The sequence below is a fragment of the Tuber melanosporum genome (assembly GCF_000151645.1).
Source record: "Tuber melanosporum whole genome shotgun sequence assembly, scaffold_51, strain Mel28".
Taxonomy (NCBI): Eukaryota; Fungi; Ascomycota; class Pezizomycetes; order Pezizales; family Tuberaceae; genus Tuber; species Tuber melanosporum.
This window is the reverse complement of record NW_003299097.1, coordinates 63885-135973: the sequence shown is the minus strand read 5'-3', so window position 1 is coordinate 135973 and position 72089 is coordinate 63885. Positions and strand designations below refer to the sequence as shown.

At 45.3% G+C, this 72089-nt stretch overlaps 2 protein-coding genes; both read right to left on the bottom strand.

Moving 5' to 3' along the window:
• Positions 1–42816: 42816 nt before the first annotated feature.
• Positions 42817–45233, bottom strand: GSTUM_00008995001 (uncharacterized protein; the record flags this gene model as incomplete). XM_002840426.2 has 14 exons in its annotated part: positions 42817–43072; positions 43124–43182; positions 43234–43312; positions 43383–43617; positions 43665–43709; positions 43762–43884; positions 43935–44057; positions 44113–44143; positions 44202–44243; positions 44300–44421; positions 44472–44590; positions 44708–44766; positions 44839–44931; positions 45058–45233. 14 exons carry the CDS (start codon positions 45231–45233, stop codon positions 42906–42908), a joined length of 1473 nt encoding a protein of 490 aa, XP_002840472.1. The 3' UTR covers positions 42817–42905.
• Positions 45234–61111: 15878 nt separating this feature from the next.
• Positions 61112–62356, bottom strand: GSTUM_00008994001 (uncharacterized protein). XM_052355815.1 has 1 exon: positions 61112–62356. Exon 1 carries the CDS (start codon positions 62236–62238, stop codon positions 61966–61968), a length of 273 nt encoding a protein of 90 aa, XP_052211780.1. The 5' UTR covers positions 62239–62356; the 3' UTR covers positions 61112–61965.
• Between the last annotated feature and the right edge of the window lie 9733 nt (positions 62357–72089).

Here is a 72089-nt window from a genome sequence, read left to right as displayed (position 1 = left end):
AATTAGGAATATGATCAATGAACGACAAAACAATTGGGAACCAGCCTTTGTTGAGCTCGCTGCATATATCAACGCCGGATTTTCAGATACCTGGGGGATGTCACCATACAAAGCAGTCTTTGGCCGTCAATACCCCCTCCTACCTACAACACTATTTAAGATCTCCTCAGTCCCTGCCTCTGATAACCATCTAAACCGCCACCAAGCAATTCGGAACGATGCCTTCCAAGCTGTTAAGGCTACCCGATTCCGAAGCTCGACTACCGCCCAGAAACGACGACGCAAACATGTCCCCATCTCACCAGGAGACATGCTCATGGTTCACGGTAACATGTTCATTACCAAGGTCGGAAACAGTAGGAAACTGCAACCCCGATAGCGAGGACCCTTCAAAGTCATATCCTTGGACGAGCATAAAGAGAACTATACTGTCCAGATGGATGGACGCATGTACCGGCGCAATACTGCAGTCTTTCACGCCTCTGCTGTCAAACGATTACACGCAAATGACGACTCCAAGTTCCCTGGAAGAGCCCACGCTCGACCCGCACCTATCATCATTGAAAAGAAAGATGAATGGGAAGTTGAAGAAATCAGAGACCACCGCCTTTGGCATGGAAATGAACAGTTCCTAGTCAAATGGAAAAGATATCCGACGAGCGAAAACAGTTGGGAACCACTGGAGGGACTAGAGCACACTATGGATATGGTGAACGAATGGTGGAAAGACAATATGCCAAACGAATCCCTCCCCTAACGATCAACTATATCACCATGTGCTGGACACCTACAATGCCAGAAACTGAGCGATGGCACGCAGAACTCGAAGCTAGAGATTGATTTTGCGCACCATACTTTGAGTCAGAGTTCGAAAGCAGCGATGAGGAGAACCAAGCTATGGAGCAACCTCTCGACAACTTTATCTAGTCACCAATCAACATCCGAATACCATAACGATGTCAAACTATGTGGAGCTCAATATGAGGCAGCGACAACGGGTTGTTAGACTGTTGTTGAACCGCGATGTTATCCAACTTGAAGACTACTTCGAAATCCTCTGGATTGACTACTGTCCTGATTGCGATCATGCTTGGGCTGATGTATAGCACGAATCTGGTATTCATGACTAGTGTGATTTAGATTTCTTTGAGACTAAGTGTTTCCTTAGAGTTGCCTCTTGTCCCTGGTGTGATACCTATGATGAAGAGTTTTTAGGGGAAACTGAAGCCATGAGTTTCTCGGAATCCGCTTTTGATGATTATTAGGTTTTGTGTGTTTAAACAGTTGTTTTGTTTTGGGGAATGTAACCGGTACGGGTACTCGCTTATTGATTTTGTTTTAACTGTTTTGTTTTAAGTATCGCTTTGATACTTGGTTTGTTTTAAGTATCGTTTGATACTTGGTTTTGTTTTATGTTTTGTTTTAAGTATCGCTTTGATACTTGGTTTGTTTTATGTATCATTTGATACTTGGTTTTGTTTTATGTTTTGTTTTAAGTATCATTTTGATACTTAAGAAGTTTTACCAAAGTGTATCGTGTGATACCTTTGATTAGTCTCGTTGATGCTAGACATGAACAGATTTGTGTATTTAAAGACCGCCTGTTTCTACAATAGAAAAGGCAGACTTCGACAGACAGTATTTCAATATACTTGGTTGAACAGTTACTTCTTTGTTCCTCAGTACACCCTCGAAGCCTCCTTCAGTTCTCCGCTCTCGCCCCTCTCTGGAAGAGCAGGCCACCTGCCAACTATCATATCCATTATCGATAACGTGATTAGCACCTTGCGAACACGTTACAGCAATACCTAAAACAAAACATAAAACAAAACCAAGTATCAAACGATACTTGAAACAAACTAAGTATCCAGGCGATACTTAAAACAAATCATAAAACAAAACCAATAACCGACTACCCGTGCTGGTTATATTCCCCAAAACAAAATAACTGTTTAAACAAACAAAACCTAATAATCATCGAAAGCGGAGTCGGAGAAACGAAAGGCTTCAGTTTCCTCTAGACGCTCTTGATCGTAAGTGTCACACCAAGGACAAGATGAAACTCTAAGGAAACCCTTAGACTCGAGGAAATGCAAGTCTCAGTAGTCACGAATACCAGATTCGGGCTGTACATCAACCCAAGCATGATCACAATCAGGACAGTAATCTATACAGTGGACTTCGAAATAGTCTTCAAGTTGGATAGCATCACGGTTCAACAACAGTCTAACAATCTGTTGTCGCCACCTAACATTATGTTCCACATAGTTTGACATCGTTATGGTATTCGGATGGTGATTGGTGACTAGATAAGGATGTCGAGAGCCTGCTCCATAGCTTGATTTTCCTCGTCGCTGCTTTCGAATTCCGACTCAAAGTATGGCGCCCAGAATCCATCTCTAGCTTCGAGTTCTGCATGCTGTCACTCGGTTTCTGGCATTGTAGGTGTCCAGCATATGATTATGTAATTGATCGTTGGGGGGAGGGATTTGTTTGGCATATTGTCTTTCCACCATTCATTCACCATATCCATAGCGTACTCCAGTCCTTCTAGCGATTCCCAGCTGTTCTCGCTTTTAGGGTATCCTTTCCATTTGACTAGGAACTGATCATTTCCATGCCAAAGGCGGTGGTCTTTGAGTTCTTCAACTTCCCATTCATCTTTCTTGTACATGAAGATAGGTGCAGGTCGAGAGTGGGTTCTTCCAGAGAACTTGGAGTCGTCATTTGGGTGGAAGCGCTTGACAGCAGAGGCATGGAAGACTGCGGTATTGCGGCGGTAAATGTGTCCATCCATCTGCACAGTGTAGTTTTCTGTATGCTCGTCAAAAGATAAGACTTTGAAGGGTCCTCACCATCGGGGTTGTAATTTCTTGCTGCGTCTAACATTCGTAATGAACATGTTTCCATGTACCATGAGCATATCACCTGGTGGGATAGGGACATGTTTGCGTCGTCGCTTCTGAGCAGTGGAGGTACTTCGGAATTGGGCAGCTTTAACAGTTTGGAAGACATCATTCCGAATTGCTTGATGGCTGTTGAGGTGGTCATTGGAGGCAGGGACTGAGGAGTTCTTGAATAGGGTTGTAGGTAGGAGAGGGTATTGATGGCCAAAGACTGCCTTGTATGGGGACATTCCTAAGGTGTCTGAGAATCCGGCATCGATATAGGCGGCAAGCTCAACAAGGACGGGTTCACAGTTGGTTTGTCGGTCCTTGATCATGTTCCTAATTCCAGTCTTGACTTCACTAATCTTTCGTTCAGCCTCGCTGTTAGTCTCATGATGTCCAGGGGCAGCCATAATATGGTTGATTCCGAGAGAGGTTAAGATTTGGTTACAGAATCTGGTGGTGAAACGGGGATCAGTATCACTGACAATGGACAAGGGGTATCCATGGGGGGTAAACAGGTATCGTTGGAGGTTATTCCAGGTGTCTTTAGAGGAAGCGGTAACTTTCATTGGAATGAGCCATCTATATCCAGAGAATAGATCCACAGCAACAAAGATGGTGTCATATCTGGCAGACTTGTGGAATGGTCCAGCGAAATCGATGGCATATGAATCGAATATTTCACATGGTAGTTGGAGAGTCTGCACTTTCCCTTCAGGTAGTTGTGTTCTCGCCTTATTTGCCTGGCAGAGTTCGCATTGTTTGACGAAATCGCAGAAGTCCTTTCGCATCTCTGGCCAGTAAACATATTCTGAGGCATTTTGGAGGTTACAATCCGCACTATGGTGTGCTTTGTTGTGGATTTTCGAAATAACATATTTCCTAATAGTCATTCCATTGAACATATGACCTTTCAGGATGTATAAGTAATGTTCACCATAACGGATGCTGGTATAGACCATTCCGTTATATATGTTATAGGTTGCAAGATCTCCATACCTGGAGCTGTCCCTGGCTTTGAAGTAAATCGGGTCATGGCGGTATCCTGCTATCATTTGGCTTCGAAAAGAGGAGGTTAATTCTTCTGTGGTTGATCTAACATCCCGTTCATCCTCAATCAGGGATACTCTGGTTGGTTCGACAGGGGCATCCTCCTCCTCAAAGGTTTCATAGAGTTGTCAGCGATGCTCCGGAATAGTAGGCAGTATGACCGAGACAATGGTTTCATTATTGTATACTTGTAAGTGTCCACCATATAGTGGTCGTGAATCGATTATAGAAGGAGAGAATGGCGGGGCTGAGTGTAGGGGATGTAAATCGGATATTACATCCACGTAGGCTGCTGCTTGTTCGAGTTCTTCAAGACCTTAGTATCATGTTGGAACAGGATTAAGTGTATGAGGAGAATGGGTTGATTCATCTTGATCGATCATTTCTTCTGTTCCTCCTGCGGTGTCTAAGCTGGTGTTTTTGGAAACGTCAGCAGGTATATAGTAGCGTCGCTGGTATCTCTTACCGAACTTAATCTCAGTTTGCTGAGAAGGGCAGTTGTCGTGATAGCAGTGGGACTACTAGAGTCTGCTTTGTTCAAGTTCCTGAGGAGGTGTGCTGAGGAGCATGCAGTTGTCTTTCCATTCTTGATCAATGTCCTTTCCTCGTTCCGTTCCAGCAGCGCTATACATGGTGTAAGAGAAAGGATTGGAGGGAGCGGCAGTGCTGGCGATAGCTATTGATGGTTCTTATTCATAGGAGGTGTCGTCAGGGCTGTTTTCGCTTTGTCTTGTGTGGTCATGAACAAGAGGAGGATCTGAGAGATCTTGATTCTCATATAGGCGGGAGAGAGCATCAGCTAAATAGTTTGTTCTTCCAGGGGTATAGATGATTTTTGCATTGTAATTCCTTATTTCGCCTATCCATCTTGTTCTTCTCCTTCAAGGTATTCTTTCTGTTTTAAGATTGGTGAGAGGTTGGTGATCGGTAATAATAGTGAAGGTATTGCCAATCAGGTTGTGATTGAAAGAAGCGAGAGCATCAATCACAGCAAGGGCTTCCTTGTCTGTTGTTCCATAGTTCATCTGTGAGTTAGTGAACTTCCTGATGTGTAATGCCGCCAGTCTCGCCGTTTCATGAGAGGCCCTTTGTCCAACCCATGCTCCAACTCCAACATCTGATGCATCAGTAATTAGCCATGTCAGTTCTGGTATACTATAGTCGATAGGTCGAATAACTTTGCCATTTTTAATCAACTCCTGGATGTTGGTAAAGGCTTGGTCATGAGTGTGGGTCCCAACAAATTCTGCATTGCCTGTAAGGTCTGTGAGCAGCTCTGTCACAGTGGCGTGATGTGGTAGGAACCGGGAAATGTAGTTGACTAGTCCTAGAAATCGCATGAGTTCCTTTTGATTCAGGGGTGTCGTCCATTCCTTTAAACAGGATATTTTTCCAGGGGCTGCATGTATTCCTTCATCATCTATAACATGTTCTAGGATATCGAGTTTATTGGCAAACAGGATTGATTTGTTTCTACCAGGATAGAATTTAGCTTCCCTTAGTTTGGTACAAACCAAGCCTATATTGTAGGCATGTTCTATTTCGGTATTCAAGTAGATGAGAATATCATCAATGTAGACCCAAACAAAATGGTGGAGGTATTCACGCAGGAGGTTTTCCATAATTCGCATAAATGTGGCAGGCGTATTCATAATACCTGGTAATATAACTCGGCTAATAAAACTTCCGAACGGTGTTTTGAAACTGTTGTAGCGTTAGCTTTCTGGATCTAACCTTGTTTGGAAGTAGGCATCGCTTAGGTCAATCCTACTTCGGAATCTAGCCCGTCCAACTGCTTTTAGGATCTGGGTTTGGTTTGGGATAGTGGAACTGTCCATAACCGTGTTTTCATTCTGTAGCTTGAGGTTAACCAAGGGGCGGATTCTTTTGCCATCTGCTTTGGGTTGAACAAACATAGGAGCGGCACCTGGGGCTTCTGCCCGGTAGATGACTCCTCTTCTTTGTTGTTGGTTGATCCAATCACAAAGTGGGCTTTTGTTTGCGTCACGAATAGAGTAGGTGGGTTGTTTCTTGAGATTAGAGGGGTCTCGGAGGCGAATGTGATGGTTCACCTCTCTCATAGGCGGTAGTTCTTCGGGTATTTGATCAGGGAAAACATCAGAGTATTCATCCAACAGTCATTGGGCAGTTGCTTCACAGACTGCAGCGCGGTCCTCTCCGCTTGTTAGCTTGCATGAGACTCTGACCTTTTGATCTGGAAAATCGATCGTTGATTCCCCACACCTGATTATAGCTTTGTGGTGGTTCAGGAATGGCATACCTATTAGAGCATCGTATTTGGCTAAATTTCCGACCCGCATTTCCTGGTGGGGTAGGACTGCAGAACCAAGTCGAATAGTCGCGCTACAGGTTTTATGGCTTGTGGATCGTGATCCCTTTACTGCCATATTGACTGGTACGGTTTGGTTAAGGTCTCAAGTTGGTAGTCCATGGACAGAGATAAAGGCATTGCTGATCATATCTCTTTTCGATCGCGTCAGTATCGAATAGGACTCGTGCCTTTTTACCATTGATCACAATGGTACCTTCCAGGGTGGTGTGTGCTTTGAATGTAGCTGGAGGTCGAACACTGTTGCATTCCACATCGATATATCCAATATGGATCTCCTCATATTCGCTGGGTTGGGTATCATCACTATCGCTCTCAACATTGTTGGCCGATGCGTCTTGCTTAATTGCCTTTCCTTCCCCTTTCTTCGTAGGGCAGTTCTTTGCCATGTGCCCTGTTTTTCCACATTCAAAACATTCTCCTTTCTTCCGTCCCAATTCTTTGAATGATTTTGTTTTCTTCTTGAAAACCGTGGGGTATCGTCTTCGGAGTTGCTGGAGGCTTTGTGCTGTGACTGGCTACTCCTACTAGAGGATGTCTGTGTTTGGTAGGCCTTGGTCTCATGGAGAATGGCGTCCTTTCATTCTGCTGTTGCAATTATTACTGCAATATCATCGCAGTCTGCCAGGAGTGGTTCTACTTCTCGCCGGAGGGTAGGATGTATAGTGTCGTAGAATCCTCGCTTCAAGATATATTAGGAGATACCTCCTTTCTCCATTCAGTCCTTATACATCATCAGGCCCATAGCTACATCAGCAATTCTCTTGACATGTGTTCCGTTAAGTTGCCGGAGCTGGTTGAATTTGTTGTATAAGAGGTCGTTGGTTATAGAGGATTGGAATCGTCCTTTCAGATAATCGAGAACTGTAGATCCTCTTAATCTTACATTCCCACAATATTCCTTATAGCATTGGTGGTATGCATCGGTTGCCTTTCCTTTGCAAAATGATCCAATATATAGTCCGGTTGTAGGATCTTCCACATCTTTCCCTTATGGGAGAAGATAGTGTGTGAGTTCCGTCGCCCATCGGTCAAAGGCTTCGGGTTTGAGGTCTTTTCCTTCTCCTGTAAACTCCGCTGGGAGATGGAGTTTAAACTTAGGAGGTTCAAAAGCTGCGGGTACCTCCTCTTCTTCAGGCCTAGCCCGAGAATTTCCTCCTCCAGAGGGCCCTCCTCCTGTGCAAGCCATATCTGATTAGCTACTGGATCCGGAGTCGATTGGAGGTTCAAAGGAAGGCTTCTTTGCAGGAGTAGAAGGGAATTCTCGAGGAGGTTGTTTGTCTTCCGTGTTTGCAGGATCGCCTGGCTCTTTAGTAGAGCGCCGGGGTTGTTTCTTTCTTGTAAGGTCTTGCTGTGGGATTTGCTTTCCACTCCTGGTCGTCAAAGACTCTGTCTTGGACTTGAGATGAAGCCAAGTGTGCTGTGATTCTGCCGCTTCTCTCCGCTAGCATTCTAAGGTGGATATCGATAGGTTGATCAGGCCTAAATCTGGACACAGGTTCTTAACCATTTGCTGAGGTTAAAGAAATGTAAGGTGTTTGCAAGGTGCTAATCACGTTATCGGAAATGGATACGATAGTTGGCAGGTGGCCTACTCTTCCGCAGAGGAGGCGAGAGCTGAGAACTACAGGAGGCTTCATGGGTGTACTGAGGAACAAGAAGTAACCGTTCAACCAAGTATATTGAAATACTGGCTGTTGAAGTCTGCCTCTTCTATCGTAGAAACAGGCGGTCTTTAAATACACAAATCTCTTCATATCTAGCATGAACGAAACTAATCAAAGGTATCAATCGATACACTTTGGTAAAACTCCTTAAGTATCAAAACAATACTTAAAACAAAACATAAAACAAAACCAAATATCAAACAATACTTACAACAAACCAAGTATCAAGGCGATACTTAAAACAAAACATAAAACAAAACCAAGTATCAAACGATACTTAAAATAAACCAAGTATCAAGGTGATACTTAAAACAAAACATAAACCAAAACCAAGTATCAAGGCGAATCTTAAAACAAAACATAAAACAAAACCAAGTATCAAACGATACTTAAAACAAACCAAGTATTAAGGCGATACTTAAAACAAAACATAAAACAAAACCAAGTATCAAATGATACTTAAAACAAACCAAGTATCAAGATGATACTTAAAACAAGACATAAAACAAAACCAATAACCGAGTACCCGTACCGGTTACAGTTCCACTGATCCCACTGTTACCTTGATACCTGCCCCTTTCACAAGACTGAAATTAAATTTGGCAACCGATACCAGCGACCTTACTATACTTCTGCTGATAATTCCAGAAATATCAGCTTCGACACTGCAGAAGGAGCAGAAGAGATGATGGATGCAGTTAATGATGGATAAATCCAACCTCTCCTTACTCTTAATCTCGCCCTAAGACATCACGAAGGTCTTGAAGAACTTGCACAAGCATCAGCCTACATGGATGCAATATCTTACATACACCCTCTGTATTCACCACTGCCATCCTCTCCCTGCATGATCGATTCATCACTGCTGTCCAGTAGATCCTTACTAGTATCCAATAAGGAAACCATCATTTCTGTCATACAACCCACGATCTCTGAGCATCGCTGACAGCTCTATGAAAGCTTTGAAGATGAGGAAGACCATATCCAACCGACAAGAGGATTCCTCATTGAGGATGAACAAGATGTTAGATCCACTACAGTGGAATTAACCTCCTTGTTCTGAAGTCTGATGATAGAAGGATACTGCCATAACTTAATCTATTTTAAAGCTATGGATAGCTCCAGAGAGGGACATCTCGCCCCCTACAATATATCCAATGGAATGGTCTATACCAGCACCCATTATGGTGAACATTGGCTATATCTCCCAAAAGGCCATATGTTCAATAGAATGACTAATAGACAATATGTCATTACCGAAGTCCATAACAAAAGACACCATAGTGCGGACCACAACCTCCAATATGTCTCAGAATATATTTACTGGCCTGAAATGCCAAAGGACCTACACGATTTCATCATACAATATGAACTCTACCAGGCAAATAAAAAATGAACACAACTCCTGGATGGGAAAGTGCTGATCCTTTAGCTACAGTGTGAAATATTCAAATCCTACTCAATCAATTTCACAGGACTATTCAACAAGTCTGCCGCATATGACTACATCTTAGTAGCTCGGGATCGGTTTTCTGGATACACATGGCTCATACTGATGAATGTCACTGACTCCTCTAAAGATGCCTGGAACAACCTCGCACCGTACCTATTCACCCTCCATGGATATACATTATCTATTGTTAGTGATACCGATCCCCGCTTCACTACCTGATTCTGGAAAGAAACCTTGACCTCTCTTACAATCAGCCATATTATGGCCGCTCCTGGACATCGTAAGTGTAATGGCTAAGGAGAATGGAAATGCAAAGTCAAGACCGGAATTAGAAACATGATTAATGAATGACAGACCAACTGGCAACCAGCCCTCATTGAGCTCGCTGCATATATTAATACCAGATATTCAGACACCTTGGAAATGTCTCCATACAAGGCAATCTTCGGTCACCAATATCCTCTCCTACCTACAACTCTATTCACAAATTCCTCAGTCCCTGCCTCTGATGACCATCTAAACCGCCATCAAGCAATTCGGAATGATACCTTCCAAAATGTTAAAGCTGTCCAATTCTGAAGCACCACTACTGCTGAGAAGTGATGACACAAGCATGTTTCTATTCCACCAGGTATTATGCTCATAGTGCATAGAAACATATTTATTACCAATATTGGACACAGTAAGAAACTACAGCCCTGATGGCGAGGACCTTTCAAGTTCTTATCCTTTGATGAGAATACAGAAAGCTACACTGTCCAGATGGATGAATGCAGGTACCGCTGCAATACTGCCGTTTTCCACACCTCTGCTGTCAAGTGATTCTACCCAAATGACCACTCCAAGTTCCCGGGATGAATCCACTATCAACCTACTCCTATTATCATTAATAAAAAGGATGAATGGGAAGTTGAGGAAATCCGAGATCAGGGCCTTTGGCATGGAAATGATCAGTTCCTGGTTAAATGGAAAGGATACCCAATAAGCGAAAACAGCTGGGAACCACTAGAAGCGCTGGAGTACACTATAGATATAGTGAACAAATAGTGGAAAGACAACATGCCAAACGAATCTCTCCCTGCATGGATTAATTATATCACAATGTACTTGACATCAATAATGCTACAAACTGAGCGATAGCAGATGGAACTCAAAGCTAGGGATGGGTTTTAGGCACTATACTTTGAGTAAGAATTTGAAAGCGGCGATGAGGAAAATCAGGCTATCAAGCAGGCTCTCAGCAATCTCTTCTGATTGCCATCCACCATTCTAATACCATAATGATGTCAAACTATGTAGAACTCAATGTGAGGCTGCAATAATAGATTGTTGCACTATTGTAGAACTGAAATGTTATCCAACATGAAGACTACTTCACCATCATCTAGGTGGACTACTGTTGTGATTGCAATAATGCTTGAGTAAATGCACAGCATGAATCTGGTATTTGTGACTACTATGACATGTATTTCTTTCAGTCTTGATATTTTCTTAGAATTTTCTCTTGTTCCTGGTATGACACTTATGACGAAGAACTGATAGCAGAAACTGAAGCCCTTAGTTTCTCAGACTCCACCTTTGATGATTATTAGGTTTTGTTTGTTTAAACAGTTGTTTTGTTTTGGGAATATAACTGGTATAGGTACTCGGTTATTACTTTTATTTCATACTTTGTTTTCAGTCTCGCTTTGATACATAGTTTGTTTTAAGTATCGCTTTGATACTTGGCTTGTTTTAAGTATCCTTTGATATTTAGTTTTGTTTTATGTTTTGGTTTAAGTATAACTTTGTTGCTTGGTTTGTTTTAAGAAATATTTGATACTTAGTTTTGTTTTATGTTTTGTTTTAAGTATCATTTGATACTTAGATTTGTTTTATATTTTGTTTTAAGTATTGTTTGATACTTAGTTTTGTTTTATGTTTTGTTTTAAGTATCATTGTGGTACATGGTTTGTTTTGCCAAGGTGTATGGCTTGATACCTTTGATTAGTTTTGTACATGCTAGATATGAACAGATTTGTGTATTTAAAGACCACCTAATTCCACGATGAAAAAGGCAGACTTGGACAGACAGTATTTCAATATACATGATTGAACTGTTACTTCTTGTTCCTCAGTACACCTTCGAAATCTCCTTTAGTTCTCAGTTCTCGCCTCCTCTCTGGTTAAGCAGCCCACCTGTCAACTATCATATCTTTACCGATAATATGACCAGTATCATGCTAACACCTTACACAATGCGTGAAAACAGCTGGAAGCCAGTAGAAGTATTAGAGTATGCTTTGGATATAGTGAATAAATAGTGGAAGGACAACATACCAAATGAATCCCTACCTCCCACAATCAATTACATCACAATATGCTGGATACTGACGATGCCAAAAACTGAGCGATGGCAGGTTGAACTAGAAGCTAGAGATGGGCTATGGCACCATACTTTGCATCCGAATTCGAAACCTACGATGAGGAAAATCACATTATCGAGCAGGCTCTCAACAACCTTATCTGATCACCATCTTCTGTCCAAACACCAAATGATCTCAAATGATATACAGCTCAATGTGAGGCTATGACAACAGATTGTTGGACAGTTCATAAACCGCGATATTATCCGACTTGAAGAGTATTTTACTAGCCTCTAGATAGACTATTGGCCTGAGTGCAATAACACTTGGATAGATATAAACCATGAATCTGGTGTTAGGGACTACTGTGATCTGCATTTCTTTGAGTCTCTATGTTTTTTTTGGATTTCCTCTTTTTTCTGGTATAATATGTATGATAAAGAACTCCTAGCGGAAAGTGAATCCTTTATTTTCTCAGATTCCGCTTTTGATGATTATTAGGTTTGGTTTGTTTAAACCAGTATTTTATTTGGGCGAATGTAACTGGTATGGGTACTCAGTTATTGGTTTTGTTTTATGTTTTGTTTTAAGTATCGCTTTGATACTTGGTTTGTTTTAAGTATTGTGTGATACATGGCTTTGTTTTACGTTTTGTTTTAAGTATCGCTTTGATACTTGGTTTGTTTTACCAAAGTTCATCACTTGATACCCTTGATTAGTTTCATTCATGCTAGACATGAACAGATTTGTGTATTTCAAGAGAGCTTGTTTCTACAATGGAAAAGGCACACTTCGACAGACAGTATTTCAATCTACTTGGTTGAACAGTTACTGCTTAGTTCCTCAGTACACCTTCGAAATCTCCTTTAGTTTTCAGTTCTCACCTCCTCTCTGATAGAGCAGGCTACCTGCCCACTATCGTAACATTTACCGATAATGTGTCTAGTATCTTGCAAACACGTTACCAAGTGCGTACTATGTCCAAAGCTGATAAAATGGTCAGCCAATCTTCTTTCTACTTTAATCCTTGTGCAACCTCTTATATGTACCCTGACGCAGCCCTCTTCAAACACCTTTTTCTTTGTTCTGGACTTGAGAAGTCAATCTCTAGGGACAAGATGCATATTGTGAGAAAAGGAAGTGTGGTAATTCACTGCCATTTGAAGGATGAAAGTGTATCTTTATTTCATTTGAGTGATGTTCCTTATGTACTACAGCTTGAGAGACTGATGGTCTCGTGGCCGAAGCCTCAAAATAAAGGTTACAAAATGATTGGTGAAGGTTCTGTGATATTGGCTTCCAATAGTGGCAAGGCCATTGTAGAGGCAATCTCAGATGGATTACTTCCGCAGATTCGTGATGTCCAGGAGTCAGCCTTGTTGACTTTCCAATTCTAGTATGAGGCATTGGGGCACTTAGCTCCATCTGCGATTAGCTAATTGCATAGTATTTTTGAAGACTCTAGCTTTATTCCTCCATGTCCGGAAGGTTTCTATTCTACAGCATGTACAATTTCCAAGTAAACTCATACGGTACCAAAATCGATAAAGTTGTGAGAAATGCGCAAGGTGGAACTCATTTACTCGGACCTGTGTCGACCCTTTCCTGTTACATCCCATGGAAACTGTTTGTATTACATCTCATTCACCTGTGATACCACCTGCCATTCCTGGGTTCAGTTACTCAAAAACAAGTCCAAAGGACCACACATAATTAGTGACTTTGTAGCGGAGATTGAGAAACAGGAAGAAAGTGCAGTACGCAGATTTCGACTGACAATGGTGGGGAATAGGTCAATGCACAACTCTCACGACCTTTTTGCCTCGAGAGGTATTATGCCTGAGTTAGCGCCACCCTACTCACCAGAATCCAATGGGGTTGTCGAGAGACTAAACCAGACCATTGGAGAAGGAATCTGGGCGATGCTTTATCGGTTAGAAGATCCAAGCTATTGGCAGAAGCTGTGGCGACCTTTATTTATATCAGGAATCGCCAGCCACATAGTTGATTTGGAAAGAAAACCCCCTACGAAGCCTTCTATCATAACAAGCCACCAATACACTACCTATAGCCGTTTGGTCGTGAATGTTATGTTTACATTCCCCAGACAAAGTGTAAAACTGGATCCAAGCTGCTCCCCAGAGCTGTGCGTAGACTATTTGTCCGGTATACAGATGTGACCCGGTCGTATCAGATATTTTTCCCAGAACAAAAACATACTCTGGTTTTAGTAGATGTATTCTTCACACCACTGACAAAGTCAGAAGTAGTAGAAACAAACACACAAAAGACTCGCGATCGTAGTGCCCTTTGCAAGGAAACCACCATACCGTAACCTAACACATCCTCTACACCAACTGTTAGCTTAGAGTATACAGCTAATAAAAATGGTTTTCCCACAGATGCTATGTGGCTGTCTTGGATGGATCGTCACCCTGATATTGCCAATCAGTGCTACCACCGGGGCCATTCCAAGGTGGTAGAACCTTTCAGGAAAGATCATACCCGAGCAAAAAGGGATCGCTTGCTTGGATTGCCTTACTGGCTGCTGGATAACAGTTCTATATCCACAATACCAGAGGCATCAATCATACCGTCAGAATCAACAGCAACTAGACTATCTGCTGATATCTGTAACCCAATCTCAACGCTAGAGAATCCTTCTGAGTCACCACTTCCTACTAGGAATATTGGTCTCATGGACATCTCGATGCATTATGCATTCAGAACCTCCTTGCAAGTACCTCATTCACCCAGTTCAGGTTGCTCTCTGCAAACATTGGATCGAGCAGTATCTGAGTCGCAACAGCTCGACCATCCTATTGACTTTGTATGACGCAAAGATATTACAGATACTACAGCTCATAGTTGTCAAGCTTGGAGAAGCCTCCCAGGCATCGAGTCAGATACTGACAATGAAGTTCTTGCTGCCCTAGAAAGTTCATTGCCTACAAGTGTCCATGACATTCGTAAACCTGAGACCTATTCTCTGGCTCAGCAATCGGATAACTGGAGGAATTGGAAAAAAGCTATAGATGAGGAGCTTGACCCCTTAGAATAAAACAAAGTATGGGACATAGTAGAAAAACCTCCCAACTAGCAGATTGTAGATGGACGCTGGATTTTTACAGTTAAAGGAAATGCCAAAGGAAAGCTTGAACAATTCAAGGAGAGATATGTCGCGAATGGTTTTTCACAGATTCAGGCCATTGATTATGAGGAAATCCTTTCCCCGGTTGCTCGATTCGATTCCCTAAGGCTCTTACCCATTATTGCCACCTCTCAGAAATGGAGACACAGACAGTTAGATATAAAGACCGCGTTTTTTTATGGTTTCTCAAGGAGGAAGTTTACCTACAGTTCCCGATAGGACGACGGATAGAGGGTGAGGTTGCGCGATTAAATCGCTCCATCTATGGCCTCAAATAATCACCTAGGCAATGGTATCAGCGCCTGGTAACATTCCTGCACCTGTATGGATTCAGCTGCACAGCATTTGATCCATGCGTACTGGTCAATCGCTGTAGAAACTCCTTTATCTCAATCTACGTTCATGATATAACCATCTTTGGTACAGATGATCATCAGACAGAAGCTACGATTACTCTGCTTAAGTCTGAATTTAAGGCAATGGATATGAGAGTACTCAATTGGCTTTCGGGAATGCAGATTGCATATCTGGAAGCGAGTATCACTATATCCCAACAAGCTTTTATTGACAAGATACTTAAATGGTTTGCCATAGCAAACTGTAATCCTGTCTCAACACACATTGATTTGACTGAAAGCTTGACTAAAGCTTCTTTAAACGATTCCAAAATCACACCAACAATATACCAGCAAATGATTGGATTATTGATGTATCTAGTCACTGGTACTCGACCTGACCTGGCTTGTACAGTCACATACCTTTCACAGTTCAATACCGATCCTCGTAAATCTCACTTCCATGCCTCTAAATGAGTACTTAGGTACTTATAGAAAACAAAAGACCTAGGAGTACATTACAATCTTAGTTCTTGCCTATTCCTTAGCGAGTATACCTATGCTTCGTACTAAAACTACATTGACACTAGACGCCGCCTGTCTAGTTACATATTTAGACTAGTAAATGCTACAATTGCCTGGCGATACCAGAAACAGAAGTCAGTAGCAAACTCTACCTGTAAGGCAGAATATATAGCATTGGCATTGGCAACAAAGCAATACATCTGGACACGCAGTGCACTATAAGAGCCTTTGAGAGATGAAGTCACAGCGGCACTTTTTGCAGACAGTCGTGCAGCAATAGATCTTGCAAACAACCCCATGTAGAACGACGCATCTAAGCATATCAATATCGCCTACCATTTCACTCTTGAGAGCTTGAAAGATGGCTCACTTTCATTACTACATGTACCATCTGCAGAAAACTTAGCAGATATTTGTACGAAAGGTCTACCGTACCTATAGCATGAGCACTTGTGTTTCCAGATCCTTGGAACAAAAGTGAGAAGGAGTGTTGATAATTGAGTGTGTTGTCGTTCTTCCTGTTATCTTACTCCTGTAGTCATAGTTACAACATTACATCTTTTATTTTTGGATGATACCTTCTTATTATCTATTTTACACATATACCTCCTGTTTACGTGTCTTTTGGTAACATTGAGGTAGATTGTTGTCATTGAGTTTGAGTTTGAATACATGTCCTGTTTTCTCTCTCTTTATGCCACTTATCCTAAAGATAACTATTTTTCCTTTTATGTATTTAATGAGCAGAGTATCCCACATTGTTGAGTAAGGAACAGGGCAACTATCATCTTTAAGGATTGCTTTATCTCTCTTAACAGATCGCATATTCTCAGACCACTTTGTCTTAAACCCTATTTCGTTCTAGGAGTCTCACAACTCCAGCTGCACTTCTATATCGAACAGTTATCCGGCTGGTGTCCGGAGTTATGTGGCTACTCGTACCACTATCCTAAATCTAGGTATCTGATGGGAATTGACTCTCTGTCATCGGAAATGCATACCGTTTAGTCTTGTCAACTAAAGCTGCTGCTGCGGAAGCTCCTCCTGTTGTGTCACTTTTCCAAGTACTGCAATATGTGACGAGATGAGTACCTCTTCGAAACCCTTTTGGCTTACAATACGTATAAATCTTTTCTTCTTTTCTTCAGTCTCTATTATTTCGGTTACTCCTCGCAGCTGTGAAGGTGGTATTCATGTTGGCTGGCTGTCCAGCGGGATAGAGGTCTAGTAACAAGTTACATACTTCATTATATGTCGCAGACCCTTTCGTGGGGAGATCATCTACCACATTGTCAAGGGTGCCAGGAAGCAAGGTAAGGAAGCAGGCTCCTTTTGCGACCTTACTTTTGGTTAATGGGAGAAGAACTGCTTCAAGAGTGTTCTTAGATGTGGAATCGGGGTCTCAGGGCCGAGAAGTGGCTTCAGATGTTTGCTCCAGTAAGTGTTGCCAGAGCTGATCATATTTTTCGATATGGGTAGCAATTTCGCATTTATTGCTGCAGCGGACAGTTACGATACTCTTATGGAGAGACTGGAGACTGGTTGGAGTCTTCCTCTTGTACTTTTCCTGCAGTTTTGCCCAAGCAATAGGTACATCAAAGGCAGTGGAGATCAGTGTCATTAGGCCACTATCAATTTTGGGAAGTATGAAACCTTTCATGTACTGTGATAGCCAGACCCAGGAAATTTCAGAAGTGGTATTGGTATCATTGGGCTTCAGAGCTTTACCAGTCATGATATCTCATACACTTATAACATCTAGGAAGATCGTTGCGATTGACCTCCATGTGTAATCATTTGTTACCCCACGCAACTTCTCGATTTGTGGGATATTGCGGGACTTGAAAGGGTTCCGCCATTATAGCTGGAAGGTGATTTTAGATGTGGGAAGCAGAGATGACTGTCTTCGGACAAGATGTGGATGGTTCAGAGCGCTGAACCCAGGCTCATAACCTATTGATTTATGATGAGAAGAAATATGATTTATTTAAGAATAAGTAGAGACCTGTTCTATGAACATGAAAAGACAAGTTCGATATCCTAACTATCAACTAGGAATGAGGCTTTATATAAGAAAATACACCACTGCCAAGCCTATATATGTGACTGCTAACTCAGTCAATCTTATGACATCTCTTACGACATCTCTAACACCTATGAGGACACTGCACCCGTACTGTGGGTACAGAGTTCCATCTAGCTGTTTCAACACACTGTTGTGGTGCTGGAAATACAGTGATAACAAAGTAAATCCTTACTTTGATTAGGTATAGTCAATGGTTTTCCACGATAGATATTGTCATTGGTCAATGCTGTTGGTTTGTGGCTAGGCAAAATAGGATCGATTTATGAATGAGTAGAGACTTGTTCTATAAACATGACACGACTGGTTCGATGTCCCACCTACGAGGCAGGACGGAGGCTATATATAAGCAAATACACAACTGCCAAGCCAGTATAGGTGGCTATTAACTTAATCAACCTTACGACATCTCTTACAACATCCCTAACAGCTGTGAGGACACAACACGCATACGGTGAGGACAGGGTTGCATCTGCCAGTTTCAACACACTCACCAATTGAGAATCGGATAGACATAAATATACAAAAGTGCAAGAAACCTAAGGGAAACAACTAGAAAAAGAAATAAGCACTGAGGTAGGAAATGTGATCGCCCTGAAGGGCTTTTGTGAAAAGGACGGCAGGATTTTCCTTTCCACTGATGAACTCTAACTCAAAGTGTCCTTGTTCGTACCTTTCTCTGATGTAGTGGTAATACACGTCAATGTACTTTGACCGTCGATGGAGTGAGGGATTACACGTGAGAAAGTGGGAACTAAGAGTGTCCCCATAGAGGACCGGTTTAATGCTCGCATTGGTTAAACGTATTTCGACAAGCAGACTTTGTACCCATGTGAGTGATTGTGTAGCAGAGGTGAGAGCAATATACTCAGCTTCTGTTGTGGACAGTGCTACTACTCCCTGTTTGGTACAGTTCCAAGCGATTGGGCATCCAGCAAAGAACGTGACGGATCCTGAAAGACTTTGGCGATCACTGAGGGAGTTGGCATATTAGGAATCACTGTATATACCAAGTATACTGTGGGACCTTTCCTTGGAACGGTGGTAGGTGAGTCTATAGTGTAGTGTATGGGATAGATAACGAAAAATATTCTTGACCATACGCATATGTGACTCAGAAGGATTGGAGAGGAACTGAGATAGGCAGTAGATACTAAACAAAATGTCGGGTCTAGTAATAATAGCAGCATATAAGAGGCTACCAATTGCTGGTTGGTACTCTTTAGGGTCAGTGGCAGGTTCATTTTCATCACGCTTCATTGGACGCTCCGATGGTGACAATGGAGTGACAAGCGGCTTTGCTACAGAAGGCAGATATTTCTTGATGATCCGGTGAAGGTAAGTGGTTTGGAAAAGAAACACAAATGTATTGGTCCATGTAAGTTCAATGGAGAGAAGATGCCGGGGCTTTCCCAAGTTGTTCACTGTAAAGTGAGTACCTAACCAACTGCTGAATCCATCGTCTCCTTTGGCGACAAACAGTAAGTCATCGACATGAACTCCAAGGAACTCGTTATGCTGATGATGGATATAGAGTGCAGGGTCGGCTATGGATGGCTTAAATCCGCGCTTTCTTCATACTGTCGCCAATGTCGTATTCCCACCGCGTGCTGACTGCTTTAGGCCATATATACTCTTTTTAAGGCGAAGAACCTTCCCACTTGGTACCGTAACCATGGTGGGCGATTTGATGTAAATCTCCTCCTCCAGTGGAGCATTCAGATAAGCAGATTCAATGTCATATTGAACAGTGTGGAGATTATGCTGTATTGCATATGGGAGAAGGATGCGTCGAGTATCGGTTCGTACCACAACAGAGAACGTCTCATCATAGTCGATCCCTGGTATCTGTGTAAATCCACGAGTAGTAAGTCTTGCTTTAAACTTTACTAGATTGGCATGTTCATTACGCTTCTTTCTTAGCACCCATTTTGTATCAACAAACCTCCCGTCTTTAGGTGGTGCTGTCGGCTCCCATGTTCTGTACTTTTCTAGTGACTCAATTTCCTTTTTCATTGCACTCTTCTATTCTCCAGACTCAGAACCACTGAGTGCAGCAGAGACCGTAAGTTCATCCTCATCGGCACACCCAAGGAGGGCTACTTCACCCCACTCCCCAAGTCTAGAAGGGGGTTTCACCATTCGACCATTGCGTGTACGGAACTCAGCCTGAGGCGGTCGCTTACAAATGATTACTTCTTCAGAAGTGTCATTCCTGATATCAGTAATGGATGTTTCCGGTACTGTTGTAGCTAAAGGAATACCCTGTTTGAGAGTTGGTAATCCTGGTGGTGGTGATGGAAGCATTCCTGGTATAGAGGAGGGAACGATTGATGGAGGAGTCATAGACTCCAGTGAGGATAGTTCAGGTAGAGTGGAGTCAAACAGATTTGGGTAACGATTGTAGATATCTACCATGGATGCAGGTGCATAGGGAACGGTAGGTGAAGTAGAATAAGAGGCTGTATCGTCTGGTACGGGGAGTCGAATAGCCTGCAGTTCCATAGTAGAAGTATCAATAGTTATCGCTTTAGCAGGCGGCATCACCACTCTCGCTTTGAAGTTATGCGATATAACAACTCGCCGTAGGGAAGGAATCCAGAAGTGATAGTGATTCCGCTGTTGACCATATCACACAAGAAATCCTTCAGCACTGCGTGCTAGTAGTTTTCCTCTTGTTCTTCGTCTCTCTTCTGGGACAAAGACATGTGCTGGAGATCCAAACGGCTGCTGGTGTCCAAGATCTGGCATCACTTCTGTAAGAACTTCATTTGGTGATTTGTTATTTAGGATGGCATGCGGCATTCGATTCCTTGTATAAATGGCGTGGGTAAGTGCTTCCCCCCATAGGCTTAAGGGTAAGCCAGAGTGGAAGAGTAGAGTACCTGCTAATGCGGTCACTATCCAGTTGAATCGTTCTGCCATTTCATTCATTTCATGGATGTAAGCGATACTTAACTTGTACCTCACACCAAGCTTTGCTAATTCATTATCAAACCACTTAGAGGTTAGCTTTCCTGTATTGTCGGTTTGCAGAACGTTAACCTTCGTATTGTACTGACATTCAGCCAGCTTTAACATGTCGAGCAAGGCTCTCGGAGCTTCATCTCTAGTTTTGAGAAAACGAACCTCGGCTCGATGTGAGTAGTCGTCGATTGCAGATATGAAGTACTTGCTTCCCCCTGGGGTGGGTACACTATATGGGCCGCAAATATCACTGTGGACGGTGTGGTATGGCGTAGGACGAACTGTAGTTCGAGCTTTTGGTATAGTTCTTGTATACGTACCCTTGCTGCAGGCATTACAGTCGAAGATCCCGTTTACCAATAGTACTGCAGGAAGCCCATTGGTATGTGTGCGTAAGGTAGTGAAGGCTGATGGAGGTAAATGAGCTAACTTTCAATGTAGCTGCATAATGCTTACATTAACGATCGCTGAAGGCATGCGTATAATTTCCAAACCGGAATATGGAATCGTCTTGAGTACTGTATTCTCATTAACTGTAATGGTGGTTCCAAGTGCATCGCCAGTCTTGCCAGCTCCTGCCTCAGCCATTCGACACCATGAGAGAAGAGAAAACTCTTGATCTAGAACTAGGAGGGTGTAGTGCAGGCTAATGAGATGTGTGCTGCCATCAGACAGAAGGGCTGTGAAACTTGCAGTGCCAATCGCGGTGGCCTGCAGTTGCTCACCATTTCCTATGGTGACCATTACATTTGTTGGCCTTGAACCAGTTATTCGGCTGGTATCTGGTGTCATGTGGCTACTTGCACCACTATCCAGAATCCAGGCATCTGGTGGGAATTCACTCTCAGTGGTTGGAAATGTGTACCCTTTATTCTTGCCAACAAAGGCTGCCACTGTGGAAGCTCCTCCTGTTGTATCCCTTTTTCGAGTACGGCAATCTGCAACAAGATGACTGATTCCTCGAAACCCTTTTGACTTGCAAAATGAACAAATCTTTTCTTCTTTCCTTCTTCCTTAATCATTTTGGTTACTACTCACTGCTGCGAAGGCGGTATTTGTGTCAGCCGGCTGTTACGCAGGATAGAGGTCTAGTAACCTGGTGCATACTTAATTGTATGTCGCTGTCTCTTTCATCGTGAGATTATCTACCACATTGTCGAGAGTGTTAGGAAGTGAGGTAAGGAAGAAGGCTCCTTTTGCGACCTCACTGTTGGCTAATGGGAGAAGGACTGCTTCAAGAGCATCCTTGGGTGTGGAATCGGTGTTTCTGGACCGGGAAGTGGCCGCAGATATTCGCTCTAGTAAGCGTTACCAGAGCTCATTATATTTTTCGATATGGGTAGCAATTTCATATTTATTGCTGCAGTGAAGAGTTATGATACTCTTCAGAAGAAAGTGGAGACTAGTCGCAGTCTTCCTGTCGAACCTTTCTTCCAATTTTGCCCATGCGGTAGATGCGTCAGGGGCTGTGGAGATCAGTGGCATTAGGCCACGGTCGATGTTGAGAAGTATGAAGCCTTTCGCACGCTGGGATAGATGGACCCAGCAGGCTTCAGCAGTGGTATCGGTACCATCGGGCTTCAGAGTTTTACCCGTCATGACATCCCATACACCCATGATATCTAGGAAAGTCATTGCGATTGACCTCCATGTGTGATAGTTTGTTGCCCCATGCAACTTCTCAATTTGCAGGATGTTGAGGGACTTGGACATTTCCGCCATCGTAGCTGGAAGGTGGTTTTGGATGTGGGAAGCGGAGATGCTCGTCTTCGGACAAGATGCGTATGGTTCAGAGCGCCGAACCCGGGCTCATAACCTGTTGGTTTGTCGCTAGGCAAAATAGGATCGATTTATGAATGAGTAGAGACTTGTTCTATAAACATGACACGACTGGTTCGATGTCCCACCTACGAGGCAGGATGGAGGCTATATATAAGCAAATACACAACTGCCAAGCCAGCATAGGTGGCTATTAACTTAATCAACCTTACGACATCTCTTACAACATCCCTAACAGCTGTGAGGACATATCACCCGTACAGTGAGGACAGGGTTGCATCTGCCGGTTTCAACAAATGCATCCACAACCATACCAGCAGTGACTTACGAAGGCCTCGGTCCGGAGAGGATTGACGAGACACATTTGGCCGAATACAAGTTCAAACATACCCAGATCTTGGTCGTAGAAATTCTATATTGAATTTTCTTTGGTCGGCACTATCACGGTTTCTTTTGACAAGGTGTAACTTTAGCAAACATGAAGTTACATTTAAAGAGTCTCAAGCGAGTACCACTTATTTAATCATCGCCATGGATATAACAAATAACAAAAGTTGACCCCTCTCTAGCCGTGCCTTTTGGTTTTTGTCCATCTCAAGACCTTGCTAGACCACGAAAATAGAGTTGTCGTCATTACGACATATCAGACTTCTTTTGCCCGTCTAGGTGAAATTGGAATGGATTGTGACCAGCTGTTCAGGCCCAATGCGAAGCCCAGAATATTCCTGTTTCATAAGCATTCTAACATCTTAGTCACTGCCCGCGCAAGGGCTGTCTCTGATGACCCCCGGTCGACAGCAAAAAGCACGTTCCCGGAAAAGGCAAAACCTTCTCCATGTTGTGCTTTGTGACAGAGAACACTAAGTATCATCATCTTCTTTCCTAATGGTACTATTACTGTTTCTACCAAGTACTTAATACACAATATAAAGTCAAGGTGAATAATAGTTGTCATACCTGACTGGGCTGGGGTATTTGTAATTACTGTATTGAAAGTTCCTTCAATATGTTGAATGAATTGTTGGCAATAGGCGGTTGCCAGAACAGAGGTCATATTATTTTATATAATAGTAGGAGCCATATAGAACTGATCCATGGCTACCCGATCATTACCCACTGCAGATTCCGCAACGTGATACCATACCATACCAAATTATACACTATCTTGGTAAAGATTCCACTAGTGACACTAGTGACAGACTTTGCAAATATATCTCTGATGGCAGTACCTATATCAATAAAAGTCAGGCTAGCCTAGAAGTATTTTCCAGCACTAGAAACAATGGAAAACCAACTATAGGAGTACTGATTATTCTGGTTTTTATTTAACTTATTTCTGTGGTTGAGATTGTGTCGGTGTAGATAGAGATGTGGTTCGTGGAGAGTAGTTTATGGTTATTGTGAAGCTTGTAGAAAGTATGGTATTGTAAGAAGAGCTGTGGATGTTTGTGTTGCTTAGGCAGATCAAGGAACCGCTTTTAAGCCAATACCAGTTTCCCTCCCTTGAGCACTAAAACCATATGTCTTATCTTCTGCAACCTTTGCCCAGACAGCTAGAGCCTATTGCCCTACTCACTCGCTCCTGTCCAGTCTTCATCCTCCATAGGTTATTAACCAACTTGACTCATTGGTATGATATCATACTTGGGAAATCTCCCAGGGTAGAAACCCTCCAACTCGCAGAACATACCCTACCTATCGCGTCTCATCTTCTCTCTACACCTGTCCAACTACTATTGAGTTATGGGGATAAAATGATCATAAAATAATACCTTTAGTAAGGGTCAATTGTTAATTGCATGGCTAGATGTCTGGGGCTTGCATCCTGATTCTCCATCTAATCCAATAATTTTCGCATCCAACCATTACCAATTTAGATTCATCTCCTGATATCATTCGGTTTCGCTACCACTCCTCATAAAAATGATCATCCTCCCATTTTGAAAGGGTCAGAAACGGTCACCATGTACGAGGCGACGGAACAGAAGAGTCGCATCTAAACAAGGCCTGAATATACACCCCCTCTTTGAGTGGATCTTTTGATCTCTCTATCATACTTAACACGCAATAGAACCTGCACATACATTATTGGATATCTCCCGACATCGGGCTTGGGGGGGATGGTTCTGGTGCTCAGGCTTCCGAGCGGTCGGCGGAGGCCTAGACTAGACCAGTGAGGTCAAGTCAAAGTCAAGTCTGGTCCAGTAGTGAAAATTAGACCGACCGGAGAGTCGTGGTTGTTGGAACTGACCGGACCGGGATCGGCCGGACTGGTCAAAACCGCGTGATAGAATGTGCATCTCCTTTTGGCTGATCCACTTAACACAGCAACTGCCAAACGGCGAAACCCTCGGCTGTGAAAAGTAAAATGAAACTCAAAGAGTAGAGTAACAAAATACTTTGGGGGCCCTTGTCCGAACTATAAAAAGTTGGGTGGAGTGTGTCATGCTGCAAGCGAGCAGTATCAGGGACTTCCAACAGAGGTAGCTGTACAGAGGTAAGGGTAGTTTTGCTCCAATTCTAAAATATAGTGGATCTTTCTCGTTGCGGGACATGTACCCATTCTCTCTGAGTCTCATTATAATAATAATATTATTATGTAATCTTTTTATACAGACAGGTCTGGGACCGGTCCTGTACCAGACGCGACAACTTGCACTAGGCCGGTCTAGTCGCTAACATCAACTAGGACCGACTAAACGGTCCTGTCCTCAACACTAGACTAGTCGGACTATTCGGAACCCTGCTAGTTCACTATGTAACCCACAGTCACCATCTCCCGAACAATCCAACCAGCCAACGGTCTCCACCCATAGTCGCCCCCAGTCACCCATTTGCACCTGATACCACTCGGGAAGGCCCTAAGTCGCCCCGCCTGTCGCTTTTCACGATGAAGGTTGTCCTTCGATCCTGCCAACGGAGACAGTATCCCTTTCATTGTCCGGTCTGGTCCAACATTCCTAGCAGTCTTTCCTCTGACTTCCCACTCTCACCTTGGAGCAAGAACAGAGTGGCTCCCAAAATAATGTAAATTTATCTCTCTTGCAGAAACAATGACATTTACACTGTTGATTAACATACTTAATGGTGTTATTACGAGTCCAGAGGTTAATGACATAATTGTGAACACACTATAAAGAGCAACGGGAAAATGTAAAGCAGATTGTCTACACAACAAAGACCCCAAACACCTCAAAAATGCGAAATTCCAAAGCCCAGCATCAAGCTAAAATTGAAGAAGCTTGCAGGCAACTTGATGTTAATCCAAATCTCAAAGTTCTTACCATCGCTCATGTCCAGGAACTGAATGACATAACTCTTGGAAATCATTAGCATAAGTAGACAAAGTTTCATGTAACAGTTCATGCAACCCCGCAGCACTTAAGCCCTGGAGAGGAGGAAGCAGTAGTAGGTTGGATCAGCAAAATGGATGATCAGAGAACTCCATCAAGGCGCTGGCATGTGCGGGATCTGGTCAAATATCTTATAAAGCAGGGAACTGCTACCGATTCAGTCTAGCTAGGAAAGCATTGGGCAGATCAATTCTTAAAATACCATTCAGAGCTAGCACATAAGGTAGCAAGACCAATCAACAAAGATTGGGCGCTTGCACAAGAGCTCGTCAGACTGGAGTCCTTTTTTAATTGGTTCTCAGAGATGAAAAGTCAATTCAAGATTCTCGATGAGGATATCTGGAATTCAGATAAAAAAGGCTTTGCAATTGAGCAGGCTATTGAAGGAAAGATCTTCTGTAGTGCTGGCAAGAGGAATGCACGTTTAGTTCAGGATGGTGGTAGAGAATGGATCACATTAGTTGATACTATCTCTGCTGAAAGAAAAAGCCTTCTACCATTTTTCATATATCAAGCAAAGTCACATCGCGAAAGCTGGTGTGACTATGCTGAAAGTGATAAAGCTACATTCAGTATTTCTATGACAGGGTACATGCATAATCGATTGTCCTTAAGGTAGTTGGAAGAACATTTCACAATCCACTATCAATCTTCCTCTCCCTCTGCCTACTGACTATTACTACTTGACAATTATACCTCCCATCAGGATTTTGACTTCTACCACAACCTCTCTCTACTGCTGGACCCACAAGATACAGCTGCTTTTTTTTCCCTTCTACCTAACCCATATCCTTCAACCACTTGACCAAAATCCATTTGATAGTATTGGTTCCTATTATCAACAACAAGTTGAGAAGTTTCTCAGAAAGCACAGTGTTTATTCAACCATCCACAAGGGCGATTTCTTTCCCATGGTAATGGAGGCCTACAGGAAAGCATTGATGGAGAGTAATATGAAGGCTGCTTTTCGCTGCACTGGTATAGCACCATTTAAGAGCCAGTGTGTCCTTGTAACCGGTACGGGTACTCGGTTATTGGTTTTGTTTTAAGCATCGTTTGATACTTGGTTTTGTTTTACGTTTTATTTTAAGTATCGTTTTGATACTTGGTTGGTTTTATGTTTTGTTTTAAGTATCGTTTTGATACTTGGTTTGTTTTAAGTATCATTTGATACTTGGTTTTGTTTTATGTTTTGTTTTAAGTATCACTTTGATACTTATTTAGTTTCACCAAAGTGTATCGATTTATACCTTTCACTAGTTTTATTCATGCTAGACATGAACAGATTTGTGTATTTAAAGACCACCAGTTTCTACGATAGAAATGGCAGACTTCGACAGACAGTTTTTCAAATATACTTGGTTGAACGGTTACTTCTTGGTTCCTCAGTTCACCCTCGTAGCCTCCTTTAGTTCTCAGCTCTCGCCTTCTCTCTGGAAGAGCAGGCTACCTGTCAACTATCATATTCAGTACCGATAACGTGATTTGCACCTTGTGAACATGTTACATTTTTTTAACCTCAGTAAGTGGTTAAGAACCTGTCCCCGGATTTAGGCCTGATCAACCTATCGATATCCACCTCAGAACGCTAGCAGAGAGAAGCGGTAGAATTACAGCATATTCAGCTTCGTCACCAATCCAACATAAAGTCTTTGACGACTAGGAGTGGGAAGCAGCTCCCACGACAAGATCTCATAAGAAAGAAACAATCTCGGCGCTATGCTAAAGAGTCTGGAGAACCCGCAAACACGGAAGATACACAACCCCCAGGAGAATTTCCTTCTACCCCAGCAAAGAAGCCTTCCTTTGAACCTCCAATTGACCCCGAATCTAGTAGTGAATCAGATATGGCTAGTACAGGAGGAGGATCTTCAGGAGGAGGACCTTCTGGAGGAGGAAAATCTCGTGCTCAAGAAGAGGAAGTACCCACAGTATTTGAACCTCCTCAGTTTAAACTCCACCTCCCAGTAAAGTTTACAGACGAAGGAAAAAACCTCAAACCTGAAGCTTTTGATCGATAGATGACAGAACTCTCACAATATCTTCTCCTGCAAGGGAAAGATGTGGAAGACTCTACAACTGGACTTTAGGTTTGAATTATTCTGCAAAGGAAAAGCAATCGACGCATACCACCAATGCTATAAGGATTATGGCGGAAATGTGAGATTAAGAGGATCTACACTCCTCGATTATCTGAAAGGACCATTCTAATCCTCCATCACCAATGACCTCTTATACAATAAATTCAACCAGCTCCAACAAGTTAATGGAACACATGTCAATAGGATTACAGATGTAGCCACGGATCTATTGATGTATAAGGACCGAATGAAGACAGGAAGCATTTCCAACTACATCCTTAAGCGACAATTCTATGATACCATGTATCCTACCCTCCGATGAGAAGCAGAACCACTCGAGGAAGACGATGATGATATGGCAGTAATAATTACAAGAGCAGAGCAGAAGGACGCCATTCTCCATGAGACCAAGGCATACAAAACACAAACATCCTCTAGCAGGAATAGCTAGCCACGACACAAACCTTCCAGCAATTCTGAAGATGAGACCCCACGAGTTTTCAGAAAGAAAACCAAATCTTCCAAAGAATCGAGACGCCAGAAAGGAGAATCTTTTGAATGTGGAAAAACAGGACACATGGCAAGGAACTGCCCTTCGAAGAAAGGGAAAAAAAAGGCAATTAAGCAAGAAGCATCGGCCAACAATGTTGAGAGCGATAGTGATGATGCCCAACCCATCAAATATGAGGAGATCCATATTGGACACATCCATGTGGAATGCAATAGTGTCCGACCTCCAGCTACATTCAAGGCAGACACCACCCTGGAAGGTACTATTCTCATCAAGGGCAAAAAGGCTCGAGTCCTATTCGACTCTGGCACGATTGGAAGCGACATGATCAGCAACGCCTTTGTCTCTGTTCATGGACTTCAAACTCAAGACCTTAACCAACCCATACCAGTCAATATGGCAGTTAAGAGATCACGATCTACAAGCCATAAAACCTGCAGTGCAACTATCTGACTTGGTTCTGCTATCCTGCCCCTCCAGGAAATGTTAGTCGGAAACCTAGCCAAATACGATGCCCTCATAGGAATGCCATTCCTCAACCGCCATAAAGCTATAATCAGGTGTGGGGAGTCAACTATCGATTTTCCTGATCAGAAGGTTAGAGTCTCATGCAAACCAACAAGCGGAGAGTACCGAGCCGTAGTCTGTGAAGCAACTACCTAACACCTATTGGATGAATACTCTGATGTTGTCCCTGATCCAATTCCCAAAGAACTACCCCCTTTGAGAGAAGTGAACAATCACATTCATCTCCGAGACGCCTCTAATCTTCAGAATCAACCCACCTGCTTTATCCCAGACACATACAAAGGTCCACTATGCGACTGGATCAACCAACAACAATGAAGAGGAGTCATCTACCGAGCAGAAGCTCCAGGTGCCGCTCCTATATTTGTTCAACCCAAAGCAGATGGAAAAAGGATCCGCACCTAGGTTGACCTTAAACTATGGAATGAAAACACAGTTATGGATAGTTCCGCTATCCCAAACCAAACCCAGATCCTGAATGCAGTTGGATGGGCTAGATTCCGAACCAAGATTGACCTAAGCGATGCTTATTTTCAAACATGGCTAGATCCGGAATCTGAACGCTACAACAGTTTCAAAACACCATTCAGAAGTTTCATTAGCCGAGTTATGTTACAAGGCGCTATGAATGCGCCCGCCACCTTTATGCGAATTATGGAAAACCTTTTAAGCGAATACCTCCACCATTTTGTTTGGGTCTACATTGATGATATACTCATCTTCTCGAACACCAAAATAGAACATGCCTACCATAGAGGTTTGGTTTGTACCAAACCAAGGGAAGCTAAGATCTACGCTAGCAGGAACAAATCAATTCTATTTTCCAATAAGCTCGATATCCTAGTGTATGTGATATATGATGAGGGAATACATGCAGCTCCTGGAAAAATATCCTGTTTAACTGAATGGACTACACCCCGAAATCAAAAGGAACTCATGCAATTCCTAGTCTTAGTTATCTATATCTCCCAGTTTCTACCACACTACATCACTGTGGCAGCACCGCTTACAGACCTTACAGGCAATGCAGAATTTGTCTGGACCCATACGCATGACCAAGCCTTTACCAACATCAAGGAACTGATTAAAAATGCCAATGTTATACAACCTATCAACTATAGTAAACCAGAACCGATATGGCTGATTACTGATGCATCGGATGTTGGAGTTGGAGCATGGGTTGGACAAGGGGCCTCCCATGAAATGGCAAGACCAGCGGCATTACACAGCAGAAAGTTCACTAACTCGCAGATGAACTATGGAACAACTGACAAGGAAGCCCTTGCTGTGATTGATACTCTCGCCACTTTCAACCACATCCTGATGGGCAATACCTTCACTATTGTTACTGACCACCAACCACTCACTAATCTCAAAACAGAAAGAATACCTGGAAGGAGAAGAACAAGATGGATAGGTGAGATCAGCAAATATGATGCAAAAATCATCTATACCCCTGGAAGAACAAACTATTTAGCTGATGCTCTCTCCCGCCTATATGAGAACCAAGACCTCGCAGATCCTCCTCTTGTTCATAACCACACAAGACAAAGTGAAGACAGCCCTGACGACAGCTCCTATGAACAAGAACCATCGATGGCTACCGCCGCCTCTACCGCTCCCTCCAATCGTTTCTCTTACACCATGTACAGAGCTGCCAGAACTGAAGGAGGAAAAGATATTGATGACAAATGGAAAGACAATTGCACTCTCCACAGCACACCTCCTCACGAGCTTGAACAAAGCAGACTCCACTGGTCCCACTGTTATTATGACACCTACTCTTTTTACCAGACTGAGATTAAGTTCGGTAACAGATACCAGCAACTGTACTACATATCTGCTAATGATTCCAAAAACACCAGCTTCGACACCGCAGAAGGAGCAGAAGAAATGATCGATGAAGATGGATTGACCCAACTTCTCCATACCTTTAATCCTGTTCCAACACGGCACCAAGGTCTTGAAGAACTCGAACAAGCCGCAGCTTACGTGGATGCAATATCTTACTTACAACCTCCACAGTCAGCCCTGCTATCGTCTGCTCCCATAAACGATTCACGACTACTATATGGTGGACACTTACGTGTATACAACAATAAAACCATTGTTTCTGTCATGCCTCCCACGATCCCCGAGTATCGCCGACAACTCTATGAGACCTTTGAAGAAGAAGAAACCCCTGTCGAACCAACAAGAGGATCTCTCATTGAGGATGAGCGAGATGTTAGATCAACCACAGAAGAATTAACCTCCTCTTTTTGAAGCTAAATGATAGCAGGATATCACCATGATCCGATCTACTTCAAAGGTATGGATAGCTCTAGGCATGGAGACCTCGCCCCCGACAACATATCCAACAGAATGGTCTATACCAGCACCCGTTATGGTAAACATTGCCTATACATCCCAAAAGGCCATATGTTCAATGTAATTACAATTAGGGAATATGTCATCACCGAGATTCACAACAAAGGACACCACAGTGCAGACTGCAACCTCTGATATACCTCAGAATATGTTTGCTGGCTTGAAATGCGAAAGGACTTCCGCGATTTCAGCAAACAATGTGAACTATGCCAGGCAAATAAGGAGCGAACACAGCTACCTGAAGGGAAAGCACAGACCCTCCAACTACCATGTCAAATATTCAAATCCTACACCATCAATCTTGCAGGACCATTCAACAAATCTGCAGGATATGACACCATATTGGTAGCTGTGGATCGATTTTCTGGATACACATGGCTTATACCAATGAAGGTTACCTATTCCTCCAAAGACACCTGGAATAACCTCCAACGACACCTATTTACACCTCATGGATACCCCTTGTCTATTGTCAGTGATGCTGATCCCCATTTTACCGCCAGATTCTGGAAACAAACCCTGACCTCCCTCGGAATAAACCACATTATGACTGCCCCTGGACATTATGAGACTAATGGTCAAGCACAACGAAAGGTCCGTGAAGCCAAGACAGGAATTAGGAACATGATCAATGAACGACAAACCAACTGGGAACCTGCTCTAGTTGAACTAGCCGCATACATCAAGGCCGGATTTTCAGACACCTTGTGAATGTCTCCATACAAGGCAGTCTTCGGCCGCCAATACCCTCTCCTACCTACAACTCTATTTAAGAACTCCTCAGTCCCCTCCTCCAATGACCACCTAAACTGCCATCAAGCCATTCAGAATGATGCTTTCCAAGCTGTTAAAGCTGCCCGATTCCGTAGCACCACTACTACTCAGAAGCGACAACGCAAACATGTCCCTATTCCACCAGGGGATATGCTCATGGTACATGGAAACATGTTCATAACCAATGTCTGACGCAGCAAGAAACTGCAACCCCGATGGCGAGGACCTTTCAAAGTCTTATCCTTTGACAAGCATACAGAAAACTACACTATTCAGATGGATGAAGGCATGTACTGTCGCAATACTGCAGTTTTCCATGCCTCTACTGTAAAACGATTCCACCCAAATGATGACTCCAAGTTCCTGGAAGAACGCACTCTCGACCTGCACCTATCATCATTGGGAAGAAGGATGAATGGGAAGTTGAAGAAATCCGAGACCACCACCTTTGGCATGGGAAAGATCAGTTGCTTGTCAAATGGAAAGGATATCCGACGAGTGAGAACAGCTGGAAGCCGCTGGAAGGACTAGAGCACGCTATGGAGATGGTGAATGAGTGTTGGAAAGACAATATGCCAAACAAATCCCTCCCCCCAAGGATCAATTATATCACCATATGCTGGACACCGATAATGCCAGAAACTGAGCGATGGTATGCGGAACTTGAGACTAGAGATGGATTTTGGGCGCCATACTTTGAGTTGGAATTCGAAAGCAGCGATGAGGAAAATCAAGCTATGGAGCAGGCTCTCGACAACCTTATCTAGTCACCAACCACCATCCCAATACCGTAACGATATCAAACTATGTGGAACTCAATGTGAGGCTGCGACAACAGATTGTTGGACTGTGGTTGAACTGCGATGCTATCCAACTTGAAGACTATTTCGAAATCCTCTGGATAGACTACTGTCCTGATTGCGACCATGCTTGGGTTGATGTACAGCATGAATCTGGTATTCGTGACTACTGCGATTTGCATTTCTTTGAATCTATATGTTTTCTTAGGATTTCTTCTTGTCCCTAGTGTGACACTTGTGATGAGGAATTCTTAGCAGAAACCGAAGCCTTCAGCTTCTCAGACTCCACTTTTGATGATCATTAGGTTTTGTTTGTTTAAATAGTTGTTTTGTTTTGGGGAATGTAACCGGAATGGGTACTCAGTTATTGGTTTTGTTTTAAGTATCGTTTGATACTTGGTTTTTTTTATGTTTTGTTTTAAGTATCGTTTCAATACTTGGTTTTGTTTTATGTTTTGTTTTAAGTATCATTTTGATACTTGGTTTGTTTTAAGTATCATTTGATACTTGGTTTTCTTTTATGTTTTGTTTTAAGTATCGCTTTGATACTTATTTAGTTTTACCAAAGTGTATCGATTGATACCTTTGACTAGTTTCGTTCATAATAGACATGAACAGATTGGTGTATTTAAAGACCGCCTGTTTCTACGATAGAAAAGGCAGACTTCAACAGATAGTATTTCAAATATACTTGGTTGAACGGTTACTTCTTTGTTCCTCAGTTCACCCTTGAAGCCTCCTTTAGTTCTCCGCTCTCGCCTCCTCTCTGGAAGAGCAGACCACCTGTCAACTATCGTATTCAGTACCGATAACGTGATTAGCACCTTGCGAACATGTTACAGTCCTCACCAATCCTGATCTCCAAAATCCTATCCCAGTCCATCAAACACATTACAACCTTCACCCTCTAGCCAATAGCAACACTCTAACAAGCAAGATTAGGCAACTGGAACTCGAAATAACCAATATGGAGTCTGTAGCTAGGGCACCTGAAATTCGATATGAGCTCGCCTCTCTTGCAACAAGTACCTCTGCTCAGTCAATAATTTATGAAAAATAACTGTTAAATGAGCTGAAAAAGTAAAAGGCAAGTAAGTCCCACGCAGGTACGATCATTATACCGGTAGAGGTAATTGTGAGGAAGGCTTTAGATAAGGCATATCAGGAAAAACTTGCCCCGAAGGAGAAGGCAAAAAAGGTGGCAGAAATAAAGAGAAATGATGAAAGAAATCATCAAAGATCCTAAAAGCTCCAGTGAGTAGAGGATGAGAGTTCTGAATCATCTGGTAGTGAGGGTGAGCTACCTGGTAATGAGTCTAGTAGTAGAAGGTCAGTTAAAGGGAGGAGGAGTAGATCAGAAGAGGAAACAACCAACCATGATGGATTTCTACATCTTGACAATGCCTTACATGTCCTGCAGCTCCACGAAACCTCTGGAAACCAACACCAAAACTCAGACCGAGCAACTCGCAACCGTCAATCATTCTGGAAGATGCACTTGGGAGAGTTTGATGAGGAGGAGGTGTAACATCCAAAATGCAGTCATATGTTATCACTCATTGTAATCATTTCCTTAAATCTTTTTATTTTTCCTTGTTTTCCCTTCTGGCTTATATTTCTTAATCACTGTATTACTCAGGATAAAATTAAGACTGTACTGCCATGTTTTGTTGAGGATGGTAGGAATTCATTGGTGGTTGCCTCAGCAGGTCAGTCTCGTAATATCCCAGGGCATCATAATATCCGTGTATTGTATGTTAACTGTGGTAGCGAGAATGCCATGACAAAGTACAAATGTTCGAGAACGCAGTGGTGACCATCGGTAAAGCCTGGCGTATGCCACTTAAGAGCAGCTATAGCACTACCAGAGGCTGGTGGTGGTAATTTTGACTTACTCTAAATAGTCCTCATATTGACTTGGGATCTCAGGCGAACCCTGGGGGCACACAAATGGTTATTAAAATCTGTTCTTCTGAATTCCTATGTCTTTTATTGCGATCCAAATTGCCTACATTCCTCGAGAGAGACGCAGGAGGAAAGCTCAGGACAGGGGTAGGTGGACGAAACCAATGAGGACAAGAAGTAAAAGTTAGATAACCGCTCCAACTATATATGTCCATATAGCGAAGTGGGCGGATATACAACAACCAGTTCACTGTGTACTGAGAATTACTACTACACTCCGCATCCTGCTCCATATACACTCGTAGCTGGAAGAGAGCAGTGCAGTTCAAGATTACCTAGCAGTTCAGAAGATTCTGGCTATAGGATTCCCCTCCTCTCCAAGCTTCTACACTACTCGACTTTTCTCTATTATTATGAGATACAGATTGTTGCAAGTAGGAATCGCAGCGCAGTCCCTGGTTGTCCGGTTTCTTGAGTGTGGAAACCTAACCAATGCCAAATTCGGCTGGCAGCCCAGTACAAAGGCTGGGAGTAACCATGATATCGGTGACCTGCTCCCAACTTGTGTGGGGTTACAACCGGATTATATATTAGGGAGAAAGGTGAGATATTGGCCCATCAGGCCGTTTCACGGGGGGGAACTCAATAAGACATGGTAATCTAGGTTTGTTCTGAAATAATGCTAGGAGCTCCCATGTTTTGTCTTGAACAGTTGATTGTAAGGCTGCTGAGTTGCGAGATTACCATATTCCAGAGGCCCCCCAAGTATCCAGTCCTTCAGTCTTTGGGTGAGGACTAGAGAGACATACGTGCATGGGAGGATACCCAAGGCGGACGGGCACCATGGCCTCTGTCCAGACTGCCACCCTGGGCGGATGGGCGGACCCAATAGGTATCTCAATATAGTAATGAGCCTGATTCCCGCAAGCGACTGCCGGTGACGGCAGGGCCCTCTGTTGGGGCCAGAGAGATGTCTTTTATGCTAAGTCTACAGGGCCCGGGCTTCAACTCCTACAGTCGGCGTCTTTCCCCGAGACAAACGCCATGGAATGCTATCCTCAACCGCCCTGGCCTGGACGTCGGCTGCGGTCAGCAACACTGTTTACGACATCATACATATCTCGAGCTCACCGGTTGAACAATAAACCAGTTTACTTTAGTCTCAAATACGATACATAGATCCGTCTGAAAAGATGCATATCTATAAGAGTTATGTCAACCAACCATCTCCGAGTGACCTGTTTTTGTACCTTTTTTATATCATATTATACCCGCACTTTATTCCACAATAATACGTATCTGTCAACCCCCATCAAACAACTGGATTGAACCAATTAGTCAACCTCATGAGTCCCTTATGCAACTAGATAGGCTAGGCCAGGCCTACCAGAGATTCACAAAGTCTAGGTTGGCGCACCAGTATCCCATCGTCTAGTGGCACCTAAGATACCAAACCCGGTGTGTTGGCTAGACTCCTAGGGATATAGAGCGCCCCCCCCCCCAGACTAAACACTTCCAGGTGGTGATGGGTCAATGATAGTTAGAGTGTGGCTTTGTCAACAAGGAGCGAAATCTTAAGTACCAGGGTAGGGTAAAAAAACAATTCATAGAGTAACTGTTGATCATACCCCACCTCTAATGGAATAATATTTGTAGGAACAAATAAAGTTCAAAAAATATCGAAAATTACATTTGATGGCAGGGAACTCGCTTCCCTGGTGGTAGTGCAAGCTTCATTGACAAAAAACCATAGATTTCTAAAAGAAGAAAGAAAAAAGATGTAAAGAAACTATCTCTCGATTTTCCACTTTCGCAAGATATAATGCTAACTGTTAAAATAAAATAATGGGCACGGGATGGGTCTGAATATTTGTAACCGTGCAAGGGTTGCCAGTGCTTGAGCGGACGATAAGCGACGTTCGACGTATTTGGCACTCTCATGGAGCCCTCCTGAATGAGTTCGCATTGGTGTACAGAGCAATGAATGAGCAATAATATTTCTGTCCATGACAACTGCGCATGGATAATGTAGCAGCCATCTATTAGGTAATAGCGATGCAGCGGCTAGTATGGAGGGCTGGGAGGAGAGGGCAAGTGGGTGAGAAATATTAAGGAAGAAATGGCAATACCAGAAAGCAACACTAGTATGAGGATGTCGTAGGCGGCAGGGAGTTGTGACGATGGGGAAAGGTGAGTCGGAAGGAAGGATTGAAGGGAACATTGAAGGAAGTCCAACTGCTCAGATGTGGAGCAATCAAAGACCATTTTGGTATCTACTGAGATGGGAAACGGTGGTTTTTGTTCGGAGAGTAATTGCTTAATCCCTGCAGGTTCCTGGGGCACAGCCACCTCAATGGTTGCTTGGCCTGTGGGGCTTGTTATATTAGGAATTAGATCCTCTTGTTCCAATGGTAGCTCTAGTGTCCCATCTTTGGCACCCGTTACAGCCCGTCCGCACTGTGCTAAGCTAGATGTGGTGCCCAGATCACTGGGATTAATACCCTCTTGTTTCACGGGCAACTCCGCGATTCCGTGATTCCCGGGTTCCGCAGCGCGCTCCAGTGAAGTTTGGAGTGGTGTTTCTCCAGACCCTGTATCCGCAGTGTTCGGATGGATGTCCTGTAGTTTTAATAGCAACTCTGCGACTGCTTCATGCCCACGCTCTCTAGCCCACCCGAGGGGCGTAAGTCCATACGTCGTGTCCGCAGTGTTGGTATTGATGTCCTCTCGTTCCAACAGAAATTCTACGACTCCCTCATTCCCACTCTCCGTAGCCCACGCAAGTGGTGTTAGGTCATATCTGGTGTCCGCAGTGTTGGGATTAACATCCTCTCTTTCCAATAACAACTTTACTACACCCTTATGTCCACTCACAGCCGCCCACCCGAGTGGTGTTCGGCCATGGTCGTTGTACGCAGTGTTGGGATTGGTATTTCCTCGTTCCAATAGCAACTTCACTACCCTTTCATGTCCACCCATTGCAGCCCACCCGACCGGCGTTAGGCCGTATTTGATGTCCGCAGTGTTCGGATTGATATCCTCTTGGTCCAATAGCAACTCCACGATTCCCTCATACCCGCGCTCTGAAGCCCACCCTAGTGGCGTCAGTCCATACGCTGTGTCCGCAGTGTTGGGGTTGATATCCTCTCGCTCCAATAACAATTTTACAACTCCCTCATGTCCGCCCACTGCAGCCCACCCGAGTGGTGTTCTGCCACATTTGGTGTCCGCAGTGTTGGGATTGATACCGCCTCGATCTAATAGGAACTTTACTAGTCCCGCATACCCAACACACGCAGCCCACGTGAGAGGTGTCCAGCGAGATTCGGTAACTGTAGCGTTGGGATTGATGCCCTTTCGTTCCAATAGCAACTTCACTGCCCCCTCGTGTTCACCCAGCACAGCCCACGCGAAAGACGTTAGGCCATAAGTGGTGTCAGCAGTGTTGGGATTGACATCCTCTCGTTCCAGTAGCAACTTCAATACCCCCTCATGTCCAGCCATCGCAGCCGAACTGAGCGGTGCTAGGCCACACCCGATGTCCACAGTGTTGGGGTTGATATCCTCTCGTTCCAATAACAATTTTACAACTCCCTCATGACCACCCATCGCAGCCCACCCGAGTGGTGTTCGGCCAAATCTGGTGTCCGCAGTGTTGGGATTGATATCGCCCCGTTCCAATAGCAACTTTGCTATCCTCGTATGCCCAAGCCACGCAGCCCGTCCTAGTGGCGTCCAGCAAGATTCGGTGTCCGCAGCCTTGGAATTGATATCTCCTCGTTCCAATAACAATTCTACGACTCCCTCATGCCCGCGATCTACAGCCCAGCCAAGTGGTGTTATGCCATATCTGGTGTCCGCAAGGTTGGGGTTGATATCCTCTCGTTCCAATAACAACTCTACTACCCCCTCATGCCCCTGGTCCACAGCACACACGAGTGGCGTTTGGCCATATATTGTTTCTGCGAGATTAGGATCGATATCCTTTCTTTCCAATAGCAGCTTTACTACCCCCTCATGGCCACGATCCGCAGCCCACAAGAGTGGTGTTAGGCCATATTTGGTGTCCGGAGCGTTGGGATTGATATTCGGTTGTTTCAATAGTAACTTTACCGCTCCCTCATCCCCGCTCTCTGCAGCCCATAAGAGCGTCATTCGGCAATCTCCTGTGCCTATAGGGCTGTGATAGATATCTTCTCGTCCGATCGGCAGGTTCTCTCTTCCCTCTGTGAGTTGCAAGTCCTGGAGGAATCTATAGCCAGCCGTTAGTCAATATAGGATCCTGAATGCAGTCCAACTGTGGATACCTATACACACATTTCAGAAATCTGTTCTGGATAAATTCTCTGGTTCTCAGCCCATAACCATTCTGAGGCGTCCAGTTCGGAATCCATCGCCAGCCTCTTCTCCAAACACTGTCTTGCTCTGCGCGTCTCCGGGTTAACAAGTACTATAACCCCAGCTGTAAAATATCTTGTAATTTCGGCCTCAACCTGAGGGCTCCCAGAGATTAACATCCGCGCTCTCGGCGAGGCCTGAAGGATAACCTTCAGTGACCTAAGAAGCTCCAGTATCTGCTTGGGGAGATACTCATCCAGAATATGGATACAGATGAAAACCTGCGGTAACGTGGCAATAACCCGCTTCATCATTGTCACCATATCCGGAAGTCCCAGACCTCGACCACCAAAATCTACGCCCACCGTTCGAAACCCCTTTCCCACCTCTTCTAGAGCTCCCCCTCTGTCCAGCTGCTGCAGGATGACTCCCATAACGTCGGCAGAGGTCTGCTCCTGGTTGTTCTCGGAATCGCAATAGAATGTTGCGATTGCTATATCTCCGTCTCCGGTGTCACAACACAGCCTATCAATCACCAATGAGCTAATTTACCGATAATTCCCGCTTCCCCCACATGAGCCAGTCACTTACCTTAGATCTATTCTTCCCACCCCTAGATTCCCGCAGCAAAATAAGACAGCCTTACCGGCTCCACCTTCCTTACCCCTCCATTCCTGAAACTCCTTTGTTTCCAACAGCCAATTCCCCACACGACGGCCCCTGTTGTCCCATGGCGCGATAAACTCCATAACCTCTGCGTTCTCATCGGCGATTACTTCATTCACATTGGCAATATTGTCGTGACTTTTCGTTACGATATTGCAGGTAACATTGCCCGTATCAGCCAAGCGAGAGACTTTTGTGTGATACATTGTGTGTCCGAAGTATTCCTTAAGGGTAGATATGATAGCGGTAACTGTTGCGGCGATACCGGAGGTTTTATAGAAGGCGGGGTCGAAAAAGGAGGGGTATGACCCCCGCTGCTAAAATCATGACGCAATCAATCCACAAAGATAAAACGCCAGCACATCAATGACTAAGATATGAACTCAACATCCCGTAACACGACACTGAGACTAACGCTCGGGTGGAGTGCCTCAATCACTCACGAAATACGCTCCAAGAATCTACAATATCATGCAGACTCTGTACTCCGGTACACTTTACAGTATTTTATTAAAGCTGAGTCGCAGCCTAGCTATACAGAGGGAACCTAATATCACCTTATCAGAAATGCCAACTAACCAGATTGAAATATTTCATGGAGTCCAACCCCCTCAAACAACAGGGAGGCTATCCTAACCGGGAAGTATGGTGTTACAAGGGCTGTCTTCCAATTGTCGTCTTAAACACGGATAGTTATACCAAGGTGCGGCGGCCATCAGCCCCAAACCTTCGCTTTGACCCCAAATGTTGAGACCATTTAGGTTGCCATTGATAGCAGTTACGAGCCAGATAAAGAAAGTGTGCTAATCCCGGCTAGTTTCCTAACTTTCAACCTCTGTTTCCTCCCTCACCACTTTCTCATGACCTAATATTTTTTCTCTGTGCATTGATAACCCCAGGATTTGAGCTTTGAAACCCACTTTAAAAATTCACAACACCAGGTCTTGTTACCACCTCAGAATCATTCAGGGACAAAAAACTTACCCGGAGGGTAACTTATAGATCTGCCTTGGTGGGACGGGTCGATCTCCACGTGAGTAATTAAATTTGAACAGCTGTAGTCGGCGACAGAGTTACTTTGTTGTACACCAAGCCACAAAATGACATTAGACTGTCTGGCACTCAGTAGACTATGAGGGACCACGTTTGCGAGCAAGCGAGTATTCGGGGGTTGTGACGTCTAGTCACAACCTCGGCAGGAATAGCTGACAACATAGCTCAAAAGTCCAGCTGTAGTAATGAAATCAACAAAGGCTCCCGAATTAGATGCCTATTACAGTTCATAATTCCGTTTGAGAAACTAGGGCGTATCAAATGCGCTCTAAGAGTTTACAAAAACGGACATACCACTATACCTATTTCCAACAGACTTAGTTCTTTTTTGATGCTGAATCAGGGATATTTGTCTGTAACCGGCGGTGTTTCACTTCCTCTTTGGTCTCATCAGAATCTTAAATTAAATACCATAATATTATGTCAGATATCCCCTTCAACATCCATTCATGGATCCAAAAAAAGAAAAAGAAGTTTTCATAACAAAGGACTCCCGAGTATGCGATCACTCAGCCACACCACCCAGCCTCTCCCTCCGAGACCACCGGGATTGCCATGCCCACGACTGCCTGCACCCCGGCACCCCCCATTGAATAAAGTCACGAGTAAATTTCCGTTATCTTTCTCCATAAGCCAAGCTTATGCCATTCCCGAGCGAACCCAGTGAACCTCTGTGGATTAACTTACTTCTCTGCGCCAGGCCACCTAAGGAGCACTGTCTTTCGGTGATTACCACGAGCACCGTGCCGTTTAGGATCCTGATCGGCAGGAACATAGCAACACCGTAGCGGCCTCCGATCAGATTACCATATTCCGAGAGAAGTATTTGGAGGAACGGACGGATGTTTATACCGCTGTACTCGTACTCGTACATTGGATCTCAGGCTTAGCGGGTTGCATGCCCTCCATCATCCTCTGACCCGGTGCCTGACCGGTTGCGACCGTTCGGACCGACTTCCGTCTCTGAACAAACCACCTTCCGGGCTTCGACCACAGGGTTAGGGGTTTTCATTCCGTGCTTGTTCATCGCTTCAGAGCTCCGACATCATACCGCTCTTATATATTGGATTCGCAAGATATCCATGAGCTGCCATGTAAATTCAAGGTATCATACACCACACAGATATACGACCTACTCAGCCCTAAAACTGCTGGGTAATTCATTTGCCCATTTCCGCCGTAACTGCAATCATGTATCATCACTCGTTTCCAGCCTCCTGGTCAAGGTTGGGATAAATCTACGATACTTATACTTCTCAGTTGCTCTAACCCATGCCTTGGGCGCCAGGTGGTCAAAAAATGCAGCGGAGGAATGAGACAAACTATTTGACCGCGGTGCGATTTGCGTTCGCATCCAAGCTTTAGCCGGGACTGGGGGCAACCCCAATCGGGTATCGCTTTTCAACGGTGCTTTATCCTACCAGGGTTTTTGACCAATACCCCGAACACTTTGTCCCAAGGTTTATATCATACATGTTAATTTTATTCTAGTGGAAAACGTAGAACTGATTCTGGTACTGCCGAACACTAGTATTTCCAGAAACGCCACTTTTTTCTTTTATTTTAATCTCGCTAGATGTCGTTTTTAGGAAATATAGCGATAATTTTAAATTGGGGTGGGCTGAACAACCCCTGTTCCCCAAGATCTGTGATATGCAGTTGGAAGTTCACTTCGAGTCCGGTTATGAGGGTAGAAAAGTGGGGCAGTTGCCCCTGAGATAGGTATATCCAACTTATGTTAAGCCGGATAGCCTTAGAATAGTAGCGTCACATATCACTCACACGACCCATACCTGGGCACAGCAACAACGACGAATCAAAGCAAAGATGTAAGTGCGGTTCCAGTCACCACCAATCTATACCGGTACCCTAAATAGCTAATCATCCCAACCGCTCTGAACTCGACATCAAAACCTCTCCCCTTCTTGTACTATTCGACATATCGAAATTCGGGGTGCCGATAGCCCAACTTCCGCGCTTGCCCCTCCGCTAGCCCCACCAACCGCCCATCCCGCCCTCCTCGGTCCCGCAAAGCGTTCTCCCGGCGAGTATAAAAGATACCAAATAGAGCCACCAGGGCCAAACAGGCTTGTCCACCTAGAAGATGTTAGTGCCAATTAATATTAGAATAAGGAGAGGGAGAAATACCAAGGTTGATCGAATGTCCTCGGGTGTACTTTGGAGCATCGGAAGAGATATATGTCCACCTATACCGTTCAATTAGCTACGGTACAAGTAAAGGAGGTGAGGAAACATACGTCGCGAGAATTGCACCGCAAGTGCCAACACTCACAATATACCCTCCTGTTATAGCTCTGATGGAAGGTCCCGCCGCATCTATTCATCGCGCCCATCGTCATTAGTATACTCCTCGCATGGGTATGTCAACAACTAGAAAGGAGCATACTGTTCAACCCCCAGCTCAAAAACGCCGGACCAGGCGGGAGTGCACCGGTCGCCACGAAAAACACTGCTACGTATTTGATGTTTGCGCTACTAACGCTCACAAGCATCGAATATCCCGTTAACGTTAGAGTTGTACAGACGAGAATAAACAGACCGCGCTTCCGATAGCGGTCCGAGAGACGGGCTATGTAGATTGAGAAACAGAATGCCACAGTGTAAGGCGGGACAGTGAGAAGCTGTGGGTATTAGCAACTGTGGAATCCGGGTGGAGGGAGAGAGGTACTTGAGCCTTTGTTGCTCTCCATCCCAATGCACTAAGGATTGTCGGCTGAAACAGAATTAGTCCGATATATATGGGCTGGAGGAAAAGATCAACTGACTAGGAATAAAGAGAAACCCTGCGCAGTAATGTTGCAGAAGAAAAATCCCATACAACAAGTCACGTTATTGATGTTGAAGACAGCTCTCTTCACATGCCATAATTCGGTTTTCTCACTTGTGATCTGTGGCCGTTAGTTGATCGGTACATATCCAGGTAAATGGTAAAACATACTTCTCTATGTTCAATTCTCATCCTTTCGGCCGCGATCCACCGCTCTCGCTCATTTAGGAACATACAGTCCTGCGGGGACTTAGGGATGAAGAAGTACGCTAAAACTCCGAACCCGACTGTGATCTACAAAGGTTTCGTCAATAGGGTTCTTCCGATGGAGAGTTAAAGGGATTCTCACGAGGCCCTCAAAGAAGAATATGTTTCTCCATCTGGACTACATATTACCATCGACATTTCTGTCATAGTTGGGAGAGGATGATTACGTACGTATGAACCTCGGACCCTTTGGCACCCCATTCGGGAATCCGTCTACATCGCCCTCATCAGCTCCGGCCATCGCGCTCCCCCAGATCCAATTAACTTACGACAAGGCCGTCGCCAAGAAGCCACCGAAAGCGCCCGAGAGCAAAGCAGCCGAAGCAAGAAGCCCTACTCGAAAGAGCAATTCCCCCCGCTTGTAGAAGCAGCTCATAACGAACGCCATTCCCTGACTCCGTTAGCACGGCCGGACCGATTAAAGTTACCAGAGGGCAATACAGGCATTGTTCCACCCTCCGCAAAACCCAGGAATGCACGAGCAACGCACAGTCCCTGGAAGCTCTTCACAAACGCAGTCCCTATTGACACAATGCCGAACGCTATTATGAGCGCGGGGACTGGTTTTCCGCGCGATTAGTTTCAGCGGATAGCGTAAGCGATCGGGATAGAGGGGGGCGAGTACTATAAATCTTTGGACCTATGTGACGGGTTAGCTTACTAATCCCTGCGTGAACAAAGCATCAATATTAGGATACCTATCCTGTTGAGTAATATATTACTCGGAATCTCCACCCTGCCACATCAACCACAATTGGTCAGTCGGTCAGTCATCACCTCATCCGGCTACTACGCCAAGAGGACCTACAGAAGATATGGAATATAAAACATAGTCAACGCCCAATTAAACCTGAACCCGATGAGATGAAGATCATGCTGCATTCCTTGGATCCGTGCATTACTATGCCCTTCCGCATCAGCGATCGTGCACCGTATAACTTGCCATTCCCACCTCCATACCCGATATTTGCTCTGGGTTCCTCGCCAGGACTTGTTAGCGATGCTACAACACAGCAACTATCGCCACTCCGTAACCCACCGATCGAGAAAGCAAAGCATATACAGCGTTGTCAACAACGGCAACAATCTCCAATCCAGCCTTCTCCTCACACACGCCTCCTCTTCGGCAGACCACGACTCCCCATCGGATGATATCTCGTAATTCTCGTGGTGGATCTCCTTAGCTGAGCTGTGGCCTTGCATGTTGTGTTTTGGTCTCTGATACCGTTACTGTAAGTCTTGAACCCAACGCTGGGGGGTACCATCCCATCTTTAAACTCCTTCGCAATACATAGGCTGTGTGGATGGATGGATGGAAATGAAAGGTCGGAGATGTCGCAGTGAGTGGATGAGTGAGGGGGCGGAACCCTGCAGAAAAAGGACTAACCTCCGAACCTGCCAGCACCCCAAACAATACTGATCGACTATTCAATTCCGGCCTCGACCGCGCCCAAACCATTACCGGGGGGGGGGGGGCTGACCAAGTATGCTTCGCGGTTGAATAGCTTTCGAGTGCTGAGGTGTGATTCGAGAAGTATTGGTCGCTTCTTTTCCTCGCATCATGCCTTGCAGAGCTGATATCAGGGCGATCGCACTTTCTCCTAATTCAAAGCCTAATACTGTAAACACCCGTATAATCCACTATCGCGATCACGTCCCTAATCTCAGCATTTACAGACAAAACAACCCAAGGCGGAATAGTATTCGAACTTCCTGGATCCCGTTAACTGTTCTTGATAATTTCGTTAACCTGCTCACCCACTATGCTCACCAATGCATAAACCTGCGAAGCATCCGGAAAACTGGGCAAGCCTTGCACCTCATTTTCATGGTTTATTAATATTATGTGCCAATTTGGATCAAAAACCAACCAGAAAAGCGCTCTATCGTCTCTACTATTACTCCCCCAACGTTAAAGCCATTTTCTGGGTTTTTCCTCAGGGTCTTTTTAGCACCCCTTTACTTATTGAGTGCCTGGATTGACTGACGCCCAGCCGAGCCAAGATTTCTGGAAGCAGCCCCCAACTGTCATGGTTGGGTTGAGCGAGCGGCTTCGTTGAGGTGGTTCCTTCATACAAATACCGCACCACTCACAGGTCTCCAGGCTGCCCCATCCGACCTTAGCCGGAATCCACTAAGGTGCAGTAACTTGCCACCAATGTCCTCCAACAAACGTGACAATTAAGTTGAGGACCTTGTACTGTACCGCATATAAAGTAAGCCTTTGCCCGTTACAGGAAACACCCTTGTGGTTATCCCTCCAACGGTCGCGCAACCGTGCAAAGCCGTTATTCCCGACGGCAACCCCTTACCCCCCTGGTCATGAATAATCCCCGGCGCCCACCTCCGAGATAAGGAAAATTAATTGTATCCTATTTTCCGTTAGCATAATTGGCCGAGCATCGCGATGCAAATGGGCGCACTCCTTCCGCAACACTTGACCACCAAGATCACAACCAAAAAAATATTTAATAATCAAATAAATACGTAATCCTAATTAACATCTTGTTTTCTGGGGATTTTTTGCTATGGTAAAGGCATAGTGGGGTTTGGGAGTGGGATGACGAGTTGCGATGTTGAGCGTGGTCGATCGTTGCGGCGCCAAATGTTCGGTTAATTATGCTAACCTATCCTACAATACCTTGGTTGCCAGTCCGAACAAATGAGTCGGGTTTACCACAGTACGAGTACTGTACAAGTAGCATACCAGTAGACATGGTATGGGACTGGGTACAGGGTTCGCGCGGTTGGCAATTTATTACACTGGTAAGCTTTGTAGATTATTGGCCGTGAAGTGAATATTTGAGGGAGTGGGAATTTCACACGCATTGCGAGTCGCTAGCATGCTTTCTGGGGCTCACACTAACCTCTGCGAGCCAGCTTTTCTTTTCCTTCCCTTTCTGCCTGGATGTAATGGTTGCGGGCTGGCTTCGGGAGAGCTGATACATGGTCTCAATACTGTACTCGTGCAAATGTCGGGCGCACGCTCAGGGGTGTAGATGGCTCCCTATTCGGATAGGGTGCCCTGACCCTGGCTAATTGCGAATCCGAATGGGTCGGAAGATTTCCCTCCATCTACTCGAGTATTGGTCAATCCCTTCTCCCTTTGGATTAATTCGGCCATCACTGCAAGTTAGATCTTGCAGCCCAGAAGTCAAGAAGTCCTCCCCTCCTAAGGCGTTGTATGATGCCTATCGAGAGTGAAAATAATATTGCTCTTTTTGCGGGCGGGGGAGGGGTGGCAGAATTTTCAGATTTTGGGAGGATGATTTCCACCTTGTTTGTTGAATCACGACGAATGGGTTGGTTTACGGGCGGGTAGTTCTCACCAATGCTGTGCTTGCTTATTACGAGGGAAAAGAATCAAGGAGGATTTCCAAACTGGAAGCGGCGTCGGCTGAAGAAAAGAAGGGATCACGGTGATGATAGAGATGGAACTTCGGATGCCAGAGATCTCTCGCAACAAGACTGCAATTCTCGCACAGCTCCGAGACGCTTTCTTGTCTGGTGCCCGGAGGTGCCCTCTGCTTCGCCTCTCTCTCTCTCATGATACCCGTGAAATAACTACACAAAAAGGGCATTGCCGATACCCATAAGTTAGCCTCTAACATGGTGATGACAAACTTCCTCATACCATATGAGAAAACACGTAACCATACCCCCATGTCGATAATTCCCTCTAACAGTACTGCTTGCTGGGTGCTTGCTTAGAGCCTAGGATGCAGTCAGCATCGGCTCTCTATCCTGTACTATAGTGGTGCCTCTTTGGGATCCCAGAAAAATTCACGGATGCACTCGTGCTAGGTTTCAAGCCAGCTAGAGGTCGTCACCGGTATTGTGTGTCGCGGACCGGGAGTTCCCTCCCACCTATTTCTAGGCCCTACAGACATAGCAGGCCCACATTCCGACCCGTGGTGCGGTTAACCTAATCGCATTTTCCGCACAAAACCCCAGAAAGTTGGCCATATAATTCGGTGACACGATGATCCCTCCGTTGATACGCCGAATAGATTAACACTTCACCATTGTGTAGTCATCTTTAACCGGCAATTTAGTATGACAACTCACCCCGCAGGTTACCCATTACCGACTCCACTCCACTCACCACAACTTGTTTCTTGATTTTCGGCCCGGGGTCACGGCTACAGAGTTTGAGGGTCAAACCGTCTTTTGATCTGTTCGCAGTCAGCTACACGTAAAATTCTTCTCTCATGAAACCCTTGGATAGGCCGGATATATCGAGTTGCGGCTGTGGTGCGCGGAGGTGAAGATCCCCAATTGGGAGCCCTACAAATGGGATAATTAGGCATGAAACATCACGTGTTATAGTTAGCACCGTACACCCTCGTTTCGATCCAAAGAGTGGCACCCGAGTGCATGTGAACGCTGCCAGGCACGATTTCCCCACTGGTTTAATCGGAGTTTCGTCTTCCTTGGTATAGTATAATACCTTGACGCGCAGCGCCCAGCTTGTAGAAAACAATATTGACGTCTAGGGCCCTCCATATTTTCACCTACACGTGGACAAAGTACTACTGGATGATATGAACCGCGGGGATTAACCCGGTTCGGCCAAACCGTGTCGGGCCCGCGGGACATATCCGTTCGCCACCGGGCTTCCCGCGTTATCTTTTGTGTTTTCGGTGTTTCACGGAAGCTGTTATTTCTGCTACATGTACAGATGATGTACGAGTACTCGAGTGCGGTACCCGAGACCGCTGCACCTCCGGTGTAAAAACGGATAGATGTGATAAGATCCCTGGACATTCATCCACCCACGGTATCGTACTCAAGCGGCCAGATCGAAGCCGGATTTCGTGGCGGGCAAACCAACCAGCTATACCGGTAACTCGGATATATCGTTATCGAGATGGCGGGGACATCGGTAGCGGTGTGCAAGACCGAAAAAATATTGCCCAATTCCAACGGCGGGGGGATTTTCGACCGGCCCTCCGACAATAATTACGGCTCAAGATGATACAAGTGGGACCCAAAAAAGTGAAGGGGCATAGCTTAGGCGATATCACCAAAAATTGACGATTTCACACAATATCCGGCGCCACGGTTTACTCGAATACAATTACCGGTACTCGCCCTGAGCCTCGGTGCCAAGAGAAACATCAATTCATACTCCATTGAGGCTCTGCTGCACGATTTTACTTGCACTTTACCGAGGAAGGAGGGTAACACCGTGGCGCTTGGCTTCACAGCCCCCACGACAGCACAGAAAACCATACAGTATTCCCTACTTGCCGCTATCCAAAGACTCCCCGATATCTGTCCCAGAGTTCCACTGCGTACCGTACTCGAGCACAGCCTAAGCACCTGGAGAGACGTACTGGTAATAGGAACGTGACAGCACTGGTGACACTGGACACTTGAACCTGGCTTGGTCCCAGATTGCCAAGCAAAACACGAACCACCGAAATCACACCCCGATACCTGCCATTCACAATGCTTGGCGCAATGCCCGGTTTGTTCGAGAAATCTTGCAGTCTTGATAGGTCCTGCTTACTCATAGTGTGTTATAATATTTTTCAGCCATAGTTTCCCAGCTGCTCGACTTTCTGTCTCTGAGGGACCGACCCGCCAACAATGTACCTCCAGCACGCCATGAGCACATAGTCGCTGAGGAAGCCCGACTCCTGGCCGAACGTGTCCGGCTCCAGGCCGAGGAAGCGCGTCTCCTGGCAGAGATTGCTCGGTTGAAACGGCTCAACAGCGACCTAAGTTTCACCCTCGCCGAAACAGAAAGGATCAAGGAGTCGTATCCCAGCGGGGATCAACTATACGCATCGGTCGAAGAGCCAGCAGTTCTTTCACCTTCCCAGCACTGTAGTGGAGGTGGGGGTGGTTCTTGAACTTATCTTTATTATTATCCTTCAACGGCAAGAATATATGGTTGTTGTTTGGATGTTTTTTTTTGTTTTTTTGTCGGATCAACCGTGGAAGCGGTTTTTAGCGGAATGGGTTCGCGGATTGCTGGGCACTCTGGATTTCTGGATTTCTGGGTTTCTGGGTTTGCGGAATAGGATGGGTCGAGGGTAGGAGGTGGCAACTTCCACATATATCATACCTTGGAAACCAGGGAGCAATCCTGCACTACGGTTAACAGAAGATGCTGCCCAGATTGATGAAATTTCTACCGTGATCGCAGAGTATCAATTCTGCCACTACTAGCTCCTGATGTTGCATTCTTTTCTGAAAAAAAAATGAAAAATGAAAAAAACAATCGTGGCTGGACCAACTGTGAACCTGTTGATGGGGGGGACTGGCTAGTCGGCGTATTGTTGAAGTTTTATACCTCTATTCTTTTGTCACCAGGTTTAGCATTAACCTATCATGCGCGATCACTTCCCCATCCCAGATTGGGCCCGATCCACCTTTCCGCCTCCCCAGATCTGACAAGCTTCCGGAACCTGAGTCTCGGGAATCACACTAGCTGCTGTTCTTTTTGCATATAAATGATACCTTGAGTCACCGCACCATATAATACCCATGATCCCACTCGCCACCAGCGGGTTTATATTGTATCAGGTCAAGAGCCGAGCTGGTCTGCGCAGGGGTGTTTGGTGTACGGCGGAGTGGGACTGCGTGCCTTTTGGTACCAAAATCTGGAAGGTCTAGAAGGCTAGAAAGCTGAAATTGTGTTTGACGATTGCTTGGTATAGTGGATCTGGGGGTCTCAGTTTACTGGAGCGTTTGAAAAATATTGTATATTCCGGTACCGTACCTCACGTACTTATGCGCACAGTAAACCAAAGTAAGTTACACTAGGAGGCTACAATCCTGGAAAACGACATTTCCAATCTTAAATTTTAATATCAGAGAGTGCTCGGAATGGGGACCTTGTCCTACTTAATGCGGGATGAGACTGGACAAACTTTTGCCGCCCCGGCCCCCTGCTCCGGGCATTTCGCCGTGTAGTTCGCCGGGTCGGGCCCGACGGTCACCCACTATACCTTTGATAATGCCTCAATATTTTCTTTTGCTTCTCACACCACCAGGTCGTTACTCTCCCGCTGTTACTGCTTTTATGGTATCCATTGGTGACATGTTGTATTCACCGCTCCTTGGCCGCCTTTGGTTAGTAAGGACTTGCAGCACCACGGGATGAATAGTCCCAGGATACCTAAGTATCCAAAACATCACCCGCTGGCTAGAGGCACGGTGTTTGTGATAGTAGACGATCTACCGGGACGATATATCAGCGACATGGAATGCGGATGCCCCGTCGAACTCAGTGTTGATTGATGCTCTGAGAACTTGGGTGACCGATGGCCGAGGACTCGGAGTATCAGAATTTCACGTAAATCGTGGACCGGTACCAGCTGGACTCTGGGCATTAAGAATTGGTGGGAAGTGCAAAATGCCTTTTCACACGCCGCAGAGTCATGCTAGCTCTTCGGGGTTCATGGTATGTCCTAGCCGTGGCGAACCTGCCTGTGACCACGCTAGCTACAGTAACCCCCGGCATCCTACAGTAATTGCGTCCAAGAGGTAAGCCAACTCCGCACCTCCGGCCATCCCGTAGTACTGAACGAGTGCCTCTGCCAAATACCACTCATGTATCACGGAATTAAAGCCGAAGGGTCCTCTAGACGGGAATCACAGGAAAATGTGACGAACATAGCGAAAATGGGGTGACACCCACCTCAACCTCATCCGCCTAATCTTCCGGGGCCACCCGATCCGCTAAATCCCCCCTCGTCCGGCGCTTCTTGTGTCGCTTCCACCACCGAACCGTGGCGACCGAACTGGTGGGCGGGGCGGCTGTGGCTCGATTGCGAATTGCGTTGGAAGATGATTGCGGTTTGTCTTCCTCTTTTCCTTCCAACGATTGTCGATTTTGCGGCCTGCGTGTCTTTGCTCCTGAGTATGTATCTTCCCTGTCTAAAGCCCACCCCCGATTTTCCTATTCAACAAGCTATTCAACACTTGCCGGTGTGGCAGGAGGAGGAGGTCTTTTGGGATGCAGATGGAATAAATTGCTACAGCCCCCTACTGTAATCCATGGCCATCCATCGTTGCCATATTCCTCAATCTGAACCCGCCGTTTCCCCGGCGCCCCCGGCAAAGAGTACCTCTTATTCTCGAGTTAGCTGTCCCACGTCGGACGCTGCCTTCTCCAGATTTTGCGGACAGATGCACGATGCCTTTCGCAGTCTAGCGGGATCTAGGGCCCTTGGTGGTTCGTCATCCGGGCTCCGACCATTGAGAAGACTTGCTGCTTGTGTCCTTTCCTTCCAACTAACCTCTACTCCACTCGTGTCCATTTCCGCCATTGCTAAACGAATAACCAACCATATTCTCACTTTCCCCATCACCCAGGCCAATATCACTCACATTAGTATTATTACTTTGCCCTCCATCACAACGTCATACCACCGGCTGCAGTAGGTACAATAGTGACTATTGACAGGGCGATATTCCGCTCACTCCATGGTAATTTAATATACCACAAAAAGTGTTGGACCCTATGATACCAATACTGTAATGGAGTCCCCACGGTAGGGGAAAAGATACTTATTTTGAACGGGTCCCCCATTTTGAAACATGAAATCTGGCCCTATCGGCTCTCAGTCCTCGTGGTAGGGTGGGAAATTTGTCGACCCGGAAAGTCTTGGTAATCGCCTACAAAACTGGCATTGATCTCGTTAATTCCCCGGACCAGTTGGGTGTGTTTAACATCAGCCATTTTTGGGGGGGAGTGCCCACTAATTTTGTCGCCAAGATCGTGCATAGCAACGATGGTATTGGGGCAAAACATACAAGTGAGCTCTGACTACCCTCCTGCCTCCTGCGCCGTCACGTGAGAGGAGCAGACAACGACCTTACAGACGAAAGGCAGTTAAAGTGTTAAGACGATTTTATGGCGGCGACGAACACTCCAGGAGTCCCACTAGTATGCTGATGTCGTTTGTTATTAATCCCTGTTTTCTTTTCTTCGACAAGTCCAACCTTGTTTGTTGCAGAAGCGCAATCATAGTCCGGCTGCCGAGAGCTTTTTTTTGTTAGAACATATCCATCGCATAACTGCAAGCATGTAAGGTCTGCCTATGATATCGTTAAATTTTGTGTCCTGGCTTCTGTGCCAACTACATCCCTCCCGTATCGTGTTTATTAACAGGTATAATCTGATCATCCGATAAAGCATCTGATCATATCCTTTTCCTCCTTCCGCTATCATACAACCTTCGAAATCCGCAAATTGGCGATCATGACTTTTAAGTGATGGCATAGCTTAGCAGGCTCGCTGGACCTAGAGTTGGCGATTGGTATACGGTACTGCAAGTTAATCGCGAGGTATTACATGGAAATTGGGAAAACAGAGAACCAGTTTTCGGGGAGGTGCCAGCTACGGAAAAAAGAAATACTGTATCTGATGTGGGAAGGAGCAATCATCAGCCTTCCGCCCACAAGGTGTACTCGGTTTAATCAGCCATGATGGAAAATCGAGCTCGTATATGTGGCTGGACAAGTGCCCTGGTTTTGCAAGGTATTTGCTATAGTCAGGATTTCATAAGAACAAGCAATTCCTCGTTTCTACGGGTTTGCTTCTTCCTCGGAATTGTGAGTTTATGCGGGGGGTGAATGGTATGTGTACTCCATGGGGGTTATGTGGTCAATACTCCCAATAACTTGAGGGGATTTGTGAAACTTCTTGAAAAGGCCGAAAATACTGGCAAAATGTAACGAAGGTGGATAGATATATGTCCAGGATTTCCGTATAAATACCCGTCGTCACCCAGCTTGTGTTAGCGGGGTGGACATAGTTAGAGTTCTTGAAAATTGTATCAGAAGTGACCTGAAGCCGGGAAAGAAGCTGCGATGAGCTAAACGTCAACCGTATTAGCCTAACGGTAAAATACTACCTCTTTGCAATCCTCATTCGTCCACGTACAGCACCCCTGCGGCCTCCATCTGGCGTATAGTGAAATTCTCTGGAATATGTAATTCTGGAAATCAATCAATTTTGAACTAGCAGTGGGTAGGCAACGGCATTGTAGAATAAACAGTAGCAATCTCAAGCGGTTGTGATTGAAAAGGGGTTTCATCAATAATGCTGTCACCACGCATCCAGTTGATACCACATATCATTCGATGTGCACCAGCTGATCAGGTTTTTGCTGTGGCAGCCTATGAAGTCTGTCAAGTCTATATATAGTTCATGGGATTTAGTACAAGCGGATGGAAGAGGTCTTGCAAGTTATTGGGGGATCGTTGCCGGCAGTGGCGAGGACGGAGGGGGGGAGGAGATGGGAGAAGATACTTGCCACGGGAAGAGTTCGTGGTTGGAGAGTGTAAGGTCACGAGGGAAGGGGAGTAGTTGAATGGGGGCTATTGAGCAAGGTATATGGCTCAAGCCATGCAATGGGTCGGGCCTTGGGTGGGTTAACCCGGGTCATTCGTTGGGTTGGGTCGGGTTGAAGGGGGACTAACCCGGGTTACCCAACGAACCCAACCAATATTGTTCACTTTGTTTTGTCGCGATTACCATGGAAACTGTAGTCTAACCACGGAATACTAAGACAGTATTTACTGTCAGTAGAAAGGTGAAAGCGGAGGTTTCTCTAAATTTAAATAGTCTTCAGAAAAACTTGATTAGGGGTCTCAGAAGATCACTCACTCTGAAGGATTAAAGACAATACGAGCTTGAACTTTCTTCGTTAAGTTAATATTATTTTATGCCAGCCCTCCTACGCGACTACCTATCTGGTATTGCTCCTATTTTCTGTTTACTGCCTGTCTTCAAGTTCTTTACCTTTGGCATCCTACTGAGATACCATAATCATGAGTTTTGTTTCTGATATCGGAAGTGTTCTGTCTAGCCCCCCACCTTTTCTGAGGACACCGAGTCCCATATCAGATATTGAGACCCCTCAATTGCAGCGCGAAGAGAGCACCACAACTGAATGGTCCGAAGTTCACGAAGCACCAGTAAACTCGGATTCCTCGTTGCCACCGGATGCCACTATTACACGTACAAGAAAGAAGCGAAAACTTGCCCTTCCAGCATCGTGGGTCTGGGGACCTCTGGAGGCTCCTAATGGAAAGTTAGTCACAATTGATAATATCCCGTAAGTCTTCCCCAATATATACTGGTGATAATGAATAGAAATTTACACGTCCTAGTTATTGGCAATGCGTACGGTGTTCTCAAAAATATCCCATTTCTTCAAAACCCAACGGGTTCGTTGGGCAAACCCGGGTTATTCTTCGTTGGGTTGGGTTGGGTAGGTTGAACATTTGTTGGGTTTGGGTTGGGTTGGGTCAGCTCATTTTCGACCCGGGTCAACCCATTACATGGCTTGAACTATAGGAGATGTGTACTGTATATGGGGTAATAGACATACTGACATTTACGAAGTCAGTCACAATGAGGATAATTCAGATGGCTGCTTATGATTTGGTAAAGCATTTTATTACCAAATCTGTAGTCGGTAGTGACATTATTACTATCAATTACTACAATACAGTACTTGTAACTGTACTGAATTATCTCACTTCTGTCCCTTCAGCAGCCTGCATCCAACATGCAGTCAACAGATGCAAGGACTGATGATAACTGTTACAATATATACTGAGACAGGTATGGTTACACTTAATACATTCACCTTGTATTGCAGAATGGATATTTGTTAGAAACAGTACATGGAGGAAGTGGAAGATAATAAGCTGAATATTTTATCTCAAACTACAGAACTCTCGACAATTACGATTTTCATTCATTATCGTTTAACTCAGCCACCACTGGGCACACTGGCGCCTGCCTTAAATGAGCACCCAATCTCCTGGTTAAGGGAATATTTCGATTCCTTTAAATCACTATTTAAAGAAAAATTCAAACCCATCACTATGCACACTGCTACTCAAAAGGTTGTTACTGAGTATCTTCCATAGTTCAGTTAAAACGATAATCCCTACCTTTTTCTAACTCTTAATAGGCAGTAGCAAGATATTGACAACACATAACAAGTAGAAAAAATGTTATTGTCCAATAATTTGTATCTTAACCTTGCTCCTGTGTTGTATGTAGTAATAAAATAGAAGGAAGAAAATCTGATTCTGTGCAGAAAAATACTACGTTACTTTCTCTCTTTGTCCGTAATATCTTTGATTGTAGCTCTATGTTGTTAGAATATTCGCGAAGGTTCCTTGTCGTTACCACGACCCCAACCACGGATCGCCTACGACAATGGATGTTTTGCTAAGAGAAGTTATGTTTGGGAAAGTGTTACGGAAGATGATAGTTGAAGCAATGATTGTTTGTACTAGAAGCTAGTTGCAGCGGAGATGTTTGCAGGTTTGAGAAATCACACTAGGGGGTGTTCAATGTTTGGAACTAAGAGGTGGCACACGGAGAATGTCACACTACAATGATTGGGAAACAAACGATGGTTCAGCTCGGGTTAAGGATTGCAGGCGAATGAATGAGAAGCGTGTAAGAGGATGAGACGTGCGAAACGGATTGAGGGATGATATGTCTTGAAGGATGTTCGGAAGTGTGGTGTGGAAGGAAAAAGAGCATGAGAAAAAGGGAAGAAAAAGAGTCTCACGAAGTGGAAGAAGACTTTGTTCCATAGTTAGAAATCGTGTATATATAGTACGCTGCTGGCAGCACAGAAAAGAATAAGGACCGCAAGACATTCTCCCCTCTACCCATCGTAGCCTATTCATTTTATATGTGACCTCTCACAAACGAGTATCTTCTCAACCTGATGTGAATAATATTTTGTCTCCATAATTCCGCGGGATGTAATTATGTCGACTTCCTTTTCTGCTAAATTACAGTAGCTAACGGGTTCATATCTAACTACGGGAATGCAACTTCGGTAAATTCTGCTTTGCTTCATGTACTATTGTAGAGGAATCTTGTCTAAGGGGATATGATGCGCTTAGATACCCCTCTCATGAATAAGATAATTGTTTGCTGATCACCACCATTGATCGTATATCTTGACTGCCTCGGAATCCTGATTCTAAAAATAGAGATGGATTAAAGCAATAGAGTGAGCATCTTGGTTATTGGTAAATAGTACCCGTGGCAGCTGTAATTCTCTGACCCTCCAAAACCCTCTTCAGCTCCCCCGGTGGGAAGCCAGTACTCGTAGGGTGCCCACTGTTGTGAGCGGGCAAGGATCCATGGGTTGAGACATATAGTCACCTCCTTGGCACGAGTACAGCTTACTACAATTGCCTCACCATCACCACCTCTGTTAGTGCAAGATTGTGCTAGTATCGTAGACCACACCCGTTGTTCGTCATGTAGGCAAGGCGACAATTCTACAAATATGAGAAGCACTACTCCTTTCCCCACGACAACGAGTTGCACAAGCCATTGAAAAAAATAGCAAAACATCTGGAAGCCGTACTGGAAGACTAAATGGTTTTTTGGGTTTGATAATTACTCTCACGCCGCCGGCTCCTTCCCGAGCCTATTCAAAGAAACGGAGGGACTGACCTAGCTTCCGATATAGGTTACCGAATTTCTCATTGTTGCCGATACTGTTTAGGGCATTTTGCTTGTTGACACCGCTATCTGGTTCTTGAGATCGAGGGTAGGATTTCCTGGTTACTAAGGGAGCCTAGAATTGCGGAGGGTGGAATGTAGTAGAATGGGAGTTTGTTCCGTGCGATCGATTGAGACCTTTGTGCTATATGATTTGAGTAGGCTTTGTAAGAATTTGATCTCAACTATGATGGATGTTGCTTGAGTACCCCACCTGATTGTTCTGAAGCATCGGTGGAGAAACGAGTGGTGAGATGGAAGGGAAAAGGTGACCGCTTAATGTGGTAGAATTTTGATGGTGGACGGCGCAAAATATTTCTAGACTTTTATTTGGTGGATTGGGGAACGGCAGCGACCCGTACGACGATTGCGAGAATGTGCTTATCTATTTTTTATATCGGGTGGTGTTAGATATAGTGCCGACGGAGATGAATATCAACGAATCTACACTCTACACACCGGACATGACAATATCACAGAGAATAGTGTAAGGGCCAGTTTCAAGTCTCCCCCTAATAGTGGAATTATAGTGCGGGTCACATCGGACACAGCCACTGATGAAGTATCTGTAGACTCAGGGTAAATAAACTCCCAAATCATAAACCAGTTAATGGATATCAATGCTGCATAATGTCAGTGTTGGTGAGACATATTTTCCAAACACTGACTAGAGAGAAAGTCCGAATAAAGTTTCATAACTAAATCAAATGTTCAGAGTGGTTGGAAGCATTGCCGCAGAGATAGGGCTATGAAAAACGCACAGGAGTTTAAGGACACAGGTTGTGCTGTTCTATATTCGCTCACGGTCTTCGCGATAAAGTCACCATTTAGAAAAGGCACTGTGTTCTGCTTGATTATGCTCCTGTATAGTGATACAGGCTCTACACTCTAGGGGGTACAGGGGTCAGGGTTAAAGTATTCGTACACCAAAGCAGCTTACCAGCAAAAAATCCCAAAACAGGTGGGAACACAAACTGGTTTTTTCGAAAGCGAAATGCCTTCGCCTCCTATGTTAGTACTAATGGGATCTTTCTACCGTCATCCGCAGGGCCTGGCTGTCCGTCCCGAGCATCATCCAATGCACCGCTATCCACCCGGTCCGGACAGAAAGACGGACGGACTAGACGGTTGGGAACAATGAGAGTTCCTTCTTCGCACTCATCCAAGGCATCTACCACACAGGTTACATGTCTGCCCCCCCCTTAGGTTACTGTTTTAACCGAAATATCCCATAGGGTATCCACCTTCTCCCCAATGCTCTTTCCTTTGTCCTTAAATGCTTTCTCGGGATACCTGTAGAACGAATCTCTCCGACTAAAAAGCCGATAAAGTATTGCCGATAGAGCAAATTTTGCACTCTTCTGCTCATTGCGGTCGTCCTTCAAAAAGAAATAGCAAACGGTAGAATGAGTATGTGGGGCGAGATGCGTTACGGGGAATGAAACGGTGACCGATTTTCCGCAACCAGGGTCTGCCGATATCCACAAGAGACCAGATGTTTGTTTCCCAAGCCAGTCCCTATACTTTGGATGTTCAGCCATCCAGACAAGTTCCCTTGGTCGGCTCCCGTATGCGATGTCGATGTAAGTAGTATTTCGATGTCTACAAGCATCTCAAATTTTCGGAGTTGCGCAGAGGCAAGTTCAAGTTGCAGTAGTAATTGTTAGCTGTATTGATAGAATTCTTGTTACCAGAGTTCGTAATACCGGAGTTTGTGATGTTTGAACCACTGTTGTAGTTATAATCGCCGCGGATATTTCCGTAGGCGGTCGAGCCAGAAGTATAGTGATTAACGTCAGTAATTGAAGGTGCCATTGTATACGGAGGACAGTTTCCGAGCATACCGTGGGGGTGAGGGAATATCCTTGAAAGAAGTGCTTTTTCGTTTACCGCTTCAGTTATCGATCTATTCTTGGGTTACAAAAGTCAGTGCTCTATCGACGTGAGAATTGGGTAAGGTTTTTGATATTGGGAAAGATAATATTCGCACAAGGTGGGGAAGAGTGGAGGATAGATAATAGTGGTGAGCCCTGGTGAATACCCTTCTTCAAGAGCGAAATTTCGAAGAATACTCTTGTCGAATAGGCTTTACGATACTGTACCCCCCGGTCAGCAGAATGGCGTACGAGCGGAAGCCGGTAGTACTATAAGTCCGCTTGACTTGCCAATTAAGCCTGATACTACGCTATTTTTTTGAGAGGTTCCCCGTTAATAACCTGAAATACTGCCGATTTCCCATTTAGAAATTTCCGGTGCGCATCGTACGTGTTATTTTCGAAAAATATCACAGCCCGGAATCACAGACCGGTGATCTATACACTCGACAAACTCGTTATACAGTCCAACTAAATCTCTATGGTTTCATGCTCCTATTTGATGGACCTCTGGCGCCCATGCTCATATCCTACTCGTGTACTGTATGTGGTCCTGGAACGAGCATTGCTACTTTATCCGTGCTTCCTTAATGCAAGTAGCGAAGTGTCTGAATTCACTGTTGCGGAATGGGCGATTGGGCAATGGAGTCTAAACCTGGTTTTGCCAATACCCACAACACCCGGCGGTAGTGTTGTGTTGTGGAATTCTCAGCTAGCCATGAACAGAAATATTTTCCCCGCATGCAAAACCATATTCGTAGCCTATCGGCCTGTGATCCTTCACTACGTGTGCCGACATGTATTTTTTCTTTTTATTTGTCTCTACTCAAGGCTGAAAAGCAATCCTTTGGCTTTGTCAGTTTTTCCCCCGAATCCGAAGGGGGAAATTTGATGAAAATAATAATTGGGGTAGAATCTGATCCTGTATTGCCGCTCACTCATCTCAAAACATCTGGGGCCATGGCTGCCCTTAAGTACAAATAACCGTACTCACTATCTGTGTCTGTTCTGACGCTATTACATCATGTCTACCATTTTACATAACTTCCACCTGTCCTTTCCAAAACCTTACAACGTCTACTACCGCAATCACATCACCAATACATAGTGCTCAGTTCTCACTTTCTCCATTGTCACTTGCCTGCGCACATTCCTCCCCTTTCTGGTGATTGTACCACGTTGCCACAATTCTCACTATTCCCAAACGACCAGACATGTCTCCCTAATGAACACCTTGCCACAAATACCGTAGCCGGATCATCGGTATGCACCAGTGATTAACAATAAAATTCACGACGTCCTAGCGCCATCCCCAATTATTTTCATTTTCACGGTACGCAGGGGGCGTTGGGATGAAAGTTTACAATTAGCATAGGGGAATATAGTAAAATGCGGTGCTCTTGAGTAGGATACTGGGAGGGGTGTTAGAACTTTATGGACGTGGGTGTCCTCTCATGTCAGCTACCGTGCCGGAGGTTGTGGGTAAGCCTGTCGAACCTCGCATTATCGGCTCCCTCCTTGCCCATTCAGAGAGCAATATCTGCTCCAGGTATCATACTGCGCCAAGAGCTCGACAGACTTTTTCCTTCACTTAATATCGAATAATATTCTCTTCCTTCACCAAATTGAGTGAAAATCAACCAATTATATGCTCGGGCGGCGTTTCCTCACCATACAAACTCGGTCTATGAGAGTCAAGTTCGACAGACTTTATTGCCCTTTCTCTCTCTCTCTAACTTTTAGATTATTACTAGTCAAACGGACTATCATACTTATAATACTATCGGGTCGCCTTGGGCTTTTTAGCCTCACGCCGCCCCCCAAATAAACCCCCGGCGTACAGGCTCTAAACCAACCCTTGTCATGAAACACTTCCCTTTCCCTAAACTCTCTTTTCCCCCTTATCCATTCCTCAAACCCTCAACAACCCCTCTCCCTTCCTCGTTCTCCTTATCGGTTATACCACTTACAATGGGTGATATCCCCTCTAAGGTCAACCTCTTCTTATCCCTATTCCTCTTGGCCCTCACCCTTGCCCCCAGTGACGCCCTCTTTCTACTCTCCTTATTTCTCCCTTATTCTCCGCTCCCACCCACAACTTTCCAAAAATGAAGACGTCTCCCCTGCCCAAAGGCTCGGGTCCTTCGTAGGCCTTTCTTTTGATCAGGCTCAAGCTGCCTGTCCCTTTCGGGAGTCTCCAGTGGTGCTAGCGAGCCATGGAATCCTTTCATCCTCTTTAAACCAGAGTTCGGGAATGGCGCACCTCTGCAAGCATCGGCATCACCACCCCTGTCCGCGTGGAGGATTTTACTCAGAACCGGAGAGACTCTCCCACCAGCACAGGGAGGCTCGCAGAGTGAAAGCCGCTCACGGGCACTCCTGCCTTCTGCCCCCTAGGGGGCCCCAATGTGCCACATTTTCCTTTGCTCCTTAAGCCTCATCCCGGGTGAACCAGGTAACGCTTTACGTACACACCCTCGCCCCGTAGGATCCCAGAGTTGGGTGACGCTCTCCCAATTGGAAGGTCTGCCCTGTGCACGGCATGTCGTCAAGAGACCGACACCAGCATCCGTCCTGTCGTGCCCCTGTAGTCTCTTTGGCACTGGCCAATCGCACGAGATCTACAAGACCCAGCCCCAGCCCGATTAAGGACCTTCGCTATGCCGCAGGTTCCCATTGGTGCGACACTGGAACCATAGCCTACGGTGTCTTGCTCGCCTCCCATCAGCGAACTAACCAAACGGGGTTTCGACCACTCCCCGCCGAGAGGTGACCTGTCGAAGCGCTGGTAATATACACTTACCGGGGCATGCCGTGACATGCTTACCGGGGGCCGGTTTACTCCGGCAGCGTCCTCGTCGGTTGGTTTTCAGGAGAGACACGCACACTGTTCCTCTCTTCCGAAGTAAGGGATCGCCCCCTACCCGGCTGTGCGCACCCTTTGGCTTCTCCTAGCCCCCTTATAACTACCCCTCTCCTCCCTTAACAATTCCCCTAATCCCTCCATCTCCGGTTCTGTCACTATAACCGCAACCACAATCCTTCGCCCAACCCTAATGAAATTTCCTCCTTCCCACCAACCACCCCTACGCTACTTCTCCCATTCCCCTTACTCGCATCACTTAATCCCACAAACCATACCCATTCTCCCTCCTCCCCCTCTCATACCTCGCCTTCAGCCTCTCCCTATCAACCCCCACCTCCACTTTCCATACCAATACCCCATCCCTCTCCCTCTCCACCTCCCATCTCTCCCCTTGCAGCCTATGCTTCTTTACCCTCTTCAACATTCTACCCGCCCATCCACCTTCATATACCCTACTCCCCTCTCTTCCTCTGACCTCCACTCCTCCCCATAACGTTCTATTCTACCTCCGCTCTCCTCATCAATCTCATCCCCCACCTCTCTACCCTCTTGTCCAACTCCCACTCCACCCTCTTCCTCTCCATGTCCCCCAACAACGCGTCCACCGGCGTACTTTTCACTGCGCTCAACATCCTCCTCAGCCCCCTATTTATCCACGTCTGCAACCTCTCCTTCAACCTCACCTGCCCTTCCCAATAAAATTCCACCCCATACAATAAACACTTCACCGACACCGCCCTGTAAATGATACCCAACCCCCACACCACGAAGGTTCGACAGACTTTTGCACACACCCTAAGTGCATGCATATGCGTTTCTTTTCTTGCTGGCTGGATAATGCGGTTGGTGAACTTTTGGGGACAAGGGTGCTAGAGCTAGGGTTATGCCACTACGGCAGCCAGGTGGTTAGTTAATACTGCATCAATCGGCTTCTATCGCGACAAGCGCAGTGCAATTATGCGCGATGCACAAAAATCCTCGGATTCGCGTGATCGCTGGTCATATCATGCGCGAGGAATGCATCACCGCAGGACAAGGATGTGGAAAGGGGCGTGCCAGTGAAGAAAGTGCCGTAGCGGGACACTGGATTCCTGGGGGTGATAGAAGCTATTATCTACTCGGGTACGCAATGTCTGGAATTTTAACCGTTTTTGGGAATTTGCATGCTGTTCCGAATGTCACTGTTTCTTTGGCGGAGAATGACGTTGCCCCATGGCACCACCGCACCGGCATCCCCATCACCCGTGTGGAGGGAGGGATCACTTCCCGTCCAGGTTAGGGGACAGGCTGTGTTCAGGGTTAGGTTTGGTTATGGTTGCGTGGACACTTTGGGAAACAACAGGAGCACGAAGAGAGGTATTGTAGGAATAGCCGCGGATAGTAGAATTTAGGTGGGGGGATTGATGGACGATGAGTTGTTACCAGTGCGACAGGTGCTGATGGCGACAAAAAGAAAGGGCCGCGGCAGTCAGTAATTGTCGAAGAGGTGCACTGAAAATCGCTGCTACTCACTAACTCATTCACTCGCTCAAATTGATGACCGGGAAACGGGCGTAGAGGCAACCGCATCTTAGGCCCTGTTTGGCAATGACTGTTCCGCTCCGTTTCGCTATGAAAAGTGAGCATTTCAAAACAGAAGGACCACCATTCTAGTATGGGAAACGCTCGCCAAACGGAACGGAACGGTCGTTGCCGAACAGGACCTTAAAGTTTCCTTTACGGATCGTTTGTTGCTGAAACTTGGGTTTTCCTGTGTGTAGCTGACTCCCGAGACGCACTTGCTGTACGATTTGGCTGCGCTGAAATATCTCGATCCCGTAGCCTGCAATACCCGAAATCAGAGAACCTCGCGGGGGCGGTAGCAGCTTCATATGGATTGGGGTGATAATGCTATTCCTAAGCACTGGCCTGCCTGATTGGGGGGGGGGGTGGTATCATAGTGGAGTCGGTGATCAAAGTTGTGCGTTCGAGAACCAGGAGCAAGTGATACCAGGATGCTTCTTACAATTGATGATTTGTTGGTTTTATCGCAATCAGCCACCTCCGTGAGTTGGGAGATATCGGTGAATAATGGTATCATACCTTTAGCTTACCTCCCCTTTTTGTACCAACATTTCCACCGCCACGAAGGGGCTATAAAATGACTATGATGTGGAGGAGGTTGGAAGTAAAAGCTGCTCGGCATACTCATAACCCACCCTGCATGTTCAGAACATTCTCGATAGCCGGAGGGGCGGCATATCCGATATTCCACTAATTTATCCGCACCCATCGGTCAGCCTGCTGATCTGGGCATCCGTTTTTTAGTCCACACGTTGATCCGCTCAATTTCCCGTCTGTCTATCCGTTTCTCGGCTCACGCATTTGACCGCTCGACTATCTGTCTGTCTGTCCATCCACTGATTTGTTCGCACCTCCGGTTGCCTGCGTGTCTGGCTATTCTCTTGTCAACCTGCTAGCCAACTATCCGCCCCTCTGTCCCGCCCTTAGTCTGCCTGTCGGACCAACCGAATTTGCCGTATTACCGGTTTCTCTGTTGTTCACCTACTCGTGCTTTGGTTTGTCATATCACGTCTCGGACCGGTATGGCAGTATGGCGGGGGGAGTACGGAAGGTAGAGCGAGCGCCGAAGGTAGAGCGAGCGTGGAAAGAAATTGGAGTGTCTTTGTTGGGTCTGTATTGTCATTTGTAAGTACGGAAGTAATATCGGCGACGGGAGTGGTATCGGTAACGGAGGTGGTACGGCAGCGAAAGTGATAACACGGGTGGAGGTAGCAAGGTGAAAGGAGAGTTCTTCGTAATACCTATTCTTTTTGTTCTTTTGTTCTCTCTTTTGTTTGCGATGGGAACAGCCTAAAGAAAGGGAAACTTGTGCGGATGAGATGAGAGGGGACCGCTACGAATATGTGTGGAGTTCGGTAGAGCTGGGTGACGCGAAGGGGAGAAGGCTTGAGGATCATTGGTTTATACTCCTGTCTTTTCCAGATGAGTTAGTTATTGACTTGAGTTGAGCAAGCAAGTTGATTAGAGTGCGAGTGTCTTGGAAATAGAAAGAAGCAGCGGCGAAAAATATTCTTACGATACCCCTCTTTTGATTGCTGCCTGAAGGTCTTGGCGTTTTGTTTTTGCCGAGTGATAGCTGGTGATCGCCGCGGTTGCGGTTTACTGGCTCCGGAAAGTCATAGCTGTTTGAAAAGGATGTTGTTCGATCTACTCGGAGAAAGGGTCCGGAGACGCGCCTTGGGCCAAGGCATCCACGGTATGAACCAAATGATTTATCCATCGGAAACGGTACGGGGCTCATAGGGACTGGGGAGAGCGGAGGATGCCCATTAGACGATTGATATATACTCATGGGTTTATGGTTTAGTTGGTTGAGTTGAGCGATTGAGCGGAGAGAACTTCCACACTTGCCCCAAAGTGGTGTGCTGGAGATCCGAGTCGTATTCTGTGGCATATCCAATTGCCGCCTTTGAAAGAACACAAGGGAAGAGAGGGTGAAGAGTGTCGAGTAAACTACTGTAGGAATCGAGATATGTTGAGAGAATGGTGGAAAAAGAGGATATATGGGAGATCGGATATTAGTTGTTTGAGAAATCAACGGGCTAACCGGAGCCAGGACAATACCGAACAACGATAATGAAACGAAACAGCGATCACTAAATGGGCTGTGAAAACTCAGCACAACCAAAAGCGGGGAAGGTCGCCGAGATCGCTCCGCAACTCGCTCTATCCAACGACTCTCTATCTCTCGCTCCACGACTCCAGCTAAACTAAACTAACTGACTGGAAACGACAGGAGTATAAATAAATGACGAAGTTCGCCTATCATATCCTTCCAGTGATCACCGCATACCGGTATCTCTAACACCCCCCACACTCATCTCCATTTCCTCTGTCCGCTCCTGTGCTATCAATCATGCTAACAAAAGAAAGAACCAACAATAGACTCCTCAAAGACTCTCAAATTGCCTTGTGTGCACCCATTGACTTCCGCGCTCCCGTGCTAACTATTGTTAATCACCGGCGCATACCGATGATCCGGCTACGGTGTTTGTGGCAAGGTGTTCATTAGGGAGACATGTCTGGTCGTTTGGGAATAGTGAGAATTGTGGCAACGTGGTACAATCACCAGAAAGGGGAGGAATGTGCGCAGGCAAGTGACAATGGAGAAAGTGAGAACTGAGCACTATGTATTGGTGATGTGATTGCGGTAGTAGACGTTGTAAGGTTTTGGAAAGGACAGGTGGAAGTTATGTAAAATGGTAGACATGATGTAATAGCGTCAGAACAGACACAGATAGTGAGTACGGTTATTTGTACTTAAGGGCAGCCATGGCCCCAGATGTTTTGAGATGAGTGAGCGGCAATACAGGATCAGATTCTACCCCAATTATTATTTTCATCACTAACAAAAGAAATACAGGAATAAAGACCCCCGACGGTCCATAGCTCCCTTGCCGTTCATATCCTCCTCCATCGGAAGCGCTTTTCCAATGAGCACAACGAGAATCTCCGCCCAAAAAAAGAGCCCAAATTCTAAAAGCTCAAGCCGCTCTTAACCGTCGGCCTAACAATCAATAACAGTTATATAAAATTTCTCTTATTTCAAATTCAAAAGTATGATACATTATCCACTGCCTAGTGTTGTTAGAATCGCCCATAAGATCTCTCGTTTTTGGTGTTTACTAGTTTGAATACTACATTCCGACTTGGCGGGTTGACTGCAGCTTGGTCGCTTCCACACAAAATCAAGCTAGAAACCAAGTCCTTAGGAGTTCTAGGATAGTCCAAACCCCAAACGCCTGTCGTCGGTTGCAGTAGTAAAGGTCAGGGAGAGGAGGTTAAGGGTCCTGCGGGTTTCCGAGTCGAGATGCGTGACTATATCGACAGCCATAATGCCGGTGGTACGGCGCTGGGTGTCTGAAATTGGCCCTCCCACAACCAAAACTAAGAGCGAACCAACCCTAGTATCAACCACGCAGTTCATGAAATACTCCATATAGCACTGTCTAGAATTGGCTCCTGTTTGATTGGATCGACTGTTTTTTCTTGGAGTGAGTGTGGGTTGAGAACGGTACAGTGGATGCTTTTCGGAAGGGTGATCACTCTTACAAATATACCAAAGAATTAACTTTTGTTGTTTGTATTATTAAGCAAAGGAATGGGAACCATAGATGGAGGGTTGGAACAACCCATTGCCAATTGGGCAAAGCACATTAGAGCCCACGCAGGGGTAGGAACCTCGACCCGGTTTCTAGCGGAAAAAGGTATTCCCGGTTGCTGGTCCAGGGCGGGGTCATAGCCCTGAGACCACAATCCACAGACCCCCAATACATACTATAGCTTCCAGCTTCCTGACCACCAGATCACTACGCTTCCTACAACCCGCTTCTAACACCTCGCGTTCTTTATTATCTCCTTCCCGATATACCACAAAACTGGTCCTCAACTCCTTGTTTTAACCCCTCACACCCTATAATCAATCCCAACCACGGATATAATGGCACCCAGAAGATGAGCAGCATGTGGAGGACACGCTACATGTGCCAATACGCGAAGGGCTCAGGGAGGCATTCGAAAGAATACGCGTAGCCGGCAACAGCCTAACCGCTATGGCCAGGACCAGGCAACTCCTCTGATTGGCCTCTAGAGCGAGATCACCAATGATGCTGGAAGTGATAGCGACGAAGGTGAACCAAGTACCCGTGAGTATTCAGTCTCCTCCCGGGACAACACGGGAATCCGGAGTCAAACTCTGAGGTCCCTCAGTAGTATCACACTTGCAGAACCAGAAACCGTCGCAACCACACCACATATGAGAGACAATGAGCCTCACCCAGTCTCAACATCGAAGCAATCTATTAACCTCCATACCATGAGAGAACTACTTTGCTCTCACTAACAGGATATCGTCGATCAAGTTCTTGACCAACTGAACTCTTGGAACTACCTCATACCCAGCCCAGCTCCATCTACACTGCACTACCATCCCCCAGGCACATAGCCATCCCTGCAAACCCCACCCTTGCAAAAATAGCTCAATTAGAAGCACAGCTAGCCCAACTGCGAGCACAGAACAGCCAACAGCTAATACCTACTGAGGCAAGAACTAATGGTATTTTGAACCCCGCTCATCATATGACACTAGTTGAAGGTGAGAGCACATCTGGGATTGCTGAGTCAGTTGAGACCTTTGTTTCCCAGGGTGGAATAGAGCACCCTGGTCCAAATTATAGAGAACTGATTCAAACCTAGCAATATATATCGCCTGCTGGCTAGCGAGAAGGATAGAGCTGAAACCAATCGAATGATCAATATTGCAGGAATCGAGTTTGAACAGACTGAAAGAGATGGAAGAGAGAGTGATTACTGCATGAGCAATTTTTTCAAAGCATGGGCAGCCTATACTGGAATCCTAATCAAGTTAGCACCCTATGGTCTCCAGGGTGAGCTGGCCACCTCTCTATACATCTATACCATGAACCTCTACGACCTATTGGAGAAATACACCTGGGATAGAGTGAAAGCATACCACTTTCAGTTCTACAGGAAGAGGATTGCGAGCGGAAAGAGCATCTATCAACCAGCAGAATGGCGACAGCTTGATAGCCAACTGATCGCATCAAAATGCTTCGCATACCCAGTATTCCAGCCTGCCTGGAGCCAAACTCAGAAGCCAATGATGATCCCATCACGAAGAACATTTGAGCTACCTATCAGAAAAAGTCTTCCCCCGCGGCTGGACCACTGGACCAGCTATCCCCCCTCTGCCCAAAATCATCCAAACACAACTGCTTCCAGCATGGCACCTAGAGCTACCACAGCGCAACCCTGTCGGAACTGGAACTACAAAGAGTGTAGCTTACCACAATACCACTTTCAACATGCTTGCATCAACTGCGGCAGCAGCCACCGCATACACCAATGTCCTCAAAGCAATGCCACCTCCTACTCTCTTCCCCGTAATAGCCACTACAGATAATAGCATTCCTTACCCGCCTGACCCTGCCTCCCCCTGCACCCTCCCTGCCACGCAACTATTATACCCCTCCCAGCATATTCTATCCGCACCACTTCCTCCTGCTTTAACTCCTGGAATCTTAATACTAAACCCACTCCTACCAAAAAAATTTCTCCCGTCATCATATAACTCTACATTGCCCCTACTACAAGCTACTATCCCTCCAGCTACCCTGTTAGCAAACAACGGGTCTGCCCGAATACCTCTATCCATTGTACACTCTTTAACCCGTACAACATCCCAATGCCTCCTGGCCAACTAAAACCGAGAGGATAGCGGCGACTTACCAGCACATTCCCCAACCAGGCTATAATCTCTGCCATTATAGGCATATGCGAATTTGTGGCAAGAATCAGCCACGAGGGGCTCCGCCAGCCAACCATAATTCATCTAAAAAACCTCAAATCTGCAATGATAGATGCCGCACGTGTATGTTCTGATATTAAAAAAGAGCTGAACAAAAACTGCTTACAGGTATTCTCGGATATCACTTCCCTGCCCCCACAGTACATCGCTTCACCTCTAGGCTTGACTGACAAGGTAGATGGTAGCAAGAGACGCATACACCACCTCTCCTATACCGCGTCAGGCTCCGCCTCAATAAATAGTGCAATCCCTGAAAATTACGGGACGATAACATATTCTAGTATAACAGACTCAGTAGCAGCTGTGCAGCAATTGAGAAAAAATTGTATCCTGGTAAAACGAGACTTTAAGTCAGCCTTTTACCATATACCAGTCTCCCCCCTGGACTCCCCACTCCTAGGCTTCTATTGGCAGAATGTATACTATACTGAGCTTTTCCTCCCATTCAGATTGCAGACAGCTCCATATCTTTTTAACATATTTGCCGAAGTCTTCCATTGGCTATTGGAAGATCAGCTCAAGCGACTAAACCTACCGGTTTCCATAATTCACTATCTCGCGGACTTTTTTATAGTCCTACCACCAGGGTCACAGCCAGAACTATACACAGGACTATTTGCCAGCTTATGTGGCAAGGTTGGACTCAGTATTAAAAATTCCAAGAGTGAGGAGGGAATTAGAGCCTGCTTCGCTGGGTTCGAAGTCGACACAGGATTAATGGTCATCCGGTTTCCCCTAATAAACTCCTCAAGGGATGCGCCATAGTCCAAACAGTACTAGCAAAGCGGTCCATTTCTCTACTTGACTTACAACACAGTACCAGATACCTTAACTTGGGCTCAATCGTGGTACCACTCAGCTGCACCTTCCTCTAGAGACTATATAACATGGAGCTGTATTTTCCCCTCGGAAATGGATACCAGTAGCGGCGGATATCTAGTGAAGGAAGGAAGGACTTGTGTAACCGGTACGGGTACTGGGTTATTGGTTTTGTTTTATGTTTTGTTTTAAGTATCGCTTTGATACTTGGTTTGTTTTAAGTATTGTTTGATACATGATTTTGTTTTATGTTTTGCTTTACGTATCGCTTTGATACTTGGTTTGTTTTAAGTATCGTTTGATACTTGGTTTTGTTTTATGTTTTGTTTCAAGTGTCGCTTTGACACTTAAAGAGTTTTACCAAAGTGTATAGATTGATACCTTTGATTAGTTTCGTTCATGTTAGGACATGAACTGATTTGTGTATTTAAAGACCACCTGTTTCTACGATAGAAAGGGCAGACTTCGACAGACAGTATTTCAATATACTTGGTTGAACGGTTACCTCTTTGTTTCTCAGTACACCCTGGGAGCCTCCTTTAGTTCTTAGCTCTCGCCTCCTCTCTGGAAGAGCAGGCCACCTGCCAACTATCGTATCCTTTACCGATAACGTGATTAGCACCTTGCGAACACGTTACAACTTGGCTTGGTGGGTGGAGGTACTTTCTGGGACACCGGAATGGTCTATCGCTATGCAGGCACGAGAGACAATTTTTGTCTGGATTGATGCAGCCAGCTCTAAAGGCTTAGGGGCCTTCTATATAAGCCAAGCCTAAACCACTGCCCAACCAGACTCCGGATTCTCAATAGTACTACTAACCGCTCATACCTACCGCAGAGAACAAATCAATACCCTAGAGATGCATGCTGTTGAACAGGCTATTCTGTCCTGGGGGAAGATTTGGCAGAGTAAAAAAGTAGTTATCCACATTGACAACTGGACTGTAGCTCACGGATTAGCTAATGGTACCATACATGGTACATCAATGCAGGTCTTGTGAAGATGTTGTTTCCTGAAAGCCGAGTATGACCTCGAGCTAGAGACACGATGGATTTCAACTAAAGAGAATGCTTTAGCAGATTCTCTGTCATGTTTAGATACTCAGAGAATCGCTGACAAGGCACCACAGTTGATATACCCAACATGCAACCTCCAGAAACGTGGATTGCTAACATTTGTAATGTGTTCGCAAGGTCCTAATCACGTTATTGGCAATAGATACGATAGTTGGCAGGTGGCCTGCTCTTCCAGAGAGGAGGCGAGAGCTGAGAACAAAAGGAGTGTAACGTGTTCGCAAGGTGCTAATCACGTTATCGGTAAAGGTACGATAGTTGGCAGGTGGCCTGCTCTTCCAGAGAGGAGGCGAGAGCTGAGAACTAAAGGAGGCTTCGAGGGTGTACTGAGGAACAAAGAAGTAACTGTTCAACCAAGTATATTAAAATACTGTCTGTCGAAGTCTGCCTTTTCTATCGTAGAAACAGGAGGTCTTTAATTACACAAATCTGTTCATGTCTTAACATGAACGAAACTAATCAAAGGTATCAATCGATAGACTTTGGTAAAACTCTTTAAGTGTCAAGGCGACACTTGAAACAA

Coding starts and splice junctions, on each gene's coding strand:
- GSTUM_00008994001 (XM_052355815.1), bottom strand. CDS start 62,238: ATGTCACGGCATGCCCCGGTAAGTGTATATTACCAGCGCTTCGACAGG.